This window comes from Cibotium barometz, chromosome 49 (genome assembly GCF_041138505.1).
Source record: "Cibotium barometz isolate CiBa-2024 chromosome 49, ASM4113850v1, whole genome shotgun sequence".
NCBI lineage: Eukaryota > Viridiplantae > Streptophyta > Polypodiopsida > Cyatheales > Cibotiaceae > Cibotium > Cibotium barometz.
In genome coordinates this window covers 18,908,312-18,980,400 of record NC_141094.1, presented here as the reverse complement: position 1 = coordinate 18,980,400, position 72,089 = coordinate 18,908,312, and the positions used below count along the sequence as shown (strand labels likewise).

General features: G+C 39.2%; 1 protein-coding gene across 1 annotated transcript; it reads left to right on the top strand.

Annotated features, from left to right (window-relative positions):
• Positions 1 to 46,631: 46,631 nt before the first annotated feature.
• On the top strand, positions 46,632 to 48,488 carry LOC147610372 (uncharacterized). Its single transcript, XM_086786507.1, has 6 exons — positions 46,632 to 46,854; positions 46,962 to 47,222; positions 47,343 to 47,596; positions 47,691 to 47,765; positions 47,866 to 48,266; positions 48,351 to 48,488. Exons 1-6 carry the CDS (start codon positions 46,632 to 46,634, stop codon positions 48,478 to 48,480), a joined length of 1,344 nt encoding a protein of 447 aa, XP_086642633.1. The 3' UTR covers positions 48,481 to 48,488.
• Positions 48,489 to 72,089: the final 23,601 nt, after the last annotated feature.

Below are 72,089 nucleotides of genomic sequence, written 5' to 3'. Positions count from 1 at the left end.
AGGGAAGCGCAGAGGGAAAGAGCATGAGGCCTGTTGCGCACAAAATAACCAGAGAAGATCGAGGAGCCTAGCACATCTGGGAGTAGGTCGAGAAAGGAGGAAGATGCTATTGTATGCCGTGTAGGAAGTGCTTGGAAGCTGGGAGGAGGAAAGCCTGCACATCGAGACAGGAGAGAGGAGAGCGAACTCAAAACCTACAAGTGTTAGTTGCCTGACGGGTAAGACGGCCACGTTGCCTGAAGGTTAAAAAACTAATAATGAAATCAAAAAGAAATTAGAGGTGGTTCATGCCCGAAGAGGTTGCCGAAGTTCCTACCACGTAATGGTGCACACACACAGAAGCAATCAATATACACACATTGGCGTTTTCATGATGCTAAAAAATCCTTACGCCAGAGATTTTTGGTGTAGCAAGGGTATGTTTTAAGGGTGGCAGATTTTCATGCAGATTTTGAGTGAGGGAGAGCTATGAAATTATGATCTTTTGATGGGGATTATTTTGGTGTTTGAAGTTGAGAGTTGTTATTATTTCCATAGGATGTTTGTGGGTTTTTTTGTGGGGGATGTGTTGATGATTTTTCACCTCATTCTATGTTTGGTGGAGTATGGAGTAAGTGTAGGAGAGTAAGTGAGGAGTTTGAAGAGGTGTGATGAAGTTTGAGGAGTTTGAAGAGGTGTGATGAAGTTTGAGGAGTTTTTTGAAGGAGTGATTAAGTATGTGAAAAGGGAGAAACTTCATTGATATTTTGTTCGCGAGAGCTCACAAGCTAAGTGTGGGAGGAATGATAGCCTCCAATTTTGACATCAAATAGGCTAAGAAGATGCAACTTTTCTCAAATAAGAATGATGTTATCCCATGTTTATTTTATATCCAAGCCTAGACATACACTTGTTGCCGTATATGATATGTACGTATGTCCAACTTTGTAAATGCTTGGCAATTTAGCGGGTCCGCACTTGTAAAGCCAAAGCATGGAAACTCTCTCTAGCTATTTTGTAAGGTTAAAAGCCATGGTCTATGTATGCACAAAAATGAAAGCTAAGCCTAAGGTTTCAAAAAGCTTATGTAACAAACTTTTCAAATTCAATAAAGAAAGAAAGAGAAAGGAGTCATGTGATTTGGGAGGTTTGGGAAGTTGGAAGTTGGTTACAACCTCTCTCTACCTTTATCTACCAATCTCACGGTTCTTTTCAATCTCTCTCAATTGGCACAAACTCTTGCTTTCTTGTTTCTTGTTTCTTCCATCTCTCTTGTGCTTCAACGCCATATCCATGGAGGAAGAGAGTGAAGAAGAAGATGGTGAGGATGATCTCTATGCTTATCTTTTGTGTGCCATAACCTAGGTCTAGTTTCTTTTTGTGTGTGCATGGCTGTAGTTTCCTAGAGAGACAGAGAAAGAGAGAGACTGTGTGTGTGTTATTGAGAACCTTCTTGCAGCTTTTATGGCTATGGGGCACCCCAATGCGTATATTTCGCATGCTTGAGCTCGGATCTGCTGTAATTTTGTGTGCTTGGAAGGCTATTTCATTGGCATAAAAGAATTGGACATGTGAATGTGCAGCAAATGAAGTCTATGCAAACAAAAGGAATTGTGACAAGGCTGCCAAAGTTTAAAGTGGAAGGTATGCAGAGAATATGTGAAGCATGTCAATTTGGAAAACAAACAACGCATGTATTTCCACGTAATAGATATATGAGCAGAAATGCACTAGATGTTGTGCATTCAGATGTATGGGGTCCTACAAAGGCCATGTCTATGGGAGGCTGCAGATACTATGTGACATTCATCGATGACCACACAAGGAAAGTGTGGGTATATTTCATGAAGGAGAAGAGTGAGGTGTTCACTCACTCTCAGAATTTCAGAGTTTTGGTTGAAAAGCAAACAGGGAAATATGTAAAGTGCCTAAGGTCAGATGGAGGGGGAGAGTACTTCTCCAATGAGTTCTCTGAATTCTTGAAGCAGAATGGTATTCGGAGACAGTTTACATGCAGATACACTCCGCAGCAAAATGGAGTTGCTGAGCGGAAAAACAGGCACATTGCTGAGATTGCGTGAGCATTGATGGAAGAGAAGAATATGCCGCATAGCTATTGGGCTGAGGCTGTTTCTACAGCAGTATACATCATGAATAGGACTCCAACTGCAGCCATACATGATGTAACTCCAGAGGAGAGGTTTACTGGTAGAAAACCTGATTTGTCTCATCTGAAAGTTTTTGGATGCATTGCATATGTGCATGTGCCAGATGAGTTGAGAACTAAGCTGGATCCGAAAGCTGAAAAATGTGTGTTTATTGGATATTCCCTTGAGCAAAAGGGATACAGGTGTTATAACCCTGCTACACGTGAGTTGAGGGTAAGCAGGGATGTTGTCTTTGATGAGATGAGCAACTGGTATGCTACTGAAAAAGAAGCTGTTGGGGCTGATGTGAGTGGAAGTGTGGTTGCACAGAATGCAGGTCAGCAATCACAGTCTTTGAGTGGACCAGGAGAGTCCTCATCTAGTGGGTCTATTGATAGACCATGGAGTGGCAGGCTGCGTCATAATACGAGTCCTACAAATGTGATTAGTACATCACGTAAAGGGAAAGAGAAAGTGGTTGAGCCCCTTGGTATGCCTGACATTTCTGCAGGGCATTCTCATGTTGAGTCTAGTGGCTCAGAGATGAGCCTTGATGAGGAGCTTGGGATCCCAGCTATGAGAACACCTGGTGTAAAGAAGGCTATGGAAGCCATGAATAAAAAGCTGTGAAGATCTGAGAGAGTGAAAAATCCTGTGCAGAGATTTATTTATGATGGTTATGTGGCACATCACTATGGGGCGAAAGCAAGGGATGGTGGTACAAAATTGGTTGTCCTTGACACCACCTAGGCTTGGTAGAATGAGAGTAAAGAAAAAGAGGGCAAAAAGGAAATAAAGGAGAAATATTAAGATGTGAAAATTCCCTGAGGTGTTATACTTTAGTCTTTTTTTTGAAACGTCCCATAACAGATAGACATGGGTGGAGACGTGGGTGCAGACGCAAGGAAGCAGATTTCTCTCTCTCCCTCTCTCTCTCTCTCAGACCTCCCCTCTCTATCTCTCTCTCCCTCTCTCTCTCAGACCTCTCTCCTGCACATCCTCTATCCCCTGCGGAACACCATAGCCCTCTCTCTCTCTGTATAAACATGGTAGCTCAGGCCGTCAGCATATTTACAGAGACGATGCTGGAGGTTGAGTGTGATTCCTTCACTAACCTTGAGTCAAGGATACCTGCATTTACACAGGATACTATCAATGAAACCCAAGCTGCTCACGAACCTGTCGGCAACCAAGAATTTCTTCGGGGCTATTGGGCGCAAAAGAAGCGTGAGCAACGATGCAAGGAGCGCAACCCTGCTCTAGGGAAGGTAGCCTTTCAAGAACCAGGTCAAGGAACAATATATGCAAAGCCCCATGGCTAGATGTTGGCGCAGACCCAAGGACTAACAACAGTAGAACAACATGAAATTCTAGAGCAGCTCATGCATCATCAGCCGTTTTCCAAGTTGAGGAGTTCGGATGTGCAATCGAGTCTTCTTTCCAACGTTTGCAACACATTGACTCAATTGAAAGTACCTCACTCTGCAAGTGAGCTGTTTGTAAAGAGAGCCTCTTTGATGATGATACTGAACAATGGTGATCAGAGAACAATGTCAGTGAACCAGTCCAAAATTGCTGCTGTCTTGGGTGTTCATCGACGGAATATAGCGGCAGCAAGCAGTCGACTGGAAACGAAAGATGAGAATGAAGTGTTGCCACTTAGTGCTTGTCACAGACAATTGCCTTTGTATACAAGTATCACAAGTGAAACTAGAGATTTGGTGACCGCTTTTTGGAAATCTGAGACGAGAGTTTCACCAAACAAAAAGGATATTTGTAAGCAGAGGATCGAGGCAAAATGTGTCATCAAACATCCAATTCATCTTCTAGATGACTCTCAGGTAATATGTTTTTGCTACAATGCAATCCATGGTGGCCTTGATTTCTGTTGGAATAGTTCAAAATTTGTAGTCTTTGGGCAGCACTGAAAGCTTGGCTGTTCAGTACCAAACTGGTAGTTTTTTACCAGCAATCACTCTAGGCCATAAGTACCAATTTGGTACTGCAATCATTGTAGGTACCAATTCCCATATCCAAGTACTTACCATTGTTTGAATTCCCAGCTCCATAATAGTATCATTGTAGGTACCAATTCCACCTTCATAGGATTAAATTTGGCACGTCTCTGAATTTTGCATTGTACCCAACAGGATTCACGGTACAACTTTTGGTTGCAATGTCCAAGAGTAAGGAAGCACAGTCTCAATTTGGCACTTTTGAGCACTCACACTTGGTAGTGTAATACCAAATTAGGTTTTGGAGACAGATTTGGTGCTTTCAATGTATCTTGCAAAGTACCAAATGGATGCATAGTACCAATTTTGGAGCGTTTTATATCCAGAAAAGTATCCAATTTTGTACTAAGCATCCAATTATGGTACTGTAAAGTATACAGAGCAATAGCCAATTTGGTACTATGGATCAAGTTCGATACTATGCAGGGTGCTTTAAGTGCGCCTGGTTAGTACCTAAGGTGTTCCACAGCTCCAATTTGGTTTTTTTGGGCACCACTTACACTTGGTAGTATAATACCAAAATGGGTTTTGGAAACAGATTTGGTGCTTTTAGAGGATACTGAAAAGTACCAAACTAGATGCATAGTACCAATTATGGCGCTCTTTGTATCCAAAAAAGTATCCAATTTTGTACTAAGCTTCCAATTATGGTACTGTGAAGTATACAGAGAAATAGCCAATTTGGTACTATGGATCAATTTTGGTACTATGCAAGGTGCTTTAAGTGTGCCTGCATAGTACCTAAGGGGTTCCACAAATCCAATTTGGTGTTTTTGGGCACCACTCACACTTGGTAGTATTATACCAAATTGTGTTTTGGAAACAGATTGGGTGCTTTTAGTGAATACAGAAAAGTACCAAACTGGATGCATAGTACCAATTTTAAAGCTTTTCTGTATCCAAAAAAGTACCCAATTTGCCACTATGGATCCATTTTGGTAATATGCAGTATGTAAAACAGTACCAAATTTGGTACTATGGTTCCAGCTTGGTACATAGAACCAAATTTGGTGCTTTTTTGTATTCACAAAAGCACCCAATTTGTTAATATGATCCAATTTGGTACCATGCTTAATGTAGAAAAGTATCCAATTGGGTACTATGGTCCGCTTGGTAATAAATAGAGCTTAATATGGTGCTATTCTGCATCAAATTTGGCACTATAGTCTGTTATCTGGCACTACAGTTCCAAATTTGGTACTTTAGAATGAGTTGGTGGTTTACAGTACCAAATTTTGTACTGTAAATAGCTTTGGTGCTTTACTCTTGTTTGATAGTATTCTGAGCTCTAACGTGGTTCATTTTTCGTTTAAAGGTGGAGCTCTACAAAAGATTCAAGAGCATGTATCCTGCGGCGGTGAAGTTGTCACTTAGGTCCTTTGAGACACTCAAGCCTTTTTTTGTCCGAAGATTGAAAGAGCGCTATACTTGCTGCTGTATTTACCATATCCAGATGGTATACTTCAAGGATGCTTTCAATCAAATGCGCCAAAACAAGTTTGGGCATCACGGCAAAGAACATCCATGTACATGCTCCATTTGTGGTACACGTAGTGAGGCAGGCCAATGTTATGCAAACCAGGCTGTTTTTCAACACATAAGTAACTTGCTGGATTTTATATTGTGCCCTCGCCCTAAGGAGGGTGAATATCATGCAAAGAGATGCTTGCTTGGAGAGTGCCCCAAATGCGGTGTACGAAAGTTGTCATTCTGCCCAGCCGAGATTGCAACAGATAGCAAGGAGGTGACTATTAAGATATTCCAGGATGTGGGCACTGGACAAGTTAATGGTGATGGAAAAGAGAAGAAGTGAAAGGACTTGGTCGTGGAAAGGATGAAAAGTGCAACTTTCATTCATCTCTTTTCAGATCATCTGAAAAGCTTCGTTAAGCACAACTTTATGTTTAGGTGGCAGGCCCAACAATTCAAAGACTGCTTGCTTAAGTTTCCCAGAGATGTTGTGGTATCTGTTGTTGATTTTGCAGAGAATTACAGCTTTAAAGTGCAAAATGAGATCCGGTCCATGCATTGGTGGTCAACACAGGTAACAATACTGGTACACATCTCTTATATCAGAAATTCAGTAGGAGCTATTGAGAAGACTGTGCATTTTTACATATCAGATGACAAGCTCCACAACACGCTCTTTGTTCAGCATTGTTTTATGCTGCATGACAACTGGATGAAACAGCAAGGACACTGTTTGCGTTATCATTGGGTATGGTCAGATGGTGCCGCTTCATAGTTCAAGGCACGAAGACCACACTATTTCATAGCCAGGTATTATTAGTTGACAGGATTGCTTATGATGCATAACTTCTTTGCTTTAGGGCATGGAAAAGGAGAGCATGATGGTGCAGGTGCTATTATCAAGAGAACCCTGACGTACGAAGAGCTAAAACCCGATGGCTGGCCCATGAAGTGTGCGGCTGATGTGGTCAATTTTTTGAATGCGAGGTTTCAACTGACAACGGAAGGTGGAAGTGCCAGCACAAGGAGGGTGTTCTGGTTGGTTTCACCGAATGATGTGCTACGTTTTCCGTTGTGGGACTGTAAACCAATTGCAGGCTCTCGCTCATTCCATTGTGTTGACGGCTACTCAACGCACAATCCATGTGATGTGCGTTTTTGTACGCTGTCATGCTTCTGTGATCCATGTGTGAATGAGCAGTGGGAGGAGATGCAATAATAAACAGCACATTGAAGAATGGAAATATGTCTCCATCGAGCCATTGATAGAGTCAGTACAACCTACAAATAGTGATGAGGACGACGATGATGAGGAGAACTACAATGATTTGTTTTCCTCCCATGTGAGTGAGGATTTAGGGTTGCCTATGTATGAAGGAGACCTTGAGGTGTTGAGCCAATTATTATCCATTGGGGATAACTTTGCAGTGAACGCAGCCGAGGAGAAGGAGGACTTCTACCTTCTTAAGTGCACAAAAACCGTTTATGTAGCACCAAGAGTACTGAAGGACCTTTGGCATAACAAGATCGTAAGAGGTGGATTGCTAGTTGAGGGATTGTACTATGCCCAGGTTGAGGGAAAAGTTGATACCTATACCCTATTAGATCAGACACCACCGGTGATGATCTACTCGCATCTTGTTAGAGCCATACGGTTCCCCATGGAGGCTATCCCTGGCCTCCATCACCACTTTAAACTATCCTCAGAGATATATGAAAATATCTACAACAGTATGCCATATGAAGACGGAAGTGACCAAGACGGGAGCCATACAGTGTTTACCCCAACTACAATTCTAACCACTGGCAACAGTTGTAATTCTCTTGAATAGAATCTTGCTTGTGAGTGATCAGTACTGTCTAATTCTCTTGATTAGAATCTTACTTGTGATCAGTACTGTCTAATGCTATTGCTGTGTTATCAATTTGGTACTGTGCTTTATTGTTTTTAGCTCTACTATGTTTTTGCAGTACCAAATTTTGGTACTGTTCCTTTTTGTTTTCACCAAGTAGTAACAGAAAAGTACAAAAGCAGTAGACAAAAAAAGTACATGTACAAAAAGATAGTTATCATTAAATGCCAAAGGCAATGTACAAGCATATAGAATCTTTTACACATCAGGGGGGTCAAAGCGGTACGAATACCCCTCCATAGATACAAAGTAGTTGACAACGAACGAGGAAATGTCATCCTCAACATCAAACAAGGGATTCCGGTGGCTGTAAGCAGTGGGGAACTTATCAGCTAGCCACCCAGAGATCCACGGGAAAATGACATCCATAAGATACTTCGGCTTGTCGGGGTCATAATACTTAGGCTCATATGACCGGATGCAGCAGCACGAGTCGTAATCATTCTTCAAGGACTTGTATCTCGTGTCGTCCACAAGGAGGGTGTTCGTTTCATTGAATTGCGGATACTTGCGCCACACTGTTCTTAGGAGCTTCAGAAAAATAGGCTTGTTACCGAACTCCTTCGCCAAGGACTGGCACATCTCTGAGTTTGGTAGCCCACCTCTCACAATGAGACTGGTCAAAAATATCTGTAAAATAGGTAAACCAAGCAATTAGAATAGCAGCACAAATAAGAGTACCAAAGCTAACAAACAGTACATAACAGTGAAAAGGTGCCAAACTTGGTACAACACAGTACCAAAGTACCAAATAACCAAAGTACCAAACATTATAAAATTGTGTACACAAATGTTACCAAGCACAGAACCAAGTACCATAGTATCAAAGCACCAAACAGTACCACATTGTGTACAAAATAAAAAACACAATTTCAAACTACCATAGCATCAGAGTACCAAAGTACCAAAGATAACCAAAGAGTACCAAATTATGTTCAAAACAGTGCCAAATTGTGTACACATGAACAAACATAGTCCAAAGCAGCATAGCACCAGAGTACCAAAGTTCCAAAAAGTACCAAATTGTGTTAGCAGTGCCAAAAGTACCAAACTATCAAATAGTACCAGATTGTGTACAGAACAGTAGCAACCAAACAGTATCAAAATCAATAACACCAGTTGTGAAAGTTTAGGGATAAATACCTAAAAAGAGGCCTTTCATCTTCATCAACCGCCGAGGGAAGCAAGCATTCATTATGGCCATCAGGTTCTTCCTTTGGCTACATGACCAGAGCATCACGTCGCATCGCTTCCTCAAGTTGATGATGAAGTCCTCCGCATCAGGTCTGACGACACAATATTTGTATTGAGACACTTGCACACCTCGGGGCCTAACTCCATCTGGGAACGGGAGCTGCCACAAATCCTTGGGTGCTTCAACATAATCCTTCAGTAGCACTCCATTGACATCCACCAAAACAACAAGGCGCCTATTGCTTGCCATTACATGTATCGGCATTGATGTATCCGGTGGTTGTTCATGTAGCCACCGTTGTAGTACCACTAAACTATATGAGTAGAAGAACACAGCCTTTTTGCAAAAGCAAAGTTAGACATTGGGCACCAATAAAAGGTTACAAAACAGTGACAGTAGGACATGACAGTTTACAAACACATTGACACCTTTCAAGAGTAGAGCGGCATGACACAAAACGCATCGACAAAAGCAAAATGGGCTCGTATTTCAAATTAGTCCAGAAGCAAGTACAAAATGCTGTAACATCAGCTAATTTTTGCAGCCTTGCGGCTTGAGACCACCACCAACGGGGCGCTTTCTACATTTCATAGCAAAGAGCTCGAAGAGGGTGGCTGAATCATTGCTATCACCTATTTATAAGGGCGTTGCATCAGGTGTCTCCTCCGTAGCTCTGTCCTTCCCCACACCTTTTGTATCCTCCGTGCCTTTAGGCAACTCTACACCTTCACCCTCCTCTGCACCTTTAACCTGCTCTACACCTTTAACCTGCTCTGCACTTTCAGTAGCTTCCCCCGCCTCTTTGGCCTCCTTCGCGCTTTTAGCCTCCTCTACACCTTCAACCCCCTCTGCACCTTTAGCCTCCTCAGCACTTTCAGTAGCTTCCCCCGCCGCTCTGGCCTCCTCATTGCTTTTAGCCTCCTCAGTGTCTTTGGTCTCCTCTGCACCTGCAGCCTCCTGTGCACTTTGAGTAGCTTCCGCTGCCCTATTTCCGTTCTTCCTCCTCTTTCTACCTGCCTTAGATGTTGATGCCGTAGCCAAAACCTCTGCCTCTGAGAGAACTTCAACTGTCACCTCCTCAACAGCCGGCATCTCTTCATTGTTCTTCTCGCCTTGGTCAGTCTCTTGCTCAGCAACCTCCTCAATCAGATCACTTCCCCCCTGTTCTTTCTCCTCCGGTCCCTTTTCGTCTTTGTCTCTCTCCTGCACTTCCGCTTTTAGTCGATCTTCCCCCATGCTTGAGTCTGGCTCAGCCCCTTTCCCTTCCCTTGTGTTGGCATCAAGGTCTTGCAGTATTTTCTGCACTGACTTGTAAGGATCTTCTTTAAACATGTAAGTGGCATCTAACTTACTGTGACCAGGGAGATCCTTCCTATCCTTTGGGGTGGTGTCATGGGTGTTCGCACCGAAAGATTCTCTACCTACATATGCACAAAGATGAAAGACAAGATTAGATCATCAGTTCAAACAATATAAACATACAGTGTCCAACACAAACACCCCACTTACTCTTCAATAATGACCTCCCTGACACCCAGGCCTTTGCCTCCGCCAAAGGGATTGCGGTGTTGCAACGTGCCTTCACGCACATATCTCTTGTTCTCAACACAGCTGCAAAACACAATGGATGGTACTGATGCTTGCAGGGAAGCATGAAGGTACCAACCACGTAAGAAGCCTCCAAAGCCTCCCCACAGGCAACACAAGTACCAAACACATGAATTGTGTTGGCACGGTCCACAACATGAGGCCTTGGAGTCAATGTATATTTCATCCCCCTCTTCACATAAGCACACAACTTATGTACAAATTCTTGATGGTCTTGGGTCTCCAAGCATTCATTGTGGAGCTTCACATACTCCATATGCAAAACAGAAATACTCTATCTACTTATCCACCAAAACAAACAATTAGCAAGGAAGTACACAAGCAGTACAAAAACTGAACCAGAATAGGTACCAAAACAGGTAAATTGTACCATAACAGTTCTAAACAGCACTAAATGGGTACAATGAAGTTTCAACAACTCCCAAGCCAAACCCAAGCAGAATAAAAACAGTACTAAAAAGGGTCGGACTGTACCAAAATAGTTTTAAAAACAGTATTAAAAAGGATCGGATTGTACCAAAATAGTTTTAAACAACACTAAATTGGTACATGAAGTACCAAAAACTACCAGAACAGTACTAAAAAAGGTTGGATTGTACCAAAATAGTTTTAAACAACACAAAATTGGTACATGAAGTACCAAAAACTACCAAAACAATACCAAAAATGTAGCAAAGCAGTACCAAAATAATATCAAATAGTAGCAGAATAGTACCAAATACTACTAAAATAGTACCAAATAGGTTACAGACAGTGCTAAAAAGGTTCCACATGGCCTCTGTATAGCATGTAGGTAACACAAGTACCATGAATCATCTCCAGCATTCTGAGACTCCATTGTCCCCATAACATGCTTCATTGCAAAAAGATGATTCGAACTCCCATCATTGTTACTAGTAGATGCATAGTTTCCATGTTGTGGTCTTCCATTCCTCACATCATTCTGCTTTTTGTAACAATCTTTTGCCAAATGTCCAAGTTTGCCACAATAGTAACATTCAATCCCATTCAAATTTTGTTGAGGACCTTGCCATCGTCCTCTACCACGAGCACCTGTTCCAAATCTCCCCCTATGGGATTGAAATCCACGACCTCCACGTGATCCAAATGATGACTGTGAATTCTGAAAATTCTGATTTGATTGTGGTTGAGTAGACCTGTCATTCCAACCACGTCCTCCACGGCCTCGAGGGGTAAATCTCCCCCTGCCTCGAAAGCCTCTAGATGAGTAAAAAGCCTGATTCCTTGCATGCTCATCATTGCTTGACGAGGATGCACCACCTGTAACACTCATACCACCAAGGCCAAGCTTCAATTCTTCCACAATGAGCAATGACACAAGCTCATTAAAGTCTGGCATTCCTCCCAACCTTAATGAGATGGAAGTGTCAAAAGATTTGTACTCTTTGCCTAAACCACGCAATGTGAGAGCAACCAAATCATCATCATCCATCGGGGCATGGATTGATGACAAGGAATCAGCATAACCCTTGATTTCCTGAACATACTCATGTATACTCCTATTCCTTCGTGTGACACTGTGAATCTGTTGCTTTAGTTGTATCTTCCTTGCACCAGTGTCTGTCTCATACATTCGGCACAATATACCCCATGCTTCTTTCGGTGTATCTGCATCTTGGATGTGAATGAGCAAGGCATCTGTTACACATATTGAAAAATAATGCAACACCTTCGAAGATCGCTCTACCCATTGCTTGTGAGCCAGTAACTGAGCATTATTTGGTTGAGGAGGTAAGTATGGCTCCGGATCTTCCTCCGAGACAAGACTCCATAAACCTTTGCCTTTCAAAAAACTCTTCATTCGAAACTTCCACACTTGAAAGTTAGTGCGATCAAGCTTCTCGCCAACAATCTGTATCGGACCATCTCCCATTGTTGCAAAAAAATAGAGTAGATGTACCCTTTCGATTACAATGTATGAAGTACCTGTAATGCTCCAAATCTCTCCAAATCACATCAAATGCTTGCAAATTGTGTGCATTATCATCCCACAATGGTTCACCAACAATGTACACTCGATCAAAGTTGAAATCAAATGAAACTCCTTCACAAAAAATTTCTGGTTTTTTTCTCGCCAGTAAATTCTCGCCAGTAACCAGTCAAGATTATGCTCTAAATCCTTCAAATCTTGTCCAAATGCAATGATTCAACTTGCATTAGCTTCCCAACACATTGTTCCAACATATCCTAGAAGGGTTTGATCCAATTCTTCAAGGGGAATGAGAACCACCAATTTTTGTAACCTCTGGTTTGAATTTTTCTGCAACTGTCAGGTACCACCTCTCACTAAAATTGCTCTATCTCCTTCAAATCTTCTCCAAATCCAAAACTTTTTGATTCAAAAGTTTAGCAACTCATAGGACTCTACTTGTACCAGAGGAATTTTGCCAATTTGATATAGACAAAGATTAATGCCTTGATTAAAAATGCTCTGTTTCTGGACAGACTTTCTGTAAACCTGCACACCTCTGCTAAATCACTTCAATGAGCTCCAAATCCATGAAATGAGCTGCAACCAAGCATCACAAGTCCTTAGCAATGTATTTGCTAAACTCCCCAAGCTTTAAAGCATTCACTTTGGTGACCAAATGAGTGAAATAGATGAAATCTAATCAAATTCTTCAGAAATCTGCACAGAAAAGCGCCGCCTGCTGTTGTGGGCTGTAGAGAGAGGGGAAATCACAATTGAATAGATAGGCTTGTTAGCAATGACCTAATCTACCTTGGGTATGAAGGGTTTAGCTCAATTTTGCCTCTAGCTCTTGCAATTGATCCTCCACGGGGGGTATGTCCACTGGTTTTGTGAAAAACCAGAAATTTTTACATAAATTCACTTTCTCTTGATTTTAATCAAATCTGTATGCATCAATCTGCTTCAAGATTCTGTATGATGCTTGTGTCCACTTTGCTAATGCATTTGCAAGCCCAAATACATGTGCCTTTGTGTATACATTTGCCAAGAGTATACATTCACTTCAAGCTTTCCATGAAAGCTTAGAGAAAAAACCAGAATTTTTCACTTGCTTTATGCACTTCAATCTTCACTGAACCTGCTCTTTGGCACCTGCAATCCGCAGAGGGGGTCTTGCTACACTTACCAATGGTCCTTAGCTCTCAGATCTGATGCCGGTGTGTGCTCCACAGCTTTTCCTTTGCTCCAAGCTCCAATGGCTTCCTTCACAGCTTTTTCTTCTTCTTCCCTCTTCTCTCACTCACTCACACAACTCAGCTAATGAGCTCTTGGCTCTGATACCATGATAAAAAACAGGAGCAGGATGTAACACACACAAGAGAAGCAAACCCTAATCCATAATCATCAACCATAAAGAAGGAGAGAAGCCATAGTCACCATCTCTCTCACACACAAAGGAGAACACAACATAGTGTTATGTCCACACTACAAAGTAAACCTAGTGTAATGTCCACACCACACATGACCAGCTGGACGCGGTCATAAACACACCACACGATATCTATCTACCATACTGTCACTCTGTCAGCACCCATGTGCTATCCTCCAGCTGTATACGAGCTTGATATTTCAACACAAATCAGTACCAAAATAGTAGCAAACAGTAGCAAAATAGCACCAAATAGGAAACAAAACAGTACCAAAACAAAACCAAAAAGTAGCAAAATAGTACCAAAATAGGTAACAAAACAGTACCAAGACAAACCAATGACAAACCAAAATAGTACCAAAAGGTTAACAAATCAGTCTCAAAAAAGTACCAAAAGGTAACTAAACAGTACCAAAACATGTAAATTATGCCAAAACAGTTGTAAACAGCAATAATTTGGTACAATTAAGTACCAAAAACACACAAGACTCCCAAAAATACCCAAAAGACCCAAAAACTTGTTACAGTGAAATTCCAAACTAGTACCAAAATAGTGCAAAAAGTACCAAACGAATCAAAGAAAACGAAAAATACCAAAGATAATACCTAGATAGCACCCATATTTAGCACTACCATATAAGACCAAATAAAAGCTCAACTTCAGTACCAAAACACTTCAAAAGAGTACCACATGAAGCAAAGAAGCACAAAAAGTACCAAAGTTAGTGCCAACATTGAACCCAAGATGTAACTGCAATACCTTAAAGACTCTAAAACTTGTAGCTAGAAAGTACCAAAGCAGTATCATAATAGGTCAGAAGAGTTTCAAATGAACAGCAAAGCACCAAAAGTACCAGTCATGGGTGCAACCAATTATCCAAGACAACCAAAGGTGCCCTATTAGACTAAACTCAGTAACCTGAAAGTACCAAAACAATACAAAAATAGTTCAATAGAGTACCAAATGAAATAAAGAAGCACCATTAAGTACCAAGAAAGGCAGCAGCACAACACCAAGTGTTATAAAAAATACCAAAACAAGTAAAGAAAGTACCAAAACAGTTCAAGAAGTTCCAAAACCACCAAAAATGTCAGCAGATAAACCAATCAAGAAGTGAAACATGCCAAATTGCCAAACCATGTGCAAATTAAACACTATCAACAGTCAAACACAATGCAATAGGCCAGAAATACAATACCTCCTGCTGTTCAACCTCCGCTTGGAGCTTTTGGATATTTTCGAAAACCCCGTGTCGTCGCAACAAGCGCCGACTTGCTCCCAGCTCAGCCTCCACCTCTCTGATCTCTTCATCCGGAACAGGGATTTGTTGCTGAAGCTGAACAATGCGTGCTTCTAGGGTATCGATGTCTTCCATCAAACTCTTTGCCACGTCCTTTCTACCTTCATATACCAGTAGCTGGTCCTTGTTTGCTTGAATAGAGGCCTTCAAGCTTCTGAGGTTTGACCATCCTGGATGTGACACTGGGTCTGCCAGTCTTTGTAGCAATGCCTCTAAATCAGGTAGGTAGTCAGCAATTACCCCTCTGCAAGCATTATCTGGTTCTGTGCAGATATTACTACCACTTTGAGTCATCCGGGCCTTCTTATCTGAATGCAGGACACTGCCAGGAGAGGAAGCATTTTGCCTCCTCCATGCCTCAATTTTACGCTCAAGCCCGCCACTCCTAGATGATATCATCTGCAACACTCCTTCCCCAAACTAGGCCCATGCTACTTTATGCCCTGCTGGGTCTTTTTTCGCTGCATGGAATTTCTCAAAAGCGTAGCACGTAGCAAATTTGTTGGTCAATTCACCACATGAAGGGGGCCCCTGATAAACTTTGGAGAATAGAAGTCTGCAATCTTCCACCAGTTGTGGCTACAAATGGTTTAAATAGATCTTGCTATTCTTTTGGTACTTGAACTTGAATAAAGTTAACCATTGGTCGGGTGGCATGTCCTCATCAGTCAAGTCCTTGAAGAGTTTGCCCTCAAGACTGAGACCGTACTCTTCATGCAGGTCCTGTGCCGTGTAACAGAACCTGGTTTGTTGAGGGTACTCCTCCATTTTGTTCTTACCTAAAATGTGTTCAAAACAAATCAGAGAATTGCTGACTCCTATAGATTAAATGTGGTGCCCGACATTATGTCTAATGTGAGGTGATGCCCTACAGAACCAATTCTGGTACTCAAAGAGTACCAAATTTGCTACTGCAAAGTACCAAATATAGTACTGTTCATTTAACTTCAAATGTCAGTGTGTAGGGAGTGAACATGCACCATTTACTTAGCACATGCGTATGCCAATGAATAGCGTACCACGTCTTGACTTGCTGGTAGATTTTGATTCGTCGTCGTCGAAGAGGAGTGAGGTCCGTTCGGAGTCGACCTTGCACTGTTTTGCACTTGCCCTTGTGTTGGGACTGGCTATGTGCTCCGACTTTGTTTGTTGGGGGGGTGTGGTGGAAGCACCCTTCTTGTTGCTGCTGCCAGGAGGCACCATGCCCTCCTTTGCCTTCGCTTTCGGTTTGCATGTTGAAGGTGACGCTCCCAAATATAGTACTGTTCATTTAACTTCAAATGTCAGTGCAGGGAGTTAACATGCACCATTTACTTAGCACATGCATATGCCAATGAATAGCGTACCATGTCTTGACTTGCTGGTAGATTTTGATTCATCGTTGTCAAAGAGGAGTGAGGTCCGTTCGGAGTCGACCTTGCACTATTTTGCACTTGCCCTTGTGTTGGGACTGGCTATGTGCTCCGGCTTTATTTGTTGGGGGGGTGTGGTGGAAGCACCCTTCTTGTTGCTGCTGCCAGGAGGCACCATGCCCTCCTTTGCCTTCGCTTTCGGTTTGCATGTTGAAGGTGACGCTCTGCTGGCAGCAGCTCCCTTGGGCTTTGGGGTCCTCATGGCTAGACGACTGCTCTAGAGCAGAGCAGCTCTGCTACAATCGAATGCGGGGGGGAGAGAGAGAGAGAGAGAGAGAGAGAGAGAGAGAGAGAGAGAGAGAGAGAGAGAGAGAGAGAGAGAGAGAGAGAGAGAGAGAGAGAGAGAGAGATGGTGCGACCAGACGACGCCCGTTTAGTTCAAACAGAAATGAGCAAAAACAATAAAAATTTGAAACCATAAAAAATTGAAACCACTACCACCACTAATGACACCACTACTCTCACGGGGTGGTACTGCACAAAAGATTCTCAAAGATCTTAAAAATAGTTCCTAAATACAAACCTTTTACCCTCAAATTTCCCCCCCAAAGTACCAAAAAGGTGAAAAAAATTGGCCCTTTTCTTGTACCACCAACCCTTGCTTTCACCCTATGCATATATGGCAAAGGTTGTGCAGGTTGTTGAGCCCACATGCATTGATGAGGCTGTTAGAAATGTGTGTTGGGAGAAAGCTATGGATGAGGAGATGAATGCACTATATGGAAATGAAACTTGGGACTTAGTGCAATTGCCTGAAGGCAAGAAAGCCATTGGATGCAAGTGGGTGTACAAAATAAAACATAACAGTGATGGAAGCATAAACAAGTATAAGGCTAGGTTGGTAGCCAAAGGATATGCGCAGACATATGGCATTGATTATGAGGAAACTTTCAGCCCAGTTGCCAAGATGGCAACAGTGAGAGTTTTGATAGCAGTGGCTACGTCAAAGCAATGGTCTTTACATCAGATGGATGTAAAGAATGCATTCTTGCATGGGGATTTGTAAGAAGAGGTGTATATGTTGTAGCCACCTGGTTATGAGGATGTGAGTCACCCCGAGCATGTTTGCAGGTTGAAGAAAGCCTTGTATGGCTTAAAGCAAGCACCAACAAGAGCATGGTCTGACAAGATTTCTGAATATCTTGTCACTATTGGATTTCATGTAGCCAATGCATATTTCTCGCTGTATGTGAGACATGGTGATAGAGGGGTTGTGCTTGTTGTCATCTATGTAGATGACTTGATCATTACGGGGGACCATGATGCAGAGATCTTTGATGTAAATATCTTGCTTAGACAGAAGTTCGAGATGAAGGATCTAGGGGAGCTCAGATATTTCTTGGGCATTGAGGTGATTAGGTCACCACATGGTATTGGATTACTGCAGAGACAGTATGGCTTGGACATGTCCAAGTATGGTATGACAGACTGTAAGCCTATCTCAGTGCCATTGGATCAGAATGGCAAGTTGAGTGCAGACTCAGGAGAGATCTTAAAGGATCCTACTATGTATATATGCATAGTAGGAAGCTTGATCTATATGACGATCACCAGACTAGATTTGAGCTATGCTGTTGGGTTGGTGAGTCAGTTTATGTAGGTTCCACGGAAACAGCATTTGGATGCAGTGAGACGCATACTGAGGTATGTGAGGTCTACCTTGCATTGTGGACTATTCTATGAGACTGGGACAGAGATATGTGTACATGGGTACACACAAGCTGATTGGGCTGGTAGTATCTCAGATAGGAGATCTACTAGTGGATTCATGTTTTCTTTGGGGAGTGCTGCTGCGACTTGGAGCAGCAAGAAGCAGCCTACGGTTGCTCTATCCAGTATAGAGGAGAGGAGCTGCTATGGCAGCATGTGAGGTAGCTTGGTTGAGAAAGCTACTTGCAGATTTGGGTCTATCAGTGGATAGACAAGTTGTCATTTTCTGTGACAACATTAGCAGTATACAGTTGGCCAGGAACCCAGTCTTTCATGCTCACACAAAGCACATAGAGGTCCACTACCACTTCGTCAGAGAGAAGGTCTTGGTAGGAGATCTTGACCTTGTTTATGTCAGCACAGAGGATCAGGTAGCTGACATCTTCACCAAAGCATTGGGTACAGAGAAGCTCTGCAGATTCAGGGCTTCGCTTGGTGTACATGAGATGGAGTTGAGCTCGAGGGGGAGTGTTGAGATATCGAGCTCGTCTAATGAGGCGGTGGACAGTGATGACCCGCCTGGGGGATAGGCCCCACACTTACACCACTGGCATGGTTGGTGAGATCTTGGGTGATATGCGGCCAATGGGATGGCAGGCTGTGTGACAGCCATTCTAGAGACGGGCATAGTTATAGCGCCAGCTCATTTAGTTGGGTTCACACTATAGAGAACCCGTGTATGTATTGTTTGAGTACCTTTCATATTATGTGTACTCTTATCTTTGTATATGGTGTGTTGAGTGTTGAGTGAAGAAGAAGAAGATTTTCAGCCTCTCACCTTGTGTGTTCTCTATTAGGGTTTTGTGAGTGTGTGTATGCTTGCAAGAGCTCAAGCTCTCTTCCCCCCTGCATCTTTTCATGCATGCATTTTGAGCTTTATCTAGACGTCATTAACACTGAATTCTAAAAAGTTACAAGAAGATATTTTTTACTATTTTGGCTCATAAAATCTCTTTGGATACATTCAAAGGGTGCTCAAAATCCTCCAACATAGAGCTCGATTGCCATGATGCTTCATCTTGAGGTAATCCCTTCCAAGCTATGTTTGTGTCTCTTTTAATATAGATTTCAAGAAGGAAAGAGAGTGCACTTAGAGAAGAGTGAGACAATAAGGCTACAAACATTAGAAAAGTGCTAGAATAAAAATATTAGCTCCAAAAATCCTAAAAGAAATAAGAAGACTCTTGAATAGTTCTATTAAGAGATAAGTATCTCCAAAAATAGAAATTCAAATTTAGGTGATAGGAGGTCGTATTTAGAGTACTTTTACATATTTAGAGTCCATGCATACTAAAAATGTGGAAAAGCAACGCGTTTCTAAAGATGGCATGTTTGCAGGGCTATATACAGACGTTTTTACCTATTCTACCCAGAGCGGCTTGTAGACCAGATACCTTCCAGTTCTTTTGACTAGTTATACGACCATATTTTGAGTTTTTATAAGGGATTTATGGCTAAAGCAATTCGCTGGTTCTGTCAAGGTCTCTACACAGGAAAACTGTAAGAATGTAGCTAGTTAGCACAAGGAGATTCTAGACCTTGAGATGCATATATCCCTTCATTCTTATCTAATCTCTTGGAAAAGAAAGCTAGATTGCTATGACCTTTATGAGGAAGAGACTAATACTCCATAGCTTTTCTTCTAAAGAAAGAATAATATGCCGTAGCCCTACTACTTTGCCATAGATCTTTGAAAGAGAGAAAAGTCAGAGTACGAGTAAGAGGAGATAAAGCTTGGGGATAAACGGATGATTTCAATCGTAAGAGAAAATATTAGAAGACTCTCTATTCTCATATATCAAGTTTTGAAACTCTTATTTTAACGAGCAAAGACAAATTTCTATAAGGTATATATATATATATATTATTTTTCAATTATATATCATTCTTAGGAAGTTGAGGTATGGCCCCGGCTTCTCTATTAATTGTTAATAGTAATCTATTTGATTGATTTACTAGTTAAAGTTTGTATTCTTTTAAACAACAGCTTATGCCTTAATAAAGAATGTCTTATCGCAATCTCAAGTTAAAATGCTAAAATCTATGTGAAAAGGATTGTTTTCTTAAGAAGGTAACATGGATTCTAGTCCTATGGTTTAGTTGAGTAAATGGATTGTTATCTTGGTTAAATTGAGGTACAGGTACAATTTCTTCCTGCCTCGAGCGACGCTGCCCTGTCCTTGTGCTTGTGTAGTCGGACGGCGGAGGCATTAGTAAGGCTCTGAGTCCGCCACCCATGGTATTCCTCATACCATTGGGAGAATGAGATTTGCCGATTGAGTCGAGTAATTGCGATGCTGCTAGTTCTGAGGGCCCAAGCTAGTGCGGTGAATTAGCCCATCCTAGCGTGTAGACATCCCTCTGAGAGGGGCAGGAGGATTGAGCGACGGAGCCTTAGAGAGTGACAGGTCAGCTTGACTCCTCGCGAGACGAGCGACCGCCGACGATGAGGTGTATGGTCCCGTAGGGTTTTTCCTAGCATGTAGAGGCTAGAAGGCCGAATTCTAGATCATCGGTATAAAGGAAAATAATAAGAGAGCCAGTCTGGCTTGTATGGAATTGATTCATGTATAAACCTTTTTTATAAATCTTGTCTTTGGCATTATTGTACTGTGGAAAAAGACTATTTTAAAACGAACCTTGTGAAAAGGGTTTTAATTATGGAACATATTTATTTATGTCAAACATTGTGGTAGGATTAATTAGAAAACAAATTGATGCGTGAGCAGGGTGGAAAGTGGGAGGATAGAATGCCTTGAAGACACCATCCTACAAACGGGTGGACTAGGCCAGCCGATTGTGCCTTACATGGATGAGAAAAAAAGCGTTGTCTCTCTAGGAATCAAGATTAGTACTTGTCCAAATTATGATCAATTACCCTATGGATCGGACTAGGTCTTACCTACAAATCATATCCTTGACTATTTACATGGTCAAGGTGTCGATGAGTAGGAAATTTTCTCCAAGCTAAGACTTACTAGACTATCTTAAGCGTTTTCCCTCTTTTGGAAAGGGGGAACATTTTTCTTGAAAGTCGAATGAGGTGGCACAAGATATACCCTTTCCTTATGGCATAAAAGACCATTATATAACTAGAAATGAGGTAAATCATCACAAGTATCATGCTATATTTTTTGTACCATTTGTGATACCTCTTCATCAATCATATACTCCTCTTGGATATCATCAATCCAATCCTTGTGCACATCCGTGATGTCCGATAACGAGCTTGCCCACGTTCTAGAAAGTAAACCCACCATCACATTAACCTTCCCCTTTGTATAAGTGATCTCAAAGTCATAGTTTTAAAGGGTAGCCAACCACCTTATTTTCTTAGGTGAGAGATGAGGTTATGATGATAAGGTATGCTTCTACAGCTCAACTCTCTTGTCCTTCTTCCCACCACAATCCTCTCTGGCTCATAAATGATTGCTGTCTCTTTATCCATAAGTGAAAGGTCCTGCACTTCTTGAGGTATAGAACCTGCACACTTATTGAGATCAGATAAATGGAACACATTATGGATTCTTGTAAAAGAAGAAAGGTTCAGCTTGTAATCTAAATCACCAACTCTTTTGAGTACTAGGTAGGGACCATAGTACCTATGAGCAAACTTGGGATTGGTAGAACCCTTGAGAGTGTTGTGGTGGCTCTTTGGGTGCATCGAGAGTACATAATCTCCTTTTTGAAACTGTACATGATGCCTATGATCATCCACATTGGCCTTCATAACCTCTTGGGCTTTCTTCATATTGTTGTCCTTGCATAGTTGAAGAAGCTATCTCATTCTCTCCAACTCTTTTTTAACCAATGGGATGACCACCTTGTCTTCTTGAAAGACTATACACATACACTTGATATCCTTTCTACATCATTGAGTTGTCGACTGGCAAAGAAAACTGGGTAATCCAATTTGAATTCCCTAGGTTGTGCCAATACGCATCCTATGGAAACATTTGATGCATTAATGTGTACATGGAATACGAGCCCCAAAGGGAGACATCCCAATGCTCAAATGCTAGAATTATGGCAAAATTCAGCAAGATATAGCCATTCATCCTAGGAATATTGTATGTCATGACAATAATGCCTCAAGTAGACGTCACACCACTTGTTGGTACACTTTGTTTGACAATATATTTGAGGATGATAGGCTATAGATGCAATTTGTGTACCCATGTTCTCATACAAAAATTTTCCATAAATTTTGGTATCTCTATCACATACTATGTTAAGTGGCAAGCCATGTAGCTTGAACACATTCTCCATGAACCACTTGGCAATTTTAGATGTCCCATATGTGGTCTTAGAAGCAATGAAGTGAGCTGATTCAGTAAGCCTATCAACCACCATAAATATTTGATACCACCCATGCTTAGTCTTGGGAAGACATGTAATGAAATCCATAGAGACGTGGGTCCATTTTCCATCGGGAATGGGTAAAGAATAAAGTAAACCATTGGGTAGTTGATCACTATCCTTGTTTCTTTGACATGAAGAACATTCCATTGTAAATTTCTTGATGTCTCTCCACATGCCTTTCCAAAAAAAACTCTTGCTTACTTTGCCATAGGTCTTTAGCACAACGATGACCCACAAGTGGAGAAGAATGTATCTCATGAAGCACCATAGGTATGTAGCATCCGTCGATGAAGTGGAAACAAGATACACTCTATCCTTGTACCATAAGAGGTTATTGTGAAGCTTGTAATGAGGGATACCTTCACGATCACCTTCTTGTAATATGGCACCCTAGTTTAAAAGATATTCCTCTTGAATCCCTTTAGTCCACTCACCATAGACCACCGTGATTGATGTCATAGTGCAAGACCACATCCGTGACAATGCATCCACTGTGCTACCACATTGTTTGTGCCCAATGTATATGATATCTAAAAATTGTAACTTTGAAGAGTGGCCAGTTATCTCTTTTATGCGGGGAAAGGTTTGGTTGGGAGGATAAGAAAAATTTCAGCACTCTATGGTGACTTCTCACGTTCAAATAGGCACCATAAAGGTAATGATGCCACTTCTTGAAGCATCTCTTGCTCATAACGTGCAATCCCATCTCCTCATTAGACATTCCACCTTCTTGGGATCCACCCTTTATGCTTGCTCTCTTTACCCAAAATCATGCCACATGGTCAAGAAACATCCTCCATATATAGACCTTGTTGCTACACATAAGAAAGTGGTTACCTTGTGGTTGCCATGAAGCTTAATCCAAGGGCAAACGCTTCCAAGGGCAAACTCTTCTATGCTTCTACAGCTCAACTCTCTTGTCCTTCTTCCCACCACAATCCTCTCTGGCTCATAAATGATTGCTGTCTCTTTATCCATAAGTGAAAGGTCCTGCACTTCTTGAAGTATAGAACCTGCACACTTATTGAGATCAGATAAATGGAACACATTATGGATTCTTGTAAAAGAAGAAAGGTTCAGCTTGTAATCTAAATCACCAACTCTTTTGAGTACTAGGTAGGGACCATAGTACCTATGAGCAAACTTGGGATTGGTAGAACCCTTGAGAGTGTTGTGGTGGATCTTTGGGTGCATTGAGAGTACATAATCTCCTTTTTGCAACTTTACATGATGCCTATGATCATCCACATTGGCCTTCATAACCTCTTGGGCTTTCGTCATATTGTTGTCCTTGCATAGTTGAAGAAGCTATCTCATTCTCTCCAACTCTTTTTTAACAAATGGGATGACCACCTTGTCTTCTTGGAAGATTATACACATACACTTGATATCCATAAATAGCCCCAAAGGGAGACATCCCAATGCTCAAATGCTAGAATTATGGCAAAATTCAGCAAGATATAGCCATTCATCCTAGGAAGATTGTATGTCATGACAATAATGCCTCAAGTAGATGTCACACCACTTGTTGGTACACTTTGTTTGACAATATATTTGAGGATGATAGGCTATAGATGCAATTTGTGTACCCATGTTCTCATACAAAAATTTTTCATGAATTTGGTGTCTCTATCACATACTATGTTAAGTGGCAAGCCATGTAGCTTGAACACATTCTCCATGAAGCACTTGGCAATTTTAGATGTCCCATATGTGGTCTTAGAAGCAATGAAGTGAGCTGATTTGGTAAGCCTATCAACCACCATAGATATTTGATACCACCCATGCTTAGTCTTGGGAAGACATGTAATGAAATCCATAGAGACGTGGGTCCATTTTCCATCGGGAATGGGTAAAGAATAAAGTAAACCATTGGGTAGTTGATCACTATCCTTGTTTCTTTGACATGAAGAACATTCCATTGTAAATTTCTTGATGTCTCTCCACATGCCTTTCCAAAAAAAACTCTTGCTTACTTTGCCATAGGTCTTTAGCACAACGATGACCCACACGTGGAGAAGAATGTATCTCATGAAGCACCATAGGTATGTAGCATCCGATGAAGTGGAAACAAGAAACACTCTATCCTTGTACCATAAGAGGTTATTGTGAAGCTTGTAATGAGGGATACCTTCACGATCACCTTCTTGTAATATGGGCACCCTAGTTTAAAAGATATTCCTCTTGAATCCCTTTAGTCCACTCACCATAGACCACCGTGATTGATGTCATAGTGCAAGCCCACATCTGTGACAATGCATCCACTGTGCTACCACATTGTTTGTGCCCAATGTATATGATATCTAAAAATTGTAACTTTGAAGAGTGGCCAGTTATCTCTTTTGCGCGGGGAAAGGTTTGGTTGGGAGGATAAGAAAAATTTCAGCACTCTATGGTGACTTCTCACGTTCAAATAGGCACCATAAAGGTAATGATGCCACTTCTTGAAGTATCTCTTGCTCATAACGTGCAATCCCATCTCCTCATCATTAGACATTCCACCTTCTTGGGATCCACCCTTTATGCTTGCTCTCTTTACCCAAAATCATGCCACATGGTCAAGAAACATCCTCCATATATAGACCTTGTTGCTACACATAAGAAAGTGGTTACCTTGTGGTTGCCATGAAGCTTAATCCAAGGGCAAACGCTTCCAAGGACAAACTCTTCTATGCTTCTACAGCTCAACTCTCTTGTCCTTCTTCCCACCACAATCCTCTCTGGCTCATAAATGATTGCTGTCTCTTTATCCATAAGTGAAAGATCCTGCACTTCTTGAAGTATAGAACCCGCACACTTATTGAGATCAGATAAATGGAACACATTATGGATTCTTGTAAAAGAAGAAAGGTTCAGCTTGTAATCTAAATCACCAACTCTTTTGAGTACTAGGTAGGGACCATAGTACCTATGAGCAAACTTGGGATTGGTAGAACCCTTGAGAGTGTTGTGGTGGCTCTTTGGGTGCATCGAGAGTACATAATCTCCTTTTTGCAACTTTACATGATGCCTATGATCATCCACATTGGCCTTCATAACCTCTTGGGCTTTCGTCATATTGTTATCCTTGCATAGTTGAAGAAGCTATCTCATTCTCTCCAACTCTTTTTTAACAAATGGGATAACCACCTTGTCTTCTTGAAAGACTATACACATACACTTGATATCCATAAATAGCCCCAAAGGGAGACATCCCAATGCTCAAATGCTAGAATTATGGCAAAATTCAGCAAGATATAGCCATTCATCCTAGGAAGATTGTATGTCATGATAATAATGCCTCAAGTAGATGTCACACCACTTGTTGGTACACTTTGTTTGACAATATATTTGAGGATGATAGGCTATAGATGCAATTTGTGTACCCATGTTCTCATACAAAAATTTTCCATGAATTTGGTGTCTCTATCACATACTATGTTAAGTGGCAAGCCATGTATCTTGAACACATTCTCCATGAAGCACTTGGCAATTTTAGATGTCCCATATGTGGTCTTAGAAGCAATGAAGTGAGCTGATTTGGTAAGCCTATCAACCACCATAGATATTTGATACCACCCATGCTTGGTCTTGGGAAGACATGTAATGAAATCCATAGAGATGTGGGTCCATTTCCCATCGGAAATGGGTAAAGAATAAAGTAAACCATTGGGTAGTTGATCACTATCCTTGTTCCTTTGACATGAAGAACATTCCATTGTAAATATCTTGACGTCTCTCCACATGCCTTTCCAAAAGAAACTCTTGCTTACTTTGCCATAGGTCTTTAGCACACCAACGATGACCCACAAGTGGAGAAGAATGTATCTCATGAAGCACCATAGGTATGTAGCATCCGATGAAGTGGAAACAAGATACACTCTATCCTTGTACCATGGCCTCATCCACGGATATTCGGACAAAAGACTAATCCGTCGGTTTTTCCAAAACCGAACCCGGAAAAACTTCCCTTATCCAGAAAGCACGGGCGATTCCTCCAGGACAACTTTTTACTCTAACGTAGTCAAGACCATTAGTGGTCAAACTGATCCGACTGCACCTATAAAGATACTCGATCAGATCAAGGAAGAAACTTGCACTTAGATCATTGGGATCAACGCTTTTTTTCCCATCAAGAGGCACAGCCGTTGATTCCTAGAACAATTACTATCCAGGACTTACTTCATCTATCGTGATAACAGAAATTGAGTCTCGATTTACGGATCCATCAGTCCAGCCTAACCCCATCCGATCCCATGGGTTAGCCAACCGCCCAACCACTGTAGTGATGGGATCCAATTTGGAATTTGGTTAGGTTTTGTCCCGGGTGTACCAAGGAAAAGAGTTCCCAGGCCCCCTAGCCGGAAGTTCATACAAACATAAAACTAGCCACACCACTTACACACCCAATATGAAATTGCCTTTTTCTTAGCATCAGGTAACTTTAAAACAATCCTTTAATGAAACCATAGTACCACTGATCACAATCTTCCAATTTATCTAGTTGATTCATAATTTCCCATCATTCCTTCATCAGAGTATCTATGGCATCATTGGCAACTAGAACGCTCACCACCTGTCCACACAGGGGCCTTTTCAATAGTTCCTAGCCCATAATACTCGGCAATATAATCACTTTTAAAAATCAAGATGGACTCTCGTTGAAGATCAGCAAGATCAACCAACAGATCCATATAAAGAGCCATGGACTCATCCATTGAAGACCAACAAGGTCAATCAACCAGATCCATGCCCGGTTTCACAAAACGACTCTTACTCCTTGTTCCAATATCTTCCTCGACGCACGCGTGGGTATCCTAGGCGACCCAGAGCCCGAGCACCGTATGGTCAGCACCCTCTAGGATCCTTCGCAGGTGACCTAGCGCTTCACTCATAGGCCGCTTCCTTGGTCCCTCATCCACCGTACCGGAAGCTCACCATTTTAATCGAACCGAGGCTGGTCAAGACCTCGGTCGACCTTGCTACGTGAGACGTCCTCCATCGACTCTCCGTCAGCAGCAGTTGCAACTTTATCAGTTAGGTCTCCACGACCTTAAACACAAGACGGTCAAAATGCTTCCCCAGCATTCTTGACATAAAACAGCCATTTACAAACAGCATTTACAAACAGTTTACAAATACAATTTCTATATTAACTCTCATTTTTCCACATTATCCCTCATTAATCCACATTACTTATTTCACATTCCATTTCCAATCACATCATTTTCCATCTCTTCACTTCAAATTCCTTCACATCACATATCATATATTCACATCCATATCCACATCCATACATCCACATCCACATCCACATTCACATCCATACATCCACATCTACATGCTTACCTCCATTTTCACATCCTCATTTATATATCCACATCCCATATCCACATTCATACATACACATCCATATCCACATCCACATACATACATACATCCACATCCCATATCCACATCCATACATCCACATCCACATGCATACATCCACTATCACGCCCTCATTCATACATCCATATCCACATACATACATACATCCACATCCACATTCTCATTCACATCTATACATCCACATCTACATCCACATACATACATACATCCACATCCACATTCCACGTTCACATCTATACATCCACATTCACATACATCCACATCCACATTCCACATTCACATCTATACAGCCACATCTACATCCACATTCACATCTATGCATATACATCTTCATGCATACATCCATTTTCACATTCATACATCCACACTCCCATCTCCACATCCACACATCCACATACATACATCCATTTCCACATTCCCATTCATATAACCCCATATGCCTTCACATCTAATCTTTTACATCACATCCATTCTCGCCCTATCACAACCCATATACATCTTATCCTATCACATACACTTCTTACCTCATTCCATACACATCTTATCACATCTTAACTCATCTCATCACCTCCTAACTTATTTCATAAGCATCTTATCACCTCTTATCACATCTTATACACCTCCTTGTTGGGAAAAGCATAATGAGTGATAATGCAATCTTAATGTGAGCATGGAGTGATGAAAGAGCTATGGAGGTTCAAGATAAGACATGGTGGTCACATGAACAAAAGTGTAATTAATTAGTACTTAATCAAAGATTAAGAGAGCATAATGACAGCACAATAAGGAGCATCACATAGCATATAAATTCGTGTTTTTCTCATTAGGAGGGCCACCATTTTATAGCCAAAGTGTACATGCTTGAATGACATCATTGCTTACATCTCATCAAGAGCATCCAAGGCCATCTCCCCCCACATGGCTCCCTAGAATATAGCCTCCAGGGAATCTTCTGAAACTCGCCTACTTCAAGTGGGGTTTGACCCTTTCATTCACCTGGATTCTCTTCACATTACATGGTCCTTTTACATTTTATTGTGTGTTTTAACCTTAGACCATGACATTGATCATAAATTCCAACATATTCCAACACCCTCCCTTGATCATGGCATGGTATATTGCCCTCCCTTGATCCAAACATTACATGAAAGAAAAAGCTTAACTCATCAGGAGTATAGCTCTACAGTACATAAAAGAAATTAGCATCGCTCATAGGGAGCATAGCTTCTACATTGCGAAAAGAAAATGACATGACATGAAAACATTCCTACATGAAAACATTCCTCTCCCATACCCCATAATCATCATAGCATCATCATCATCATATCCATGGGCATCATCATCATTTGTTGGTCATGGAGACCCAACTCCCCATCAATCCCCCCTTGAGGGCTACATGGCCTACTGAGAGATATTGTGGGCATCATAACAACACATAACCTACATCATCTAAGGTTAGAGGTGTCCATACATAAACATTTGGGTAAGAGAGGGCATAAACATTGTTGGCTTTAGAAAGCCCATTCTGCATCTACCGCTTCATCAAAAGAGGTAGTAACATTGTTGCATGCTTGAATTGCTTCTTCGGAATCATTCGAAGTGCTTACCATATTTGCCTGGTTGGTGTAACATTTGTCGGTGAGGTGACCTGGTTTTCCACATTTGGTGCATATTCGCTTTGGCTTGTCTTTGTGGTAGCAATTCTTGGCAAGATGTCCTGTCCTTCCACAATGTGTACATTGGTGGAGTGATTTGCCGGTTTGCTTTTGAACAAGGTATGCCTGGTTTGAGACAAGATCAATGGCTCTTCCTTTCAACTTCTTCTCTTCTTCCAAGAGAACACTCTCTATTCCCTCCAAAGTGGGATCCTGCATGTACTTTAAGGTCGGCATGAGTGTATCATACTCGGATGGCATTGACTTTAGGAGGATGGCTATGGCATCACTCTCCTTGACTAGTTCATTGATGGCTAGTTCATTGAGACAAGATCAATGGCTCTTCCTTTCAACTTCTTCTCTTCTTCCAAGAGAACACTCTCTATTCCCTCCAAAGTGGGATCCTGCATGTACTTTAAGGTCGGCATGAGTGTATCATACTCGGATGGCATTGACTTTAGGAGGATGGCTATGGCATCACTCTCCTTGACTAGTTCATTGATGGCTTCGAGCTGGGCCATCAAGCTCTTCATGGTGTTGATGTGAGATGCAAGTGTCTCATCAATCTTGTACTCTAGACTGTAAAAGTCTACTTTGAGACTGATTTTGCTGTGGAGGCCTTGAGCACCAAAAGATTTATCCAGTGAATTCCAAGCAATTTGTGAAGATGTTCCATTACCAATGTAATGTATATAACTATCTTCAACTCCAAGGGCAATGAGAGCTAATGCTTTCTCATCCTTGGTTTGCCAAGAGATTTCTCCTTCTCGTGTGGCAGGTTTAGGTATAGTACCATTGACTATGCCCCAAACTCCTTCTTTCATTAGTAAAAATCTCATTTTGACTTGCCAAGTGTGGAAGTCGTGACCGTTGAATTTCTTGATGAAAGAGGATGATATGTAAGTTGACTCCATGATTGGAACTGAACAATGCAATAGATTAAAAGCTAGAATCCCCCATCACCATATAGATGCATGAAATTACTCAAGAATTCCCCAAACCCATAAGCCTTTGCATAGTGATAATAACTGGGCCTAGACTTGATTTTCATCCTAGGTTTTCTAGTTTTGCTTTTGGGTTTCAATGATTTCTTGATATAATCTTCATTAGATGATTCAGCATCCGAATGCATGACTACAAAGAGATATTCAACTCAATATGCATATTAGAATGTCATCTCAATAGATAATTACTATTAATTATATGATGATTAGTGGAGATGATTAATTCAAAGAGGAAAAACTGCCCCCAAAAATAGAGTGAGCTTTGAGCAATTGAATGAAGCTCTTCCCAAATGAGAAACATAAAATGCTTTAAACCAAGTGAAAACCAAGGTATTGGCTCTAAGCTCAGCACTCAAACATGTCAAGATGTTGCTTCAATCTCTATAAATCTGCTCTGCAACACAGCATGTAGTGTTACTGATAAATTAGTTCAAACAGCAGCTACAGTGGACCATTGCTCATGAAAATCAATACGTGGGAGCTTCATAGCATCAATGTTATGCTCACAAGAGGAATTAGCAAACCATTCATTGTACGGCGTCAATTTGATGAATTTCGTAGCACAGAGGCGGGCTGTTGGCAGAGTTGATTTCGCCGCGTGTGCTTTGTGGGAGCTCAAATGGAGCTAGGTGTAGATTGCGCCAGCTGTTAGCTCTCTTTTGAATCAAAAAGCTTGAGATTTGATGTAGTATAGAGCTCATATGAAGCAAAAGACCAGCAGGGGGTGTATTGAAGCTTTAATGGAAAGCTTGAAAAAATAAAAAACTAATCAATGTGGTTAATTACTATGCCTAGGGATAATCATGGCTCTGATACCATGTTGGGAAAAGCATAATGAGTGATAATGCAAGCTTAATGTGAGCATGGAGTGATGAAAGAGCTATGGAGGTTCAAGATAAGACATGGTGGTCACATGAACAAAAGTGTAATTAATTAGTACTTAATCAAAGATTAAGAGAGCATAATGACAGCACAATAAGAAGCATCACATAGCATATAAATTCATGTTTTTCTCATTAGGAGGGCCACCATTTTATAGCCAAAGTGTACATGCTTGAATAACATCATTGCTTACATCTCATCAAGAGCATCCAAGGCCATCTCCCCCCACATGGCTCCCTAGAATATAGCCTCCAGGGAATCTTCTGAAACTTGCCTACTCCAAGTGGGGTTTGACCCTTTCATTCACCTGGATTCTCTTCACATTACATGGTCCTTTTACATTTTATTGTGTGTTTTAACCTTAGACCATGACATTGATCATAAATTCCAACATATTCCAACACTCCTAACTTATTTCATAAGCATCTTATCACCTCTTATCACATCTTATACACCTCTTATCACGTCCTATCACCTCTTATCACATCTTATACACCTCTTATCACATCCTATCACATCTCATATCTATTTATAGAATACAAGAGAATTCTTATATTTGATATAAGATTTCTCTACACATTTATTTATGCATAAAAATTCCATTTAAGGAGACTAACACTTTCGAAATTAAAATCAATCTTTTATGCATCTTCTTATGCATAAATTCAATTTGGTAGGAATTACACTTTTAGAATAAAAGAATTTCTCTTATGCATCTAAGTTATGCACAAAATCCATTTATGAGGAAAATCACACTTTTAGTATAAAAAGAATATCTTTTATGCATACCTCTATGCATGAAATCCAATATGATAAAAGTAACACTCTTACAATAAAATAATCAACTTTTATGCATACTTCTATGCATGAAATTCAATTATGATAAAAGTCACACTTTTATAATAAAATAATCAACCTTTATGCATACCTCTATGCATGAAATTCAATATAATGAAAGACACACTTTTATAATAAAATAATCAACTTTTATGCATACCTTTATGCATGAAATTCAAATATGATAAAAGTAACACTTTTGATATAAAAATTTATCCATTATGTATACTTCTATGCATGAAATAAAAATGATAAAGTAACACTTTTGATATAAAAATTTATCCATTATGCATACTTCTATGCATGAAAATAAAAATGGTAAAAATGACACTTTTGATATAAAAATTTATCCATTATGCATACTTCTATGCATGAAATAAAAATGGTAAAAATAACACTTTTGATATAAAAACTTATCCTTTATGCATGATATTAAAATTCAATTTCTCCATGATTATAATGAAATTCTTTCAATTAATCTAGGATGATAATTCATAGAATATGGTAGGAAGTCCTCTTTTTATGCTTTAAATGAAATTATTTTATGCATAATTTTTATAAAAATTTTGCCATAGCTCCGCTGCTATGATTGATAAATCTCAATTTTTCTAAGGGATAAAGCTTATCATTAAGGAAATAATTAAAATGATCTCTAATTGGATCATTAATCCATAATGGATTGAATCATCAATATTCATAAACTAAAAGCATAGAAAAAAGCCATTAATTTAGCCTCAAGCATAGCTTAATCTTGGGTTAAGAAAAAGCTTTATGAAAAGCTTGATTTGGATTGAGAATGGGTCATGAGTATGACCATTTCTTGAGTGAGAGAGAGAAATTACATAAAAACCATTAGAATTTAAACATAAATGAAAACTAACTTCAATAGCATTTATTAAATTATGTAACTCTTCACTACTATTCACCAATTAACTTCAATAGCATTTAAAAAACCATACCAATTAAGCTTCTCAAACTTGAGAGGGGTTGAGAAGAGAGAAACATTGAGAAATTATAGAAAAGATCAATATTCACTAATTACCTTACAAATTGCTTGATTCTTTGTTCACGGTAGAGGCCCCCAACCAATCAATTGGTTAAGTATGTTGATGGAGCCACTAATGGGGATTGAAGAAAGAGGGAAGCTCCAAAAACTAGTGAATTATTAAATGAATTCACAGTTCTTGGCTTAGGTGGAGTAGAGTAACGATGCATAAACACTATATATTTTTCAACAAGGGAGAGGCTTCTATTTATAGGAAAAATTGAGCTCCTAACCAAACAAACTGATTCTAGAATTTTCTAAATTAGTTTGGTCAATTTTTGACTATTTTTAGGTTAGGTAAGCTAATTTTTTGGAACTGGACTTGAATTAGGAGAGAGGAGAGATGAAATATCTCAATTTTTATGAGTTTAAATCTCATTCAAGCATGTGAAATATGCACCTCCTTTAAAGAACTCCCCTTCCTTACATATGTGTCATAATGGAATCATTTTAATATTGCTCATAGTTTTTTTACTAATAAACCTTGTACATTTTCAACTCTTCATCTTATGTGAAATATGCACCTCCTTTAAAGAACTCCTCTTCCTTACATATGTGTCATAATGGAATCATTTTAATATTGCTCATAGTTTTTTTACTAATAAACTTTGTACATTTTTAACTCTTCATCTTATGTGAAATATGCACCTCCTTTAAAGAACTCTCCTTCCTTTCATATGTGTCATAATGGAATCATTTTAATATTGCTCATAGTTTTTTACTAATAAACCTTGTACATTTTCAACTCTTCATCTTATGTGAGAATTTACTCATTTTTGGATACCCAAAATATCTCATATTTTTAATATTGCTCATAGTTTTTTACTAATAAACCTTGTACATTTTTAACTCTTCATCTTATGTGAGCATTTACTCATTTTTGGGTATCTTCTTTTACAAATTGGATTTATCTCCTTCCTACACATGGATTGATGCTATTGGCCCATAGGAACCTTAATTGGACCATAATCCAAAAATTTCTGAAAATCTAGACTCTTAGGCTAAGGTCCTTTATACCCATTTCCAATTAATTCCAATTGCACATTGGAAAGTTCTTTTTGAATTTCTGTTTCAGGGGAACTTATTTTAATAAGATGAGATAATTTTCTATCCAAAAATATTAAAAATTTAAATATTCTCTCTCTAGAATATTTTCTCTCTCTAAGTTAGAAACAAGTCTTTTATATTTCTGAAGAGGGATTGATTACAGGGGAAGATGCTGGACATTTTGAGAGGCTGGGGAGAAATCTTACATTCTCTCCCACTTGAAAAACGCGAGATGCCCTCATCTCGCAAACTGGGGGTAATTTCGCAAGATGCACAAGTATGAGACTGAGAGAAAGTTTTTAATTAAGATTAATCACCAATTAAAAAAATCTCAAAGAGAGTAAGGGTCAAGACAAGAACAAGATTTAAACTTTATTCATTCTTGGAACATATACAGTAAAGATAGAAGAACTCTTTACACTTCCATAAGCTCGTCCATCATATGATCACAAAAGTAGCACTCACAAGCTGCGCACGTATAAGGTAACTCATCTATGGGAATGATTCTATTGGTTATTGCCGTGCCTATCTCAGTGGTATGAGGTGTTCTAACAAAAGGACCTCTGAGAGGCAAACCAAAAACGGGGTAAAGGCATATCTTCTGATGAGGAAGAAAACATGCCAGTAAGAAGACCCGCTCAGAAGACCCAAGATGTCTTGATCTCATGACGCAGTAGTATCGGGGACCCAAACCCAAGGCTTCAATAACCATGGCCAAGCGGACATTGTTGCGAAAGTGCTGCTGACCCCAAGGTGTTACCCTAGTTATGTCTTGATAGGTCCGCCATTTGGTCTGAGCTACAGACGTTCCCAATTGAGGAAAAAGTGAGCGCTCATACTGTTCTATAAAATCCTTCTTCACAGACTCGCTTGCGTCTTGAAGGTGAGAAATCATCATGGATAAAACTAATTCTTGTTGCCAAGCCATGAAGGAGATTAAGAAGAAGGAGATCGATGGAAGTAAGATTACTGTGAGCGATAAGTAAAAGTTACGACTTATATAAAGGAAGGAGTTAGCGTAACCTAGAAGCCAACGGTATCTTGCCACTAAAGTTTTACCGTCTTTCCATGATTTGGGTTTGGCACATATTTCTATAGAAGGCGTTAAGAACTTTGAGATGAGGAGATAAAAGAAGTTCGTAGGTTAAGTCACTTACTTCCTTTGGTCCACAATATCTGGGGGATAACTACTTATACTCCCCTAGAGATAAAGAAATTCTTTTGGTCCGTATTCAATTGAAGACTATAACTGCTTCTTTGATTTCTCTGACTGTCCTCTTCTTATCCGTATATTGTCTCTGTCAATCCTAGGAGCAACGTTTATATCTTTATGAATTGCTTGCATCTGATGTTCTAAGTCGCCAAGCATTTGACTGGTCATCTCGACCCTAATCAATGGGTCGGACCTAGTTAATGGAGTTAACAATCTTGTCTGAGATGGACCCTGATTAGATTGGTATGAAGGAAATAGTCTCTGAATTTGGGTTCTAGACTTCCTTGTGCCCTTTCCATGGTAGGAGTCGGACCGTCTTTTAACTGATGACTAAAACCTTGGCATCCAAAATACCGGTTTTCACTTCTGAACTCATCGTTCTGAATCCTTAAAATAAGTGGGCTCCTGAGAAGGTATTCTGGGGAAAGTGTCTTCCCTTTTTAAACAAAATCTTTCTTTTATTTTAGAGAGAGAATAATTATAAGATCAGAAAGGGAGATTCTTACTCCTGTATACCTCTAAGGCTGGGGGAGGAATCTTACATTATACCCCACTTAAAAGGTGCAAGATGTCCTCATCTCGCAAGTAGAGGACAACTCTTTTGCTTAAGATCCAATTTATTCTGGGGTTCCTTATATTCCGGTCAACCCAACAGAATATGGGGATAAATATCCCTTATATAGAACTCATCATTAAATAACAATTCATTCAGATCATATCATTCATATCTTTAACACGATAATGGTCCCTTAGATCGAAAATTTTTCTTTCTGAACATTCCTCCACGGGAATTTCAGTCAAGCAAGTTCTCAATTTGTCATCCCTTAACTTGATATACCGAGTCAAGTGTTAACAGTAGCACTTTGACAGCACAATCCACTAATCTCATAGTGATTTGCTGAATCATTTTTATCATTTATCATTACAGGGACTCGTCCCAATCATCCACATTGTGGTTTTGTTCAGCTTATTACATTTCAACCCATTTTCAGGGATCATCATTTTTCAATCAGAATCCAATTCAATTCATCAGTTCCCAAACAGAATTAAAAATCATATCAACCACATTTGAAATCATCATCTGGATAGCATTAACGCTTATAATTTCAAGTCTTAGATTTACTCGTATATACTGTCAGTAAAGAGCTGCAGTTATACTCTCGGTATATACGGGTAGTCACGGCCCTTGGAATTATAAGGTAAATACCATCATGTCTAGGCCTCAAGCAAGTCAGGGATTCTGTATAATTGCGGTACTTCCATCTGAAGACCCAATTACCAAATTACGAATTTTAGTTTGAATATCAAATCGTATGAATTATATCACACAATTACAACCATAGAACAATTACTATCCAGGACTTACTTCATCTATCGTAATAATAGAAATTGAGTCTCGATTTACGGATCCATCAGTCCAGCCTAACCCCATCCGATCCCATGGGTTAGCCAACCGCCCAACCACTGTAGTGATGGGATCCAATTTGGAATTTGGTTAGGTTTTGTCCCGGGTACCAAGGAAAAGAGTTCCGAGGTCCCCTAGCCGGAAGTTCATGCAAACATAAAACTAGCCACACCACTTACACACCCAATATGAAATTGCCTTTTTCTTAGCATCAGCTAACTTTAAAACAATCCTTTAATGAAACCATAGTACCACTGATCACAATCTTCCAATTTATCCAGTTGATTCATAATTTCCCATCATTCCTTCATCAGAGTATCTATGGCATCATTGGCAACTAGAACGCTCACCACCTGTCCACACAGGGGCCTTTTCAATAGTTCCTAGCCCATAATACTCGGCAATATAATCACTTATAAAAATCAAGATGGACTCTCATTGAAGATCAGCAAGATCAACCAACAGATCCATATAAAGAGCCATGGACTCATCCATTGAAGACCAGCAAGGTCAATCAACCAGATCCATGCCCGGTTTCACAAAACAACTCTTACTCCTTGTTCCAATATCTTCCTCGACGCACACGTGGGTATCCTAGGCGACCCATGGCCCGAGCATCGTATGGTCACCCAGCACCCTCTAGGATCCTTCGTAGGTGACCTAGCGCTTCACTCATAGGCCGCTTCCTTGGTCCCTCATCCACCGTACCGGAAGCTCACCATTTTAATCGAACCGAGGCTAGTCAAGACCTCGGTCGACCTTGCTACGCGAGACGTCCTCCATTGACTCTCCGTCAGCAGTTGCAACTTTATCAGTTAGGTCTCCACGACCTTAAACACAAGACGGTCAAAATGCTTCCCCAGCATTCTTGACATAAAACAGCCATTTACAAACAGCATTTACAAACAGTTTACAAATACAATTTCTATATTAACTCTCATTTTTCCACATTATCAATCCACATTACTTATTTCACATTCCATTTCCAATCACATCATTTTCCATCTCTTCACTTCAGATTCCTTCACATCACATATCATATATTCACATCCATATCCACATCCATACATCCACATCCACATTCACATCCATACATCCACATCTACATGCTTACCTCCATTTTCACATCCTCATTTATATATCCACATCCCATATCCACATTCATACATACACATCCATATCCACATCCACATACATACATACATCCACATCCCATATCCACATCCATACATCCACATCCACATGCATACATCCACTATCACGCCCTCATTCATACATCCACATCCACATACATACATACATCCACATCCACATTCTCATTCACATCTATACATCCACATCTACATCCACATACATACATACATCCACATCCACATTCCACGTTCACATCTATACATCCACATTCACATACATCCACATCCACATTCCACATTCACATCTATACAGCCACATCTACATCCACATTCACATCTATGCATATACATCCTCATGCATACATCCATTTTCACATTCATACATCCACACTCCCATCTCCACATCCACACATCCACATACATACATCCATTTCCACATTCCCATTCATATAACCCCATATGCCTTCACATCTAATCTTTTACATCACATCCATTCTCGCCCTATCACAACCCATATACATCTTATCCTATCACATACACTTCTTACGGGATGCCCATTTTCCGAGCAAAAACCTCTGAGCGTCTGAGCGAAGGCAAAATATCTCAAGGAATACTCATTGGAGTTTTAGTTTTTTTGATGGCACTTAGCCATGGTTTCGCTAAGAAACTAATTGTGTTGATCAACCCAGATGGGCAAGGCAGTAGAATTAGTTATCTGTTTTGGATTTACATAAAGCATTTGAGCATCATTTGAAAACATAATTCTTTTGAAAACGTAATTGTGTTTAAGGAATACTCATTGGAGTTTTTGTTTTTTGATGGCACTTATCCATGAAAACGCAACATACAAACAAAACAGGAAACAAAGAGAACATCATTGTGTTTAATATGGTATTGTTTAACAAAACCCAACATACAAACAAAACAGGATACAAAGCCCAAAAGGTAGACCAATTTTATCCAAACACCTAAGCATGTCCTAAGCATGTGAACATCTTTTACAAATATGATACCGTTTTACAAAACTCAGCATATAAATATGATAGCTAACAAAGCCCAAAAAGTAGACCAATTTTTTCTAAATACATAAGTTTGAAACCTATCATAGATACCATATCGGTCCCAAAAAACAGAGTAGTTGCCTAACTAATGTGCTGAAAAAACAACTAAGTAGTCCACATCTATCAATTCAACACACGAAACATATAGTGGAGCTCTCTCTTTGTCAATGCTGCTTGGTGAACAAACTTTTGTTTGCTAACATCTAGCCCTAACTCCTTTATGTAGATGTTGTAAAGGTGTTTGCAAGGCATATACTTTTTCCCTTGGTCAACTCGTCTTTTGAAGTCCTGGCATGTGCAGGTAGGAAAAGTTGATATAGTGACCTTATATGTCTCCCCATTTTCCTGGCTACCTGGAGTTGAAATTGTGTAATCCACATGCTCCTTGTCCACAACCACCTGTCTGTGATGAATGGTGCAAACCAAATCCATAGCCCTCTTGATTCTGTCCTCCATTTCTTTTGTGACCGTCCTTGAAATGACTATAGGTTTACCTGCACATTCCGTGGGTCGTATGTCTAAATTAGCATCATGTGATGTGCCTTCTTGTGCTGGCCTTCCACGGGATGGTCCAATGTGCTGTAGATCAAACCCTGCATCCCATAGAGCTTGCACTTCTATGCTGTTTAAACAAGTCCCTTCTGCAACAGGCCATTCTTGTGGATGATTGATTGGTTTCTCAGTAATAAGGTCCGACATCTCCCATGTATGGTCAACATTATCTCCACAGAACCAAACATATTGCTTCTTCACACAAGATGGCAAGGAAACAAGTCCCTCAAAGCATGGTGCAGGAACACCCATCAAGCCACCTCGACCCTTTTTATCAATCAAAGCGTTACACTTGTGTCCCTTTTCACGAAGGTAACCCTGACACCTTACTTCACTTCCTGGGTTTGTCCTCCTAATTGCCCATTTTGTTTGGTGAATTTTGACCTCAGTGTATGTACTTTCCACAGAAGGAAATTGATCTCTTTGAAGCCGGCGCCTTACATTTTGTGTCACATACTCATACTCAGGGCGATGAGAATCATTGGGTTGAATAGGTGTCTGTGATCCCACTCTACGTTTTCTTCTCACTGTGCGTACTCCATCATCTGTTGAAGCCCTTTTCTTTGTTGCATGTAGCTCAGTGGGGCTGCATCATTAGTCAATTCAATGACAGTTTTTGTTGTCGGCAAACTGGGACTGGCCGAGGCATATCTTTTCTTAATCTTTTCAATCCCTGGACCTGTACCCCTATGAGTACCTCTCAAGAAAGAGTCATACCTTGCACTCTGAAGCAAAGTTGCCATCAGGTCATTATAGGAGGCAGTATATAGGGAAACATACTTCACACCATCATGTGAAGCAAGCTAGCTTCCATGAACTGATTCTGCAAGATTGGTTTGTGGTATAAGGTAAGTGTCCTTACCTTCAATTGCCTACAACAAAAATGCATTTGTAAATTTTCTCTCAAAAAGCGGGAAACATATACAATTATGAAAACTAGAGAAGATAATAGAAAATTTACATGCATCATGTACTCTCCCCAATGGGCAACTCTGGCATGCCACCACACAATCCATGTCTCTAGCATAGAGATCTTTGTCTTGTCAGCATGGCCCTTCCTCAACCATGCTCTCAACTCATCAAGCTCAATTTCAGCTGCCTCTTCAGAAGGAGAATTCTTCCAACGTCGACATCTTAATTTAAACTCTTCTTGGCTATGTGGTGGTATACATTTCTTAGCATGTTGATTCAAGCTCTGCTCCCAATGGAAAGAACAAGAACGCTCCATACCTATCATTACATTATCTGGCCCACCATTGAAAACTGCTCTCACAGCTCGCCAGTTTGATTGTGCTTCATCTGCCATGAATCCCTTGAATTGAGCCTTCTTATAACCTTCTCGTTCCATCACCCGATTTAGTAACTCCCAAAATAATATTTGAGCATCTGTGTCCTCAACTTTGAAGTCTCCAATTGCTATTGTCTGCATCTCTTGCACAAAAGGGTTATAAACATGACTAGCCATGGTTGTCCAATCTTTGATTCTTTTCACAAAGTCAAAACAAATCCAGCAGCTTTCAAGCTCACCACCAGGTCTCATCTTGTTAACTAAATCAACCCCACTCCCTGGACCTTGTGTAGACATCTTGAAGACATGACACCTATTGAAAGAGGAAAATTCTAACTGCCCAGGAAAAACAACACTTTGGAAGTAGTCATACAGCAAGCTATTCTTCAACTTTATTATTGCCTCTATTTCTCCAATTGCTTGTCCCACCTCCATTTGTGACTCCTTTCTCTAGCGGGAAAGTCTTCTTTTGTCCAAGACAGGTGCAAGCTTCTCCAGTATATTTGTCAAATCATTATCAGAAAGCTTTTTTCCTGATGATACGTCTCCAAAGATGGCTGATTGAAGAAGGATTTCCCTAGCCAATTTATGTTGCATAGCTTTTGGTCTACCCAAAAAATCTTGCTGTACCATCTCTTTCACTCTGTTCTTGACCTCTTCAGCATCCATCCTTGTGATTCCAGCTTTAACAGGGTGCATATGAGAGCCAATGTGAAGAACTGCACGTGTCACTTTCTTTCCTATTTTTTCAGAGGGGAAGCACATCACTAATTTGCAAGGGCATACAGCTTGGCATGTAGGAGGTGTTGAACAAAAAGAGCACTTCAAACTGCCATAGGTTTCCACACTTTGTTTAGCAGGACAAACTTTTGCCAGACGTCCAATCCAATGCTGCTTATTGGTCTCCCTTGACCTTGTCAATCCTGCACAAAGCACATTAGTGCACTCTAGATACCCTCCACATTTCCTTATCCTAACTGTCCCAATGAAACAAGAAATATTGCTTGTTGTCTCATCTGTCCACACATGGCCATCAAACTTGTTCTCCAATCCAACCATTCTATTAGCAGCACTAACATAGGGCAACTCAAACATTATATTCCCATCATATCTTGTAGGAAGCTCGTCAACCTGCCTGATCTCTCCAATTAAATCAAATTTGATTCTAAGCGAATTTTTAGCAGGCAATTTTTGTAGAATTTCAACAATACTAATTTTATCTGTGGCCCCAATGTTGATAATAGGCTCTTGTTGAACCTTAGCATCATCCAAAACTTCAGCTGTGCAGCTTCGAGACAACATTTTTTCTCCACTAACTACAAAGGTTCTCCCAAATTGAATGTCCAGCTGAAAGACATTCTGATCTCCTCTGTTTATAGCTGGCATCTCAAATGAAAGACCGTCATTCTTGTCACCAAACATCTGATGCAGAATGAGTGAATCTTCCTTCAATCCAAAGGTCATTGAGAGATAATGTTTGGAAACCTCGGTGATACCATTTGTGGTTGCTAGCTCCACCTGCTTACTTCCAAATTTGTCCTCTAGATATGCAGTTTCCATTGTGCAAAGAGCAGTAAAGAAGACTAATTACCAAAGAAGGAGATGAGCATTACTTCAAAGAGGTAGCGTCTCAAAGAAATCTTGAAATTTATAATCTTCAGGATTTCTTCACATTAAGATATAGAAAATAGTTATCTTAAAAACTTATTTAGAAAACCTCGCCTTTTTTGAGATCACAAAATCTTAAAGCGAAGCCCGGTTACAGCATCATGCCATGGTTAGGGAAAGTGGCATCTTAAATGATTTTTATATTAGTTGTCATTGCTAGAATTAATTTCACCTCAAAGTAATATATCATTAATATTAGTTTATTAAAAAAAACATATATATATAAATATATACTAGTCTTCAATGCGGCGCCGCCTACGGCGGCGGCTTATCTCTCTCTTCCCCTCACCCCTGGGCCCTGGCGCTCCTTCTCTCTCTCTCAGCCTTCATACTTCATACTTCACCGTTTGAGCAACAACAGCTACACTTATGTAGTTATGATGTCCTTTTCCTGTGTAGTTGCTCAGGATGCTATCGTAGTGGAGCAATTCTATTGGGAATGCAAAAACGTCTGCACGGAATTTTGTTGGGAAACCCATAGTATCGTATGACTGCACGAGCATCCACGAGCCACGCAGGAGCATCCACGACCTACGCCAAGAATGGCTCCAAAAAGAAAAGAGGTGCATTTTTCCTCTTGAATGTTCACTCTTAAATGGTCCCTCCTGCATAGTTCGCTGGCGAAACTAGCAGGAGGGATGATGTTGCTTGCGAGGAGCTGTTGCATGCGCATGATGTTAACAGCTTGCGGATAATGTGGCTTGAGAGAACTTCCAATGCTCCTCCTGCATAGTTCGCTGGCGAAACTAGCAGGAGGGAACAACATTGCATCAATCTTCTTCCTACTCAATCAGTGTGTGGTTCAGTTTGCAGTCCCTCCATATGCTTGTACGTATGTGTATGTACATACATGAGACTCTCAGCCTTATGTATTGTGTATGTATTAATGCACTTGTGTAGTTATGTATGCCTACACCTGAAACAATTGGATCAAGCGACCCTTAGCCTCATGTATGTGCATATTTGAATGCATGCACTAGGTATGAATGTATATAATTATGCATGCTTACCCTAAAACGCTCTTTTGGAGGGGAGAAAACATGCTTACCTTGGATCAAGAGACTCTCAGCCTCAGTGGAGTCAATGAAGGTGACCACGTGATTGGCATCATTGCTTGCTCTGAGAGCATATTGCTTTCTCATCATGCCAGAGTCGTGGGGGACAATGGAGACCTGCATCTTGACATGCTTGTTGTTGAGCCGTCTGACCTTCACCTGGGCATGGGTGTCCCCAACCTTGTAAAGCCGGCGGAGCTCGAGTTGGAGCCCTGCTTTCCCCCCTGTAAAGGGAGCAGTCAGGGTCACACTGCCCACATGAACCTGCTCCACAATGTCCCCTGGCACAAGCTTGTCCTCCCCCAAGTAGCTCAAGGAGCAGGGGATTTCGTGGATGAGGTTGACAACATCTTACTGATGTGCATTGCTAGTGTGGAGACAAAGAAGAGGTGTGGAAGACATAGTTCGCTGGCGAAACTAGCAGGAGGGAGCAACGTTGCACACTTTCTCCAAAAGATATAGCTCCAAACAAGAAACATTACTGCATGTGGTGGCCTTCCATAAGGCTGGCCAAAAACCATAAAGGCTGCTCCAATCAAGAAACAACATTGCATGTAGTCATGTAGAGATGTAGATTGCTATGGCGAAAGTGTCCCTTTGTGTGCTTATGCTCTGCCTATCCTAGAGCTTTTTGGATGTAGATTGTTACAGCCCTTGTGGTCATTGCAAAGTTATTGCCCTTGTGGCTTTCTTTTATAACAGGCATGGGTGTATGTGTTTTTGCAAAGAGACTTTTGGCTTCTTTAAATGGCATGTAATTGAAAAACCCAATATTTTCTCTCTATCATATATATATATATATTCTTGCAGGCAGTGAAGACTAGAAAGAGAAAAACTCTTGCAGCATCTAATGCTAGTACCAAGAAATCAACCATGGAGCCTACTGAGAGCATGGAGCATCTTGAAGATAAACAAGAGGATGAACAAATGGTTGAAGACACAAATCTGGCTACTAGTAAAGAACTAGTTCATGTTGCAGCTACACAAGATGATTCAAAAGATAAGGATGATACACCTGACGAGCTGATTCCTCAAGCAATCTCTAAGGCAGATGGTTCTGACTTTTTGTCTAGGTTGGCTCTTAATCCTGGAATTCTAGCACCTAGGATTCCCCTTTGCAGGTGCAGGATAAATGAAAGGGTTAGAGAGCTTAGACGTGATTTGTCCAGATTAAAGTCAGTTTTGGAAAAAGAGGGCTATATGGCAATGAAGGGTAGCTTGATTCTGTCAACTAATTTGCCTGATGGGTCTACCTTGGATGTTGATGAAACAATAACAAGTACTTGGGATAGGCATTGGCAGGCTATCAATGCTGAGTTTGAGGAGGAGCTTGAATCTAAGGAAGAGTGGTCTATGTTGAGGGGGAAAATGTTTTTTGTATGGGAGGGTAATCACAGGACTGCAGCTTGGATGGAGTGTATCAATGAGAGTTTTGCAAATAACAAGGGAAAGCATATCAGAGTTCAAGCTGAGTTCATTGTACCAAATGAAAAAGATGAGCAGGTTCTTGTGGCTACTCTACAGAGAATTAACTTGTAAGATTCTCTCCCATATCTCTCTATATAATGAATGAATTTCTTTTCAATTTGTATTTTTGCACTAGGATTTGTTAGTATTGACTATTGTCAATCTTTATTTAGGATGCATGAAGAGGCCATTGTTATTACAAATCTGAAGGATTATCTCTATCACACAAGTACCCTTTGTGCATTGGATGAGACACCTCTCATGGAGAGTTTCACTGAAGCGGAAAAGAATCACATTGCCTCCGTGAGAGCAAGAGAGGCAAGCATGGGAAAAAGGGTGTGGTATCCCTTGACCCAGTCAATACTAGGCCGCATGGTTTTTGCGGTAGGTTTTCTTTTGAGAAAGTGGTTTCAATTCATTCTATGATTCTTTTTTTTTTACTTTTTGTTGTTTTTTGGGTTTTTCATTTTTTATTGCAGGGAAAATGGGACACAGCATTTGAGGTAGCATGCAAGAAGATCAATCCAGGACTTTCCAAAGAGGATAGAGATGTGGAGGTGACAAAGGCAAAGAAGAATGTTATCAAGACTTACAATAGAAAAATGATAAGGGTTTGTTGATATTCACTTTCATGTATTTTTGGATACCTTTCTTTTGAGTTTTAAAGGAATGACTGGCTATTTAAGCTTTTGTGTAAAAGGATATTGCTTTTATGTCTTAGATGCTTTCGGTGGTTAATCCATCAAATGGCAAAGAATGGTTTGAGATATTGTGGAAGCTTCCCTTTGAAGAGCCCCAATATAAAATTAGTTTGGAGAAATTATATGCGCTATCCTCAGCAGCATGTTCTCCAATTCTTAAATGCTCAATGCTAAAGCTTCTAGGACAAGATGACAATGTAAAGCAATCTTATGGGATGCCTCTTGGAGACCATCAATACATTTCATGGTTGGCCAAGGAGGTGTGGATGGACCAATTGCTAGAGGATGCAGCCAGATTGGTAAAACAGGTGGTGGATTCTAATATCGGCAAGGAGAAACTGACATTGCCTCAAGAGCCAAGTTTGGAAACATACTTCATGGACATTGTTGGGAGGTATCGAGCTGTATTGTTTTATTCATTTGAGAGAGAGATGAATGTGGCAACGCCAGCAGCAAAACATGTTGACTTAAAAAATGCTTCTAGACGTTTGGTCTACAGGTGAGAAATAAGATATCAAGTTTAGTGGTATTGCTGTTTAGAAATATTGTAATATTATGCTTTTCTAAAAGTTTGTTTTTTTGCTTGGGTTTAGATATTTGCTGATGCTTATCTCTACGAAGAAAATGCCTTTCTTGCCTCATGTTTGTAAGGCATGGATAGTGGATTCTACATTCAGCATGTACTCATGTTCTATCTTTAGAGAAAACAACCAGACAGGTGGGGCTTTGATGATAACTGAGTGGGAGAGGAAGAAGTGCCCTTAGTGGCTGGACATGAAGAGGGGGGAATGTTTGGAAGAGGACAAAGAGATATACTTGCGGCATTTGAAGGGGGAGTGCATGTCTGACTCTGGTTCTTCAGGTTCTGTTAATGAGGAGGAGAAGAAAAGGATCGATGAAGAATTGCGAGCCTTGAAGGAAAAGGACCTACAGGAACAAATTCAAGCCTCAAATAAGGGGGGACGACCACCAAATAAGCCTGTGAATGAGAGTCAAGGTAAGTTTACTATATTGATGTAGGATTGCATATAATGTTACAAATGTGTACTCTTTAAATGGATGCATTTTTTGGTTTTCTGGATCATATAGTGCTTGATCATGCAGTTCCAAGAAGTGGTGCAAATCCATCGGGGTTTGTTTCATTGACTGCTTTTCGTGAGCAAGAGAGGCTTGGTGTGAGAAGTCAAGTGAATGTATGGACATATGACTATATTCAGTTGGGAAAAGAGTTGCTAGAGCATAATTTCAAGGAGGGCTTTGAAGTCATGAGACAATTTTTCATGAGTCACTCCCTACAACAAAAATTCAGAGGAGGCAAGCCATGTAGTTGGAGCATTGACTTCACTGTCATTGATTTGCCAACAGGTTTGTAAAGACCTGCCCCCTTTTCCAATGGAACCTCTCTCTTGGCACACCTCTTATTTGTAACATTTTTTGAAACTTGCTTTCTATTTTGGCTTGTTTTCTTGGATTGTCTTTTCTCAGGAACTCCAGTTGCAGGCTTTGATGATGGGATTCCTTATTGGAATCAAATTAGTGAGGATCATATAAAGAGTTCTTTGGTGGTGGCCAATGCTGTGATGGATGACTTGGGTTGGGTTTTGGTTATCACTAGTCCTACTCACCTTTCTCTTGTGGAGCGAGTTGCTACTAGGACACGCATGGTTGCCGGATTTCGTTGGGCTTTAAACTCTTCAGAGCCTTACAGCTATGAAACAAGACTAGGAGTGTCTACAAAGGTAATGCTACCATGTACATTTATATTGATGTTTATTAAGTAGCTTGCAAGTTGTTGAAAATAATACTCTCTCTCATTATTGTATTTACATGTAGATGACATTGCTGCATGTGGTGGCCTTCCATAAGGCTGGCCAAAAACCAGTTGTTAACCTTTTGAATGCTCAAAAGGTAAGTTATAAAGTGTAAGGTTTGTGCGGTTTGTGCTATTGTGTTGTGCATTCCTTGAATGGATAATTTAGTTGTGTTTGCTTCTTTTTCTTTTTTGTAGGTAGGACAAGCGTTGGACTTAGACTTCTCCAAAGAGGTCTTGGTCCATTGCTTGCCTTCATCTGCAAGGGCTAAGCGTGATGGTAAGAGTGGAGGTTGGAGGGGCCCACTTGAAAAGAGTGTCCCCCTGATGTTGTTCTTCATGGAGGCCTTATGTCCACATTTAGGCTCAGTGCTTGAGATGGGAGGTGGGACTGGCTCTGTTATGAGAGCTGCTATGCACAGTGCACGATTGTGCATGGTGATTGAGAGAGATGATGAGATATGTACCAGTCATTTGATGCCATTTGTAGATAATTACTATAAAGTCAGCACTGGAACTGCTGACTTGGGTGGTGGGTTTGGAGATTTGCTTGGGGATGATGAGGAGAGTTTGGCAATCACAGATGTTCCACTGGACTAGTGAGTATCTCTATGCTTTGAAAGCACCATGGAATTTTGAAATATTCAGATGATAAGGTTCAATGTTTGTTGACCATTTTGTAGTTGTTTGCCTTCTTATGCAGAGAGCATGGCAAGAGAGATGGAGGCAGACACTCGTTATGATCACACTACTCGGCAATCTAAGAAGAGACCAAAATGTTATTTTGTAGATGACATTGCTATTTCAGAATAACTGCAATAATAGGGTTTTTTTTCCCTTCCATGAATTACGTGTATTGCCTTAAGTTTTGGACATCTTTGCTACAAGTGATTTTAATATTATGTTTTAATTATGCTATTTTGGTCATTTTTGTGCGCACATATAAAAGTGAATTAAAAGACTCACACACATATATACACACACATATGCATGCACACTACACATACATACACACACATACATAGGTCTTATTGCTTGGTAGATCTTATGGTGACAATTAGGTGGATTGCCATGACTACATGTTCAATCTATCTTACAATCTCTCTCTCTCTCTCTCTCTCTCTCTCTCTCTCTCTCTCTCGTTTGTCACCACCTGTAGTTTCAAAGAGAACTATAGTTGGGTGTCGGTCTTCTTTTTCTCGCTCGAAAGAATCTTGCTCGTAATTTTTTGCTCATAGCATTGACGTACTCCACAAGAGAAAGTTGTTAGCAAAATCATTGAACTGTCGTTGTCATGACGCCACACTCTGCCACGCATTATCATCATCAGATCTAGCTTTCCACTTTATCAGTACCTCATATACAGCTGGTTCTCAAAGGATATTTTCCTATGGCTTAGCACCTTTTGGTTCATGAGGAACATACACAAGTAGACCCTCTATTATGCAAACTAGTTCTTGGATACAAACTAAACTAGCATCAACTCCCAATTCCTCTCCCTTTCAATCACCTCACATCAAAAACTTGATATAGCTTCATACTTGTGCTCTAGTCTCTAACTCGTAAGGTACATTCATTATGCGAACGACTCGATAAGGCCCACAATAAAAGTTGATCTTTTGTAGACTCTTCCAATATGGAGAGTTTGGCATCAGAGAGTCTTTAGGGATCCTCAAATAGACCAATCCACCAAGTAGAAATACATGAGGTGAGTGCTTTTAATTTGCATAAAACTATGCTCTAACATACATAAACATGAATGTACTCATGCCACATGAGTATTAACACCAGAAGACTTAAACTTGGGATTAACGCTAAGACTAGAATAACACCAATCCTAATCATCTAGCAAACACACAAAAAACAAGAGATGTAGCCCTAATCTACTTGCAAAAGATGATGATACAAACAATAGTTCTTGGATCTGACCTTAGATCCTACTCATGCATGCAAATCTATTGATACATACCAAAAGGTTCATGGCTGTCCAAAAAGTTCTTGGCTGTCCTCCACTTGTGCATGCTCTAACGCAGACGAGGGTTGCCGGTTCTTGCTGATTCACAGCTGCTTCTGCTGATCCATAAGCCTTGGCTGCATGCCCTTGGCCTTTGCTCTGCAACCTTTATCTCTGAACACCCAAGAATAACCTTTGACCTTTCATCTAATGGGTAATGCATAAGCCACACCTTTGTGGGCCATCAGAAAAGTCGAGATCTCCAAATGTCAATCACTTGACGGGAGTGCTTGTCATATGAGTAAAAACGTTCAGGAATGCGCACATGGTGCGAAGAGCCATGCTGCCGAGGCCCTTTGATTCTCAGAACCACTGGACAGTGGCCGGCTGATCAGCTGTAATGCATAAGCCACACCTTGTGGGCCATTAGAAAGGTCGAGATATCCAAATGCCAATCACCTGACGGGAGAGCCTATCATTTGAGTAAAAGTGTTTAGGAATGCGCACATGGCGCGAAGAGCCATCTTGCCGAAGCCCTTTGATGCTTAGAACCACTGGACAATGATCGGATTCAGAAGTGCCATCTGCAGTGCATATAAATCCTTCGTGTCAAGAACCCAATCATCAACATAGAAGTGTGTGTATACTTTTGTGTGTGTTTTTATTATTATTTATTTTTTAAAGTTTCTTTCATTCATGTAAGTGTTTTGTTTTGTTTTCTTGTTTTCTTGTTTTTTGTTTTTTTGTTTGTTTGTTTTGTTTTGTTTGTTTGTTTTTGTTTTTTGTTTTTTTGTTAATGTCTTAATTAAAAGTCTTCGTTTGATATTATCTTTTGATTTCCTCTCCTTAGTAGCTAGGTCTGTTAGTTAGGTTATTTTTGATCTTTCAAATGCTTTGTTTTTGTGTTTGTCCTTCTTCATTATTATTTCTCTATCAAATCTCTCAATTCGTACGTTCAGATTTTTCTGACCTTAAGAAGGTATATATATATATAGAAGTGGTCTAGGCGGGCATAAATACATCCTGCATCTCTCCTTCTACTAGGGCAAATGTTAAGGAGGAAGGTGGGCTTCCTATGTATGTGATCCTCAATCCAGCAGTCACTGCCATAGATTAGAGAGGATGTACCTTTCCCAAGCAGCTCTGTCAAGAGGGTGTACCACACACCCTGATGTCCACCTCTTCTATCAACCATATTAAAGTCTCTCCCAATGATTAGCATGAGGAAGCCATTTTGTGAGGATGAGATCTTTCTCCCCTATGGTTAGGGGCATAGATGTTCAAAAGGTCCAGTGTTGGCAACCTGGGCAATGAAACATGTGTTGGACTCTCCTCATTTGTGATAGTGTCACCTAGGAGCTGCTCTTGCCTTGGAAACTCCCCCTCACTGGGCCGCTTCCCAACCCTAGGCGACTCCACTTTGATACTTGTTGATATCAGCCATTTACATCAACACCTCATTTTCAGAGTCCTCCATCAGTCTACATCCTTACTTGTAGGAATGGTTTCGTGTCCCTCTTCTAGTCTTTGCCCATGGGCTTTGCGAGTTGTCAACTTGGCACCTTATGCTTTGATCCATAGTTGTCTGTAGGATGCGTACTACAGCATACACTGAAGTACGGGACTGGGCGAAACGACCGGAGTAGAACATTGGCAAAATGGTTTTCTGGCCGGCAGACGTTTCGTTGAACCGAAATGAAACGAAATGGTCGTTTTGTACCGTACGGTACGGTACGAATGCGAAACGGTCCTGAAAAAAAACTGGCCGTTTTGACCGTTTTTGATCGTTTTTTTTGCGCCCGTTTTTTCTCTTGTTTCTTTTGCCTGTTTGTTGTAGCCGTTTGGGCATGTGTCATGGCCTTGGTGAAACCGGCCTCTGGTAGAAACCAAAGTGCGGTAGACTAGCAGTCACCTTTGCAAAAGTAGTTAAGTCAAAGAACAAATGAAAAGGAGCTAGAATGCTCCAGAACAAAAAGGAAAACGACACCAAAGCTTGGCGCCCCTTTCGGTATTTCTTTATTCAAATTCAATGGAAAGCTTAACTAAGTACAACAAAGCCAGTCAGGGAAAGTAAACCTGCATGTCCAATCTGGCAGCCCTCAAGACCTCTTAGCATAGAGGATTCACATACAGATCTGTGTCCCACAAAAGCAACACACCAAGGCTTCCTCTAATCAACCAAGACAATACAACAGGGCAGCCTTGAGCACGTATCTGACTGTTCCATGTTCATGGCTTCAAACTCAGCCTAAATACAAATCCACTGTTCAATCTCTGTTTCCACCTTTCAAACTGCTATACCCCTCCTCTCACACAGGGCCAGAAGAAACAACTCTGTAGCAGACATAAGCCAGTGGAAAGAAAGATATGTTCAGAGTTTACCAACTATTATGCGCAGTTCTGCTCCGGAGGGATTGACCGTACCAGTTTGTACTAGCAGCTGCCTGTATCAGCAACTCTGCATCACACGTGTGCACTTGTCCGTGCGGGTCTGTACTTGCAGCACGTGTGTACCTGTCTGTACTTTCCCCCCCTGCAACCGTCTCAGAACAGTACTTGCAGCAATCCTTTTTATGCGCCGCCTGTACCTAATGATGCGCTGCCTGCAGCTGTACAGTACTGAACTACCCTGCCTGTACCTGCTGGACAGGACAGCAGTACCCGCCTATACCTGTCCGTACAGGTTTGCGCCTGCAGCCGCTTGTAAGATGCACTGCACCTATCCGTACGGGTCAGCACCAGCAGCCGTCGCCTGTATGATCCACATCTACATCCACATACATACATACATCCACATCCACATTCCACGTTCACATCTATACATCCACATTCACATACATCCACATCCACATTCCACATTCACATCTATACAGCCACATCTACATCCACATTCACATCTATGCATATACATCCTCATGCATACATCCATTTTCACATTCATACATCCACACTCCCATCTCCACATCCACACATCCACATACATACATCCATTTCCACATTCCCATTCATATAACCCCATATGCCTTCACATCTAATCTTTTACATCACATCCATTCTCGCCCTATCACAACCCATATACATCTTATCCTATCACATACACTTCTTACCTCATCCCATACACATCTTATCACATCTTAACTCATCTTATCACCTCCTAACTTATTTCATAAGCATCTTATCACCTCTTATCACATCTTATACACCTCCTAACTTATTTCATAAGCATCTTATCACCTCTTATCACATCTTATACACCTCTTATCACATCCTATCACATCTCATATCTATTTATAGAATACAAGAGAATTCTTATATTTGATATAAGATTTCTCTACACATTTATTTATGCATAAATTCCATTTAAGGAGACTAACACTTTCGAAATTCAAATCAATCTTTTATGCATCTTCTTATGCATAAATTCAATTTGGTAGGAATTACACTTTTAGAATAAAAGAATTTCTCTTATGCATCTAAGTTATGCATAAAATCCATTTATGAGGAAAATCACACTTTTAGTATAAAAAGAATATCTTTTATGCATACCTCTATGCATGAAATCCAATATGATAAAAGTAACACTCTTACAATAAAATAATCAACTTTTATGCATACTTCTATGCATGAAATTCAATTATGATAAAAGTCACACTTTTATAATAAAATAATCAACCTTTATGCATACCTCTATGCATGAAATTCAATATAATGAAAGACACACTTTTATAATAAAATAATCAACTTTTATGCATACCTTTATGCATGAAATTCAAATATGATAAAAGTAGCACTTTTGATATAAAAATTTATCCATTATGTATACTTCTATGCATGAAATAAAAATGATAAAAGTAACACTTTTGATATAAAAGTTTATCCATTATGCATACTTCTATGCATGAAAATAAAAATGGTAAAAATAACACTTTTGATATAAAAATTTATCCATTATGCATACTTCTATGCATGAAATAGAAATGGTAAAAATAACACTTTTGATATAAAAACTTATCCTTTATGCATGATATTAAAATTCAATTTCTCCATGATTATAATGAAATTCTTTCAATTAATCTAGGATGATAATTCCTAGAATATGGTAGGAAGTCCTCTTTTTATGCTTTGAATGAAATTATTTTATGCATAATTTTTATAAAAATTTTGCCATAGCTCCGCGGCTATGACTGATAAATCTCAATTTTTCTAAGGGATAAAGCTTATCATTAAGAAAATAATTAAAATGATCTCTAATTGGATCATTAATCCATAATGGATTGAATCATCAATATTCATAAACTAAAAGCATAGAAAAAAGCCATTAATTTAACCTCAAGCATAGCTTAATCTTGGGTTAAGGAAAAGCTTTATGAAAAGCTTGATTTGGATTGAGAATGGGTCATGAGTATGACCATTTCTTGAGTGAGAGAGAGAAATTACATAAAAACCATTAGAATTTAAACATAAATGGAAACTAACTTCAATAGCATTTATTAAATTATGTAACTCTTCACTACTATTCACCAATTAACTTCAATAGCATTTAAAAAACCATACCAATTAAGCTTCTCAAACTTGAGAGGGGTTGAGAAGAGAGAAACATTGAGAAATTATAGAAAAGATCAATATTCACTAATTACCTTACAAATTGCTTGATTCTTTGTTCACGGTAGAGGCCCCCAACCAATCAATTGGTTAAGTATGTTGATGGAGCCACTAATGGGGATTAAAGAAAGAGGGAAGCTCCAAAAACTAGTGAATTATTAAATGAATTCACAATTCTTGGCTTAGGTGGAGTAGAGTAACGATGCATAAACACTATATATTTTTCAACAAGGGGGAGGCTTCTATTTATAGGAAAAATTGAGCTCCTAACCAAACAAACTGATTCTAGAATTTTCCAAATTAGTTTGGTCAATTTTTGACTATTTTTAGGTCAGTTAAGCTAATTTTTTGGAACTAGACTTGAATTAGGAGAGAGGAGAGATGAAATATCTCAATTTTTATGAGTTTAAAACTCATTCAAGCATGTGAAATATGCACCTCCTTTAAAGAACTCCCCTTCCTTACGTATGTGTCATAATGGAATCATTTTAATATTGCTCATAGTTTTTTTACTAGTAAACCTTGTACATTTTCAACTCTTCATCTTATGTGAAATATGCACCTCCTTTAAAGAACTCCCCCTCCTTACATATGTGTCATAATGGAATCATTTTAATATTGCTCATAGTTTTTTTACTAATAAACCTTGTACATTTTCAACTATTCATCTTATGTGAAATATGCACCTCCTTTAAAGAACTCATATGTGTCATAATGGAATCATTTTAATATTGCTCATAGTTTTTTACTAATAAACCTTGTACATTTTCAACTCTTCATCTTATGTGAGCATTTACTCATTTTTGGATACCCAAAATATCTCATATTTTTAATATTGCTCATAGTTTTTTACTAATAAACCTTGTACATTTTCAACTCTTCATCTTATGTGAGCATTTACTCATTTTTGGGTATCTTCTTTTACAAATTGGATTTATCTCCTCCCTACACATGGATTGATGCTATTGGCCCATAGGAACCTTAATTGGACCATAATCCAAAAATTTCTGAAAATCTAGACCCTTAGGCTAAGGTTCTTTATACCCATTTCCAATTAATTCCAATTGTACATTGGAAAGTTCTTTTCGAATTTCTGTTTCAGGGGAACTTATTTTAATAAGATGAGATAATTTTCTATCCAAAAATATTAAAAATTTGAATATTCTCTCTCTAGAATATTTTCTCTCTCTAGGTTAAAACAGTTAGAAACAAGTCTTTTATATTTCTGAAGAGGGATTGATTATAGGGGAATCCCAAAAGAAAGCTTCTCTCTTAAGAAGATTGGTAAGAGGTGCCGCTATTGATGCATGGTGCTCCTCCATAATTCTTGTAGAAAAAGAAGATAATCCCAAAAACCCTCTTAGTCGAGTTAAATTGCTTGGTGTTGGCCAATCTTTGACACATGCCACTTTCTTTGGATCCATCTTTATGCCATTCTCTCCCACCAAATGTCCAAGATACTCCACTTCATCGACCATGAATGTGCATTTGCTCTCTTTTGCAAAATGCTTATTCTTCCTCTCAAAGCACCTTAAACACTTACTTCACATGAAACAAATGCGGCTCCTTGTTCTTGATATATATCAATATGTCATCAAAGAATACTAGCACAAACTTGAATAGAGAAGGAGCCAATACTCTATTCATCTCATCAATGATTGGAAGCTAGTGCATTTGTTAGTCCAAAGGGCATGACCATAAAATGAAACAATCCCTTTCAATCCTAAACGTGGCCTTCTCTTGATCACCCTCCTTCATCCTTATTTGATGGTATCCCAATCTCAAATCAATCTCGGTGAAGAATTTCACTCCCTTAGCTCATCCAAGAGATCATCAATTCATGGGATAGGGTACCTATTCTTGATAGTGACCTTATTCAAGTCACGATAGTCAATGCACATGTAGAAAGACCCATCCTTATTCTTCACCACAATAGAACGGGATCTAAGCAAATGAAGATTGTATGAGGGTTGAACAAGACCCATGGAAAGTAGATCTTCCACTTAGCCACTTCTACTCTTTCCACCTTAGACAATTGACAGGGAGGCTTATTGATGGCCTTTGCATTTGGTTCAAGTACAATGGAATGATCAATCTCGCTCTTGGGTAGCAAACTCTTTGGAACTTGAAAAATATCTTCAAACTCCGTAAGAAGGGTTGCCATTTCTTTATCTATGTGTTGTCCATCCTTTCTTGGGGCCAAATGCAGCACATAGATGGTGCCAAGAGTATTGAGTTCCCTTTTTAATTTCTTTGGGGTGATCAAAGAGAACTCTTATATAAGTGATTTTGTAACAAGCACTACTTGCTCTCCCATGATGGTCAAAGCTTATGATCCCTTGTTGAAGATTTATATGGAAGTCACAAGTAAAGACGGTTCAATCACACCCTATTATCAAATCAATATGACCCATGTCCAATACCACTAAATCACTTGACAACCAGTCACACCCTATTATCAAATAAATATGACCCATGTCCAATACCACTAAATCACCTTCCCAAGTGTATGAAGATGATAAACAACCTTGGTAGAAGGGCATGCCATCCTAGTTTCCTCCTTTTCACCTTGGCCTCTTGTACTTGGAATGTAATGGGAAACTCCATCAGAGTGAGGTTGAAAGAGTTAAGAGATTTGTGATTGTTGACAAAGCTATGAGTGCTCCCCGAATCGACTAGAATATGAGTAACTCTCTCATTGATGGATCCCACTGATCTTTGGGTACTTGGATCCTTGTGATCCACCCTTATCTCTCTAGATATAAAACAAACACATACTAAAAGTTCAGAAATTTAAGACTTTTGGGATGTGATGTTGATCATATTAATGTGTCCATTATCCATAGCACCAACATCAAATGGAAATTCATCATCCATTGGCGTCCTCTCCCTCATCCATGAGAATCATAGTGGCCACAACTTTCCTGGTTTTGCAAATATACCAGCGCGACCACCACTCTTTCCACACTTAAAATAAAAGCCCTTGCTTCTCAACCCTTGCTTCCTAGCTCTTCAACCCTTGCTAATGATGATGAAGCTACTATTATATATATATATATATATATACATACATACATACATACATACATACATACATACATACATACATATATATATATATATACATATATATATATACATATATATATATATACATATATATATATATATATATATTTTCATGCCGTGAACTGATAACTTGAGCGTAGGTGTCCGAAGCTAAAGGTACAGTTGGTATAGCATCAACTCTCACAAAAGCTTGCGTTAGTGGCTAGGCTTACTCCTGTGGTTGCTACAAAGCGGCAAATTAACGACGATAATGATGCCCGCTATGATACTCTTGAGAGAGAAGAGGGTCACTGAAATGCCTGAGAGAGAGAAGTTGCAGCCTGTGAACTTGTTTAAATGTATGCCTAGAACCACACGCTGCTGCTTTGAATTGCGCCTTGTGAGTGCCACCAAAGAGCTTCAAGAAATCATCTAAAATGCTTGTTTGCCCAGGGCGGTTCCCTAGTGCAACCATTTTTAAGCTAATTGAATTTACGATAATGATGTGTGTGGTAAATGTTGGCTTAACTATGATGATGATGCAATGAGCTTACACTTTAATGTGGGATGGATTCCATCGAAGCTTTCTGAGTTAAGCTCAATGTTGGATGCATTCCATCCAAGCTATCTAAACCACTCTCCATTTCTGCCTTTTTATTTGATCAGTTAAATGTACAAGCATTGTGCAAAGTTCCATCCATACTCTTATTGCAAATTACATGAATATAGAATTCTTAGCAGCCACCAAGGAGTCAAGAATGCCAGGTTTCCACATCTATGTTGGTAGTAGAGAGAAAAGATTGCTTTCTTGTTTTGTTTTTGTTTTGTAAAAACATTGACCGAGCCTTTAGAGGACAAAGCAATGAAGCCTTTGACTGAGCCTTTAGAAAACAAGGAGATGAAGATTTGAACTATCTCCTAGCAAGATCACATTGGCTCTCTACATTGGCATTGACAGTGGTTCCTTATCCTTTCCACTTGCACTAAATTATTGCGAGACCATTGCCTTGGATTTTGCATGCCTTGGATTTCCTATCCATCCACATGATTGCATAGATAGCCTCATCATGGATGGGAGCCCTTTATCCTCTTGGGGTCATAAGATTCATGTATGGGTCTTCTACGACATCGACATTTTGCCATAGATGTGATTTTTGGCTTTTGTACATAGCCACTTGTATATGTCTTTTCTTTGGGCACAACCACTCTTCGATTTCGAGGATGAAATCATGTTAGGAGGGGATGGTTTGTAACAAAGTGTTCTTAGGATGTACATGCACATGGGATGGGCCTAGGCACATGGGCTTAGGGTCATTTACATGTACATGCACATGGGATGGGCCTAGGCACATGGGCTTAGGGTCATTTACATGTGGGATTAGGGCACACGGGCCTTGGGACTATAAGGCATGAGCTCTAAGAGTATTGTAACTTTTGACCTTTTGCCATATTTCTTGATACTCATTACACTTTACTTTCCATATTCTTTAGTGCTAATCTCTCTAGCTTTCCCTAATCAAGGCTAATTAGGATAATCTAGGCTAATCTAGATGCACCTTTCTTTCATAATTCATCATAATAACCAAGCGACTCCATATTGTGGAAATGTCCACTAAGAATTCCAAATAAAGCCTTTTGCATCTGACACCCACGATTAGTCCTGACTAGCTTTGCAAAATCCATGTTGCACATGCCTCTTCCATTAGTCTTTTGCCTCTTTCTTTAACTTGTTCATCAATGGAGTTGCTATGTGAGCATATTTCTCAATGAATCTCTGATAGAAAGACGAAAGTCCCAAGAATCCCCTCAATTGAGTGACATTTGTGGGAGTAGGCCACCAATTCATTAGACATTCCACCTTCTTGGGATCCACCCTTTATGCTTGCTCTCTTTACCCAAAATCATGCCACATGGTCAAGAAACATCTTCCATATATAGACCTTGTTGTTACACATAAGAAAGTGGTTACCTTGTGGTTGCCATGAAGCTTAATCCAAGGGCAAACGCTTCCAAGGGCAAACTCTTCTATGCTTCTACAGCTCAACTCTCTTGTCCTTCTTCCCACAATATTCTTTGGCTCATAAATGATTGTTGTCTCTTTATCCATAGCTGAAAGGTCCTACACCTCTTGAGGTATAGAACCCACACACTTATTGAGATTAGATAAATGGAACACATTATTGAGATTCTTCCCACAATCCTCTTTGGCTCATAAATGATTGCTGTCTCTTTATCCATAGGTGAAAGGTCCTGCACCTCTTGAGGTATAGAACCCACACACTTATTGAGATTAGATAAATGGAACACATTATGGATTCTTGTAAAAGAAGGAAGGTTCATCTTGTAATCTAAATCACCAACTCTTTTGAGTACTAGGTAGGGACCATAGTACCTATGAGCAAACTTGGGATTGGTAGAACCCTTAAGAGTGTTGTGGTGGCTCTTTGAGTGCATCAAGAGTACATAATTCCTTTTTAAAACTTTACATGATGCCTACATTGTCCTTGATAACCTCTTGGGCTTTCTTCATATTGTTGTCCTTGCATAGTTGAAGAAGCTATCTCATTCTCTCCAACTCTTTTTTAACCAATGGGATGACCACCTTGTCTTCTTGAAAGACTATACACATACACTTGATATCCATAAATAACCCCAAAGGGAGACATCCCAATGCTCAAATGCTAGAATTATGGCAAAATTCAGCAAGATATAGCCATTCATCCCAGGAAGATTGTATGTCATGACAATAATGCCTCAAGTAGACGTCACACCACTTGTTGGTACACTCTGTTTGACAGTATATTTGAGGATGATAGGCTATAGTGGAATTTGTGTACCCATGTTCTCATACAAAAGTTTTCCATGAATTTGGTGTCTCTATCACATACTATGTTAAGTGGCAAGCCATGTAGCTTGAACACATTCTCCATGAAGCACTCGGCAATTTTAGATGTCCCATATGTGGTCTTAGAAGCAATGAAGTGAGCTGATTTGGTAAGCCTATCAACCACCATAGATATTTGATACCACCCATGCTTAGTCTTGGGAAGACATGTAATGAAATCCATAGAGACGTGGGTCCATTTCCCATCGGGAATGGGTAAAGAATAAAGTAAACCATTGGGTAGTTGATCACTATCCTTGTTCCTTTGACATGAAGAACATTCCATTGTAAATATCTTGACGTCTCTCCACATGCCTTTCCAAAAGAAACTCTTGCTTACTTTGCCATAGGTCTTTAGCACACCAACGATGACCCACTAGTGGAGAAGAATGTATCTCATGAATCACCATAGGTATGTAGCATCCGATGAAGTGGAAACAAGATACACTCTATCCTTGTACCATAAGAGGTTATTGTGAAGCTTGTAATGAGGGATACCTTCACGATCACCTTCTTGTAATATGGGCAGCACCCTAGTTTAAAAGATATTCCTCTTGAATCCCTTTAGTCCACTCACCATAGACCACCGTGATTGATGTCATAGTGCAAGCCCACATCCGTGACAATGCATCCACTGCTACCACATTGTCTGTGCCCAATGTATATGATATCTAAAAATTGTAACTTTGAAGAGTGGCCAGTTATCTCTTTTGCATGGGGAGAGGTTTGGTTGGGAGGATAAGAAAAATTTCAGCACTCTATGGTGACTTCTAACGTTCAAATAGGCACCATAAAGGTAATGATGCCACTTCTTGAAGCATCTCTTGCTCATAACGTGCAATCCCATCTCCTTATTGGTAAGCTTTCTTGTAAGATCCCCGTCCCCACTGCGTAACAAATTCAGGGTGCTAGCAGCGGAAGTAGCACTTTTTGCACGGGGCAGGGTCCCACACTCGGGGCCTTGCCCACGGATATCCGAACAAGAGACTAATCCATCGGTTTTTCCAAAACCAACCCGGAAATTCTTCCTTTGCCCGAAAAGCACAGGCGATTCCACGAGGATAACTTTTCCCTAACGTAGTCAAAAGCCTTAACTAACTGAGCTCATCTGACCGAACCCGTAAGTCCCATAGTCAGATCAGGGAAAAGGATTGTACTTGGATCATAGAGACCAACGCTTTTTTCCTCATTGAGAGGCACAGCCGTTGATTCTTTTCCATAAAACAATTTTTGTCTGGAATTTACTTCATCTATTGAACTAAACAGAAATTGAGTCTCGATTTACGGATCCATCAATCCAGCCTAACCCCATCTAGTCCCATGGGTTAGACAACCGCCCAACCACTGTAGTGATGGGATCCAATTAGGAATTTGGTTAGGTTTTTGTCTCGGGTACCAGAGAAAAGAGTTCCTAAGCCCTGTAGCCGGATGTTCATGCAAACATAAAACTAGTCACACCACTTACACACCCAATATGAAATTGCTTTTTCTCAGCATCAACTATCTTTAAAACAATCCTTTAATGAAACCATTGTGTCACTGATCACAATCCTCAAAATCTCTGGTTGAATCCTTATTTCCAATCATTCCTTCATCTGTGTACTTATGGCATCATTGGCAACCAGAATGCTCACCACCTGTTCACACAGGGGCCTTTTCGATAGTTCCTAGCTCATAGTAACCGGCAATATTTTCACATAACAAAATGGAATCTCCGTGGAAGATCAGCAAGATCAACCAACAGATCCATATAAAAGAGTCATGGACTCATCCGTTTGAGGACCAGCAAGGTCAATCAACCAAATCCATGCCTGGTTTCAGAAAACAACTCTTACTCCTTGATTCAATATCTTCCACGATGCACGTGTGGGTATCTTCGGTGACCCAGAGCGCGAGCACCGTATGGTCAGCACCCTATGGTCAGCACCCTCTAGGATCCTTCACAGGTCACCTAGCGCTTCACTCATAGGCCGCTTCCTTGGTCCCCTCATCCACCGTACCGGAAGCTCACCATTTTAATCGAACCAAGACTAGTTAAGACCTCGGCTGACCATGCTATGCGAGACGTTCTCCGTTGACTCTCCGTCATCAGTTGCAACTTTATGAGTTAGGTCTCCACGACCTTAATCACAAGACGGTCAAAATGCTTCCCTAGCATTCTTGACATAAAACAATCATTTACAAACAGGTCACAAATACAGTTTCTATAATGAACTCTCGTCTTTCCACATTATCCCTCAGCAGTCCCCACATTACTTATTCCACGTTCCATTCATATGTGTACTCATTGTCATCCAATCACATCATTTTCCATCTCATCACCTCAGGTTCATTCACATCACATATCATTTATTCACATCCCAATTCACATGTCATCACATCTCATCCATTCACTCATATCGACGCCACATCATTTCACATACACATTCGCATTCATTATTCTTCATACACATCCACATTCGTACATCCACATCCATACATCCACTTCCACATCCGCATTCATACATACACATCCATACATCCACATCCTCCACATCCATACATCCACATCCACATTCATACATCCACATCCATACATCCATATCCACATCCATACATCCATTTTCACATCCACATTCATACATCCATATCCACATCCACATCCATACATCCATTTCACATCCACATCCATACATCCATTTCACATCCACATTCATACATCCATATCCACATCCACATCCACATCCACATCCATACATCCATACATCCATTTCCACATCCACATTCACATCCATACATCCGTTTTCACATCCACATTCATACATCCATATCCACATCCACATCTACATTCATACATCCACACATCCCCATTCACATTCATACATCCACATCCACATCCACATCCAATTTATACATCCACATCCACATCCACATCATCCATTCATCCATCTACATCAACCCACATCATTCACACATCAAACCACATCATCCATACATCAATCTACATTAACCTACATCATTCACACATCAAACCACATCATCCATTCACATCCGATTCACATGCCGTCATTCATTCACATCCCTTATCATTCATTCATATCATGATTAACATTCCTTCACATCCTATACTATTCATTCACATCCTAATTCACAGGACTTCACATCCATTCATCCATTTTCATTTATTTGATTCATATCACTTCCATCCATCCATTTACATCTATCTGATTCCTATCACATCACATCTATTTATAGAATGTAAGAGAATTCTAATTTTTTGATATAAAGATTCTTTACGCATCTAATTAAGCATAAAGACAACTTTAGTAGGAATAACACTTTTATAAAAATCCTTTTATGCATCTATTTAGGCATAAATTCAATTTTAAGAAAAATAACACTTTCGAATTAAAAAATAACCTTTGATGCATTTTACTATGCATAAAATCCATTTTAATGAGAATAACACTTTCAAAATAAAAATAAATCTTTTATGCATTTTACTATACATAAATTCCATTTTAATGAGAATAACACTTTCAAAATAAAAATAAATCTTTTATGCATCTATCTATGCATAAATTCAATTTCAATGAAAATAATACTTTCAAAATAAAAATAAATCTTTTATACATCTTTCTATGCATAAAATCAAAATTGATGAAAATAACTCTTTTGAATTAAAAATAAAATTCTTTATGCATCTATTTATGCATAAAAATAAAATTGATGAAAATAACTCTTTTGAAATAAAAATAGATTTCTTTATGTATCTTTCTATGCATAAAATCAAAATTGATGAAAATAACTCTTTTGAATTAAAAATAAAATTTCTTATGCATTTATTTATGCATAAAAACTAAATTGATGAGGATAACACTTTTGGATTAAAATAAATTCTTTATGCATCTTTCCATGCATAAATCTAATTTAGTAGGAATTACACTTTTAGAATGAAAGAATTTCTCTTATGCATCTTCCCATGCATAAAAACTAAATCCAATGAAAAATAACTCTTTTAAAATAAAAACTTTCTTTTATGCATCTATTTATGCATAAATTCAATTCTGATGAAAATCACGCTTTTATAATAAAACAATTTCTTTTATGCATCTAATTTATGCATAAAAATCATTTATGATGAAAATCACACTTTTAATATAAAAAAATCTTTTATGCATATGTTTATGCATACAAATCATTTATGATGAAAATCGCTCTTTTAATATAAAAGAATTTCTTTTATGCATATGTATATGCATACAAATCATTTATGATGAAAATCACTCTTTTAATATAAAAGAATTTCTTTTATGCATATGTTTATGCATACAAATCATTTATGATAAAAATCACTCTTTTAATATAAAATAATTTCTTTTATGCATCCATTTATGCATAAAATCATTTATGATGAATATAACACTTTTATAATCAAATTAACAATTTCAATATGCTTCCTTCTATGCATAGAATTTAATTCTAAAGAAAGTAACACTTTTTTAATAAAATATTTTTAGTATGCATTTTTCTATACCTAGAATGAAAAATAACACTTTAAGAATACATATACGATGGGAAGTACTCTTTTTGAATTAAAAAAAGTAAAACTTATTTTACACAATTTCAGAAAATTTTGCCATAACCTCCTTTGTATGGCTGACCATTTTTCAATTTTTACTCTCTAAAATTAATTAGAATTTCACCGAGTATTTAAATCATTCTAATGTAAACATTTTCTACTTATTTAAGAGAAACATTATGAAAAACTTGATTTTATCCATTAATCATTCATCTAGGATAGAGAATGGTTGGATTTACTAAAGAAGAGAGGGGAATGCCTTTTTTCAATGAGGCATAACATCATATTTATTTTAGAGAATACAAAAATCATAAAAACCATAAAATGAATAGAAAAGAGAAGAATCTCCAACTTACAAAGGAATTTGAGAGCTTTCCTTTGGCTTGATGGTTTGAGGGATCTACTCTTGTTTGAAACAAAGTGGCCACCTATCTTTAGAAGAGGGAAGGTCAAAAACTAATGAATTATGAGTAAATTCACAGTTTTTGGCTCTTAGGAGAAGTAGGGTAACAGTGAAAAAACACTATTAAGCTTCAAAAAAGGGGGAGGCTTCTATTTATAGGGAAAAGTGAGCCTCTAACCAAGAAAACTGATTTTAGAAATTTTCAGATCAGTTTGGTCAATTTTGACCATTTTTAGGTTAGTTTAGCTCACTTTTTGGATCTAGTTGAAACAGGAGAGAGGAGAGATAAAAATATCTCATTATTTGGGAGTTTAAAACTCTCCCACATATGTGAAATAGGCACCTCCTTCATGAGGGGAATTCCCCCATACTGAGGTGTCAAAAATGCATCATTTCTTTTAAATATCTCTCTTTTTTAACTCATCTTATGTGAGTATGTACTCATTTTTGGGGGGATTTTCTTTATTTCTTCCATTTATCTCCTCCCTACATTTGGATGAATCTTATTGATCCACAGGAACCTTAATTTAAAATTTTGAAAAAAATCTTGATCCCTAGGATAAGGCCTCTTGAACAGATTATACTTGATTTCTAATGCACCTTCTGAAAATCTTTTTGACCTTCTGTTCAGGGGAACTTATTTTAATAAGAAGATATATTTTTCCATCCAAAAATATTTAAAATCTGAATAACCTCTCCTAGAAGATTTTCTCTCTCTCTAGGCCAAAACTGACAGAAACAAGATCTTTTATATTTCTGAAGAGGGATTTGTCTACAGGGGAAGATAGTGGACATCCTAAGAGACTGGGGAGGAATCTTACATTCTACCCCACTTAAAGAATGCGAGATGTCCTCATCTTACAGGTGGAGTATGATCTCTTTCATCTTCTTCTTCTTCTTCAATCACTTCCAGCATTACTGCCTTGGAAGTGGACGGCCAATTTGGGAACAACTCTCTTTGACTTCGCCTATTCTGAGGTGGAGGTCTTGCATTACTTTGGATTGAATCTGTAGGTTGGATAGAGGGTCTACCTTTGGGATTTCCCTGATTTTGGCGGATAGAACCGTGATTACTTTCGAAGGAAGGGGCTGGAGTCTGGAATCTTGATCCCTGATTTCCCTACCCTGAAAACCTTGATCCAAAAGGAGTTGGGCAATCCATACTACGATGTCCAAATCCTTGATAGTTATAGCATTTCACTCTCTTGTTCAAGGGTGGAACTTCTGAAGTTGAAATCCAAAGGATTGAGTTTTGAGAAAAGGACATTTCTTCCATTCTAGAACTTCCCATATCCTGGGCTTGACCCTGATATCTCTTAGGGGGAGGAAGGTTGGAATCACCTTCTGGGAATAAAAACCTTTTGAAAGGTGATGGTGTTGGCTTTGGCGAGACTTTGACATCAAAGGCTTTGGTGAAATCCTTTGCCATTCTTACTGCTTTGGCCATTGAGATAGGTTTGGCATTCTTGACTAAAGTATCCAATGGCTCGTTCATTCCCCGAATGAACTTGGTCATCAGTTGCTCTTCATCCAATTGAGGGCATTAGGAACTCAATGGAGTCTTTTTGGGCCCTTTAATTTGCCATGAGGTTATGGAAACGTTTAACTTTTTGACAAATAGGAGCCCGCCATGTAAGCAAAAACCAATGGTTTGTAAGAGAGGTGTAAGAGTGGTCAAAGGGTGCACTTTTTCCCCCAAAAAGGGGAGGGGGCAATTTTACAATTTTCGGACCTCCATAACTTCTACATACAAGCTCCGATTTGAGCGGAGATTATAGATCTGTGATCTACGCATCAAGAGATTTCCATAGATATGTTACATGATATGGTTTTATCCGCTAGATTTTAAATTCCATTTTCCCTCCAAAATTCAAATTTGAATAAAGTAGCCGTTTTGAAGCTTCAAATTAGAAAACATTTCTTCTTAAGAGAAAAGGTTTGACTCCCTTAAACTGCCAAATAAAAGGGCCCAAGAAGACTCCATTGAGTTCCTAATGGGAATATTTAAGGAGAAGGGCAAAAGCCTGATGGTACTCTTCAATTGTCTGATTTTCCTGCTTTAGTTCCAAGAACTCATTCATCTTAATTTCAAGAAAGCTTGGGGGACAAAACCTCTTTCTGAGGTAAGCCTTGAGATCGGTCTAGATTTGGGTATTTCAGTCGAGATGGTTTGTCTCACAGTGGTTTCTCCATGTCACTCTAGCTGTCTCCACTATCTTCAGCCTTGCAAGAGCCATTTTGCTCTTCTCATTGTACCCGGTGACATTGAAGTATTCTTCCATTGATTCGATCCACTTCTCCACAGCCTCGCCCAAGTTTTCCCCTTCACCCTTGAAAGGTCCACGCTACAAACTATGAAGAGTTTTACGAACATCCAAGTCGAGCTCTTCTTCATCGAGTTGGGGGTTAACATTTCTACCATGACGACCTCGATCCATGTTCCTATCAATATGAAAACTCTTGTTAAGTCTCTTTATTTATGATTCATTTTGATTTTTGATTCAACTGATTTCGGGGTTCTCTAAATAGGTCGGAATCCCACAGAATCAAGGGATAAAGATACTCATATAGAATGCATTATCAGTTAACAATTCATTCAGAATATCTCATTCATATCTTTAACACAATAATGGTCCATTGGACTGAATTTTTTCCATCTGAACAGTCCTCCATGGGGATTTCAATTTTTTCCATCTCAACAGTCCTCCATGGGGATTTCAATTTTTTCCATCTCAACAGTCCTCCATGGGGATTTCAATTTTTTTAGATTTTTTATTTATTAACCCTTAACTTGATTCACTGATCAAAAGTTAACAGCAGTAATCTGCCAGCACAATCCACTAATCTCATAGTGATTTGCTGAGGTCATTAACATCATTCCAGTTAAGAACATCATCACAGGGACTCGTCCCATTCATCCTCATTAAGGTTTCGCTCAGCTTATTACATTTCAACCAAATTTTAGGGATCATCATTTTTCAATCAGAATCCAAATCAACTCATCAGTTCTCAACCAGAATTAAAAATCATATCAAACACATTCGAATTCATCATCTAGATAGCATTAATGCTTATAATTTCAAGTCTTAGATTTATTCGTATATACTTCCAGTAAAGAGCTGCAGTTATACCCTCGGTATATATGGGTAGTCATGGTTCTTGGAACTATAAGGTAAATACCATCATGTCTAGGCCTCAAGCAAGTCAGGGATTCCATACAATTGCGGTACTTCCATCTGAAGACCCATTACCAATTTATGAATTTCAGTTTGAATATCAATTTATATGAATTTTATCACACAATTACAACCTTTTAATGCCTCTTGATAAATTTTTGACATATTTGGCTTCTCGGTTGATCCTCATTAGCCAAATGGCTCTGATACCCCAACTCTAAGATCCCCGTCCCCACCGCACAATGGATTGGGGGTGCTAGCAGTGGAAGTAGCACTTCTTGTAGAATCCCTGTCCCCACCACGCAACAAATTCAAGGTACTAGCAGTGGAAGTAGCACTTCTTGTGTGGGGCGCAGGGTCCCACACTCGGGGCCTCACCATGGATATCCGGACAAGAGACTAATCCATCGGTTTTTCTAAGACCGAACACGAAAAAACTTCCTTTGCCTGGAAAGCACGACGATTCCACCAGGATAACTTTTCCCTAACATAGTCAAAAGCCTTAACTAACTGAGCTCATCTGATCGAACCCGTAAGTCCCATAGTCAGATCAGGGAAAAAGACTGTACTTGGATCATAGAGACCAACGCTTTTTTCCTCATTGAGAGGCACAGCCATTGATTCTTTTCCATAGAACAATTTTTGTCCGGAATTTACTTCATCTATCTAACTAAACAAAAATTGAGTCTCGATTTACAGATCCATCAGTCCAGCCTAACCCCATCCAGTTCCATGGGTCAGCCAACCACCCAACCACTGTAGTGATGGGATCCAATTAGGAATTTGGTTAGGTTTTGTCCCAGGTACCAGGGAAAAGAGTTCCCAGGCCCCCTAGCCGGATGTTCATACAAACATAAAACTAGTCACACCACTTACACACCCAATATGGAATTGCCTTTTTTCTCAGCATCAGCTATCTTTAAAACAATCCTTTAATGAAACCATTGTGTCACTGATCACAATCCTGAAAATCTCTAGTTGAATCCTTATTTCCAATCATTCCTTCATCGGAGTATCTATGGCATCATTGGCAACCAGAACGCTCACCACCTGTCCACTCATTCAAGGGCCTTTTCAATAGTTCCTAGCTCATAGTACCCGGCAATATAATCACTTATAAAAATCAAGATGGAATCTCCATTGAAGATCAGCAAGATCAACCAACAGATCCATATAAAAAAGCCATGGACTCATCCGTTGAGGACCAGCAAGGTCAATTAACCAGATCCATGCCTAGTTTCAGAAAACAACTCTTACTCCTTGTTCCAATATCTTCCCCGACGTACTAGTGGGTATCGTCGATGACCCAGAGCCCGAGCACCGTTTGGTCAGCACCCTCTAGGATCCTTTGTTGCAGGTAACCTAGCATTTCACTTATAGGCCGTTTCCTTGGTCCCTCATCCACTGTACCGAAAGCTCACCATTTTAATCAAACCGAGGCTGGTCAAGACCTCGGCCGACCTTGCTACGCGAGACGTCCTCTGTTGACTCTCCGTCAGTTGTTGCAACTTTATCAGTTAGGTCTCCATAACCTTATTCACAAGACGATCAAAATGCTTCCCCAGCATTCTTGACATAAAACAATCATTTACAAACAGGACACAAATTCAATTTCTATAATGAACTCTCGTCTTTCCACATTATCCCTCATCAGTCCCACATTACTTATTCCACATTCAATTCATATGTGTACCCATTCTCATCCAATCACATCATTTTCCATCTCATCACATCAGATTCATTCACATCACATATCATTCATTCACGTCCTGATTCACATGTCATCACATCTCATCCATTCACTCATATCGACATCACATCCTTTCACATCCACACTCGCAATCATTATTCCACCTACACATCCACATTCGTACGTCCACATCCATACATCCACATCCACATTCATATATCCATATCTATATCCACATCCATACATCCACATCCACATTCATACATCCACATCTACATCTACATCCATACATCCATTTCCACATCCACATTCATACATCCATATCCACATCCACATCCACATCCGCATCCATACATCCATTTCCACATCTACATTCATACATGCACATCTATATCTACATCCATACATCCATTTTCACATCCACATTCATATATCCACATCCATATCTATATCCATACATCCATTTTCACATCCACATTCATATCTACATCTATACATCCATTTCCTTCAACCCACATCATTCACACTTCAAACCACATCATCTATACATCTATCCACATTAATCTACATTATTCACACATCAAACCACATCATCTATACATCCATCCACATTAATCTACATCATTCACACATCAAACCACATCATCCATCCATCCATTTACATCAACCCACATCATTCACAAATCAAACCACATTATCCATATATTTATCTACATTGATCTACATCATTCACATCCTAATTCACATTGATCTACATCATTCACACATCAAGCCACATTATCCATACATCTATCTACATTGATCTACATCATTCACATCCTAATTCACAGGACATCACATCCATTCATCCCTTTACATTTATCTGATTCATATCACTTCCATCGATCCATTCATAGAATGTAAGAGAATTCTAATTTTTTGATATAAAGATTCTTTACGCATCTAATTAGGCATAAAGACAACTTTAGTAGGAATAACACTTTTATAAAAATCCTTTTATGCATCTATTTATGCATAAATTCAATTTTAAGGAAAATAACACTTTCCAATTAAAAATAAACCTTTTATGCATTTTACTATGCATAAATTCCATTTTAATGAGAATAACACTTTCAAAATAAAAATAAATCTTTTATGTATCTATCTATGCATAAATTCAATTTTAATGAAAATAATACTTTCGAAATAAAAATAAATCTTTTATGCATCTTTCTATGCATAAAATCAAAATTGATAAGAATAACTCTTTTGGATTAAAAGTAAAACTCTTTATCCATCTATTTATGCATAAAATCAAAATTGATGAAAATAACTCTTTTGAATTAAAAAAAATTCTTTATGCATCTTTCTATGCATAAAATCAAAATTGATAAGAATAACTCTTTTGGAATAAAAATAGAATTCTTTATGCATCTATTTATGCATAAAATCAAAATTGATGAAAATAACTCTTTTGAATTAAAAATACAATTCTTTATGCATCTTTCTATGCATAAAATCAAAATTGATAAAAATAACTCTTTTGGAATAAAAATAAAATTCTTTATGCATCTATTTATGCATAAAATCAAAATTGATGAAAATAACCAAAACCCTTTTGAATTAAAAATACAATTCTTTATGCATCTTTCTATGCATAAAATCAAAATTGATGAAAATAACTCTTTTGAATTGGAAATAAAATTCTTTATGCATCTTTCTATGCATAAAATCAAAATTGATAAGAATAACTCTTTTGGAATAAAAATAAAATTCTTTATGCATCTATTTATGCATAAAATCAAAATTGATGAAAATAACTCTTTTGAATTAAAAATAAAATTCTTTATGCATCTTTCTATGCATAAAATCAAAATTGATGAAAATAACTCTTTTGAATTGAAAATAAAATTCTTTATGCATCTTTCTATGCATAAAATCAAAATTGATAAGAATAACTCTTTTGGAATAAAAATAAAATTCTTCCTGCATCTATTTATGCATAAAATCAAAATTGATGAAGATAACTCTTTTGAATTAAAAATAAAATTCTTTATGCATCTTTCTATGCATAAAATCAAAATTGATGAAAATAACTCTTTTGAAATAAAAATAGATTTCTTTA

Excerpts from the sequence above, each read along its gene's own strand:
- LOC147610372 (XM_086786507.1), top strand. The coding sequence starts at position 46,632 with ATGAAGAGGGGGGAATGTTTGGAAGAGGACAAAGAGATATACTTGCGG. Across the intron at positions 47,223-47,342 it reads TGTCATTGATTTGCCAACAG|GAACTCCAGTTGCAGGCTTT; the intron begins GTTTGTAAAGAC and ends GTCTTTTCTCAG. Across the intron at positions 48,267-48,350 it reads ACAGATGTTCCACTGGACTA|TTGTTTGCCTTCTTATGCAG; the intron begins GTGAGTATCTCT and ends ACCATTTTGTAG.